General features: G+C 41.0%; 1 protein-coding gene and 1 pseudogene across 1 annotated transcript; one reads left to right on the top strand and one right to left on the bottom strand.

The window, feature by feature from the left end:
* Positions 1–24,921: 24,921 nt before the first annotated feature.
* On the top strand, positions 24,922–25,455 carry LOC148019073 (uncharacterized). The gene has a single exon (XM_087660657.1). The coding sequence runs from the start codon at positions 24,937–24,939 to the stop codon at positions 25,453–25,455; it is 519 nt and encodes a 172-aa protein (XP_087516783.1). The 5' UTR covers positions 24,922–24,936.
* Positions 25,456–48,580: 23,125 nt separating this feature from the next.
* LOC148019074 (lipase-like) lies at positions 48,581–49,258 on the bottom strand (annotated as a pseudogene).
* Between the last annotated feature and the right edge of the window lie 22,831 nt (positions 49,259–72,089).

Consider the following 72,089-nt stretch of genomic DNA (forward strand, 5'->3'; position numbering starts at 1 on the left):
CACACACACACATATATATATATATATATATATATATATATATATATATATATATATATATATAGAGAGAGAGAGAGAGAGAGAGTACACATGAGAGGGGGGCTTAATTAAAAAGGGGAGGAGGAGGTAAGTTTGAAAAGACCTTTGGAGGTTCAGGGGCTTCCCGAACCTACAACTAAAATTATATAGTAGTATAGATTGGAGGGTATATAAATATTTTTTTAAATGTATTATATTTTATTTTAAGGGTAATATATTTATTACCCAACCCTAGAAGGTCGAAACCCCCTTTGTATAAAGATTGCATTTTCTCTTGAGTAAAGATTAACAAGACATTGCTCAACAATCTACTCAACACAACATAATAGAAAAGCAAAGTGGATCAAAATAAGCTAAATGGTAGCAATGTGCAAGGTTTGAACTCACATAGCCACCAGCTAAATGGTAACAATGCACAAAGTTTGAACTCACACACCCACCATACTCAAACCACTATGTTATGCCCCCATTGGCATCACAAATCATTACATGCCTAAAAAATAAGCTAAAAGGCTAAAATGCATGGCTACCTTATAAATCATTTTTCTACAAAAAATTTAAAATATTTTATACCACTAATCAAAATCATGTTTGAAATTTTTATATCTTGCTAGAGCTCTACTAAAGAATACTTTGACTATGTGATACCCATTTTCATAATGATATAGTCACAAATCAATAAGGATAACCAAGTGACTCAATAGCTCCACAAAGCACACTCGATCAATTTTGATACACTATTGAGAATTGCACACTTGTAAATCATTCATATGTACTTGTAACATTTATTCTTTGATCTAATTGCATCAATGAACCTGTACTCAATTTTGGCATCACATGCATAAATATAACTAAATAGAGATCCAACTACATATATGGTTGAAGCCATTGGTTGTGGCAATTTATAAGACTATTTTTTTCAAAAGTGTACTTGGAAGTAGGTTGTCCTAGCTAGGGGTCCACTCAAGACGATTAAGAACCAAGGTAAAGAAAGGGAGTAGCTTAATGACATCCTTCTAGTATGAAAATGACAATTCTGTCAACCAAGCGCCACAAAAACTTCGAAAAAGGCCATTCACAAAAAATGATGATCATTCTAGTATGAAAATGCCACAAAATAACTTTGAAAGTAGTCAATAAAATATCATCCCATTAAAAAAATGAAGATCTACTACCTTTTTTACGTAGAAAAGTATACCATTTCAATGCACTATTCATATTTGAGTAGGAAAATGGTAGTTTTATATTTTCACATATAAAAGAAAATCCAAAATTTTCAAGGTTTTTTACCGTTTTCTCTCATAGTCTCTCATAGATAGATACATTGTTGGCTATCTTTGACTCTCTCTTCCTCTCTCAATCAATAGTATATTATATCCTCACTACAATACTCAATAATCACTCATAATAATCCTTTTTTGGTTGTGGATTCCCCTTTCAAAAGGTGTGTCTGATATGAAAGGTCACCATAGCCACTATAGTGACTCTTCATAGTTCATCATTGTCACTTCATTCCAGTCTTCTCTTGAGTCTTTAGCATCTACTTCTTCCACTTTCTTGAGCTCTTTTGAACTTGCATTCACCTCTTTCCAAGGCTAGAAAACTTTCCCAAGGTCTCATATACATTCCACAGAACACTTACAGAGGTATACATAACAAAATACAATTTCAAAGGACTCTTTATATTTGAATAGGAAAACAATGTTCCTTGTTTGTGAAAACTTAAAAATCACAAGTTTTGCAATACACCTTGAACACATATTGGTGCACAGATCGGTCGCAGTATGCTCACGTAGTGAATCCCGGAAGGTCCCCAAGAACAATGAACTCTACCTTTTTGCACAAAAAACCATGTAAAAGCATGAACGCCAAGAAGCAAGAGACCAATTGGGTTCAATCTCCCCCCATGCTTGTGTGAGCTCTTCACAAAGCATATATTTTATGTATATTTCCATCTTCATGCTCAATAATAGCCCAATTTACAAAAATATGACAAGCTTTTAGCTTTTGAGTTTGCTTTCTACAAAAATAGGAAATAAAGCTAATGGACGGTGCCCATAGAGTCTGGCACGCCCAATCTCAATGTCCAAATAGAAATAACATATCCATGCGCATAAGCGCATACAAAATAATAATCAATAATCAATGTCTCGATAGACATAATAAAATATAGGTGTGGCGCCTATCAAAATATAATCCAAAGGTCGAATACTCGCTAGACTCCAATGCTTTCCTCCGCCACTGCTGCTATCTCTACACATCAACTGAAGCATTCACAATCGTTAGTAAAGTAATACAATTAAACCGTCAAAAGTGAATACCTAGCAGTCTTCAGCTACATAAATAAATCAACTGGTTAGAAATAAATCCTAACCTTAATTTATTACGAGTGCGCACTCTAAACTCATAAATGTTTATTAATTTAATATGCATTTTGCGGAATCACCCGCTATGGAATCACCCATGTACACACTAAATTAATGAAATGCCTGAAAAGGACAGGCGTCCCCATCAACTTCTCGCACAAAGAATCCTCTTTGTGTATGAGCCTCGGTCATCTAAGTTTACGGAATCCGCCGTAAAACCTCACGGAATCCACCGTGGCACGGAATCCACCGTGGAATATGCCTCCTGGCATCATACCCCCGGGGTGGGATAGCAATTGACCTCAATTGCTATTAGCTCACGGAATCCACCGTGGAATATGCCCCCTGGCATCATACCCCCGGGGTGGGATAGCAATTGACCTCAATTGCTATTAGCTCAATGTGGAGCTAACAGAGTGGGGAAAGCATTTAAGTCTCTAGCTTGCATCCATTGTGCTTCCTCTACAGGATGGTTCTTAAATTTTACTAGGTATCTAGAATACCTTCAGCCAGTTCTAGTGGTCATGTAGTCAGTGTCTATGATGGCTTCTGGTTCAAGTATTTCAGTCTCTTCCTCTAATAAAGGTGGGTTTTCATAAACAGGGTGGATAGGTAATTGGCCTCTAAATGGTCTCAATAAACTAATGTGAAATGTATTGTGAATTTTTCAATGAGATGGTAATTCTAACTTGAATGCATTATCATTAATCTTATGAATGATTCTAAATGGTCCATAGAATCTAGGAGCTAATTTGACAACTGGATGTCTATCTACACTTTGCAGTCTACGTTTTTCTATTCTAAGCCAAACATAATCATCAACTTTGAAATTCATAGCTTGTCTTTTCTTGTTGGCTTGTTTGGTATATGATTGTTGGGATTTAGCAATCATATCCTTAACCTCATCAAAAATACTATTATGCATAGTAGCAATATCATCAGCACTCTGAATTCTATTAGACAAAGATGCAACAAGTGTAGATAATATATATCCATAAATGACTTCAAAAGGTGCTTTCTTTGTAGATGTGTGCGGTGTATTGTTGTATGCAAACTGTAATAAATGTAAATGAGTGTCCCATGTCTGAGGTTTAGAGATAGTATACGCACGTAAAAGATCTAGAATGGTACTATTTGTGGCTTCTTTTTGTCCATTTGTTTCTGGATGAAATGCAGATGAGAAATCAATTTTTGTGCCTAGATTTGCAAACAGTGTAATCCAAAAATTGTTACAGAATCTAGAATCTCGATCTGAAATAATCACTTTTGGCAATCCATGGTTAGTAAAAACAGTTTTCAAAAATAACTGTGCTGCTTGTGATGCTGTTAAAGTTTTCTTACATGGAATAAAATATGCTTGCTTACTAAATCTATCTACAACAGTCCAAATCATGTCATGGTTAGATTTAGTATTTTGTAAACCAGTAATGAAATCCATAGAAATATGTTCCCAAGGTTTAGATGGAATAGACAAAGGCATTAGTAATCCATACTGTTTATCATGATGTCTCTTTATTCTTTGACAAATCAAACATTCAGAAACGAAATTAGATACATCTGCATCCATATGCGGCCAATAAAAATCTTCAATTAACATGCATAATGTAGAAATGATACCTCTATGACCTTGATATGGGAGACAATGAATTTCATTCAAAACAAAAGATCGGAATGGAATAGTAACACACAGTCTCTTTTCAAAAAACATAAATCCATCATTATATGACAATGAATCAACAGGAATGAAATTATTTTGAACTAATTTTTGCCAATCAGAATGAAAAGTAATATCCTAGTGATATGTATCTTTCATAGCAATCAAAGAATCAAAAGATATGACAGAAATATTATGAATTACAGGTCTTCTACTCAATGCATCAGCAACTACATTTTCTTTTCCAGGTTGGTATTGAATGATAGGATGAAAACTTTGAATGAAGGAAGCCCATTTGATATGACGGTCAGAAATTTGGGGTTGGCTAAGTAAATGTCTAATGCTTTGCTGGTCGGTCTTTATCATGAATTCCGAACCCATTAAGTAGTGTTTCCACTATTTTAATGCTTGTACAACTGCTAATAGTTCTTTGTCATAAGTGGAATATTTCAGCTCAGAGGGTTTCAGCTTAGAACTAGAATATGCTATTGGATGATTGTCTTGCATTAGTACGGCTCCTATTCCTGATCCGCTAGCATCGGTCACAACTAGAAAGAATGGTCTATTAAAGTCAGGCAATTGTAGAACAGGGGCATTGGTTAATGCATGTTTCAGTAAGTCAAAAGATTTTTGTTGAGTCTCAGTCCATTGATAAACAATTCCTTTCTTGAGAAGTTTGGTTAATGGTAAAGCAAGTAATGAAAAACTACGTACAAACTTCCTATAGAAACTAGCAAGACCAAGGAATGAGCGTAAATCATGCACGTTTTTAGGAACAGGCCAATGCAATATTGCATCAATTTTCTTAGGATCAACTTTAATTCCTTCTTTTGATACAATATGACCTAAATACTCAATTTTTGTATTAAAGAATTCACTCTTTTCAGGATTTGCAAACAATTGATTTTCGTTCAGTAATTGAAAAACTAATGATAAATGCTCATAATGCTCTTTCTCACTTTGACTAAACACCAAAATATCATCAAAGAAAACAATCACACAGTACTGATATTTCAGAAAGATACGGTTCATCATTCTACTGAAAGTGGCAGGTGCATTAGTCAATCCGAATGGCATGACTAAGAATTTGTAATGGCCAAACTGTGTTCTGAATGCAGTCTTAAATATGTCAGATTTATCTAGCCTCACCTGATGATATCTAGACTTAAGGTCAATTTTACTAAATATAGAAGATCCTTGCAGTTTGTCCATAAGGTCATCAACTCTAGGTATATGATACCTATTCTTTACAGTGATCTTATTTAAAGCCCGGTAGTCAATACACATACGATAAGTATTATTCTTTTTCTTGACTAAGAGTACAGGTGCACCAAATCATTAGGGCCAAAAACGCTTCAAAAAATCACTTTTGTTAATCACGAGATTAAGGAAAGGGCCAAAGAGAGTTCGCCACGTGTGCAAGAATATGTTATTCTTGTCTCCTCTTTTTTAGAGATAGTGGAGTCCATTTCGTAATTCTCTCTTCTTTTTTAGCCAAAACCCCTAAAGTTTGACATGTTTTGGAGTCCCAAAGACGTTATTTACTTACAAATCTGACAAAATACGTGACAGAGATGTGATGAAATTAATAATGAGTTTTTTGAAAGTCGGGAGATCTTTCAATATTGTTTTTGGCGCCCAATACATACTCATTTGTATTCTTGGCGCTACTTTTTAGTTCATTCACCCCTCTTTGAGCTTCTTTCTCTGCGCTTTCATTCTTTTCATGGCTTCCTCCAGGCGCCCTTCTCGTTTAATACACTCTTGCACAGTCTATAGCCAGGGAGCAGATGGAAATTTTGAGCCCAAAACCTTTGCTGTAAACGATTGGGTTACCATGCTGTCATCTTGCAAGGGCTCTCATAAGGTGAAAAGAAGAAAACGAGATGATATAAAACATCATTGGAAGGGGCGTATCATTGCCTTCAAAATTATGCCCGAAGGCTGGTTTGTCAAGGTGCAACATGTTTACATGGCCAAGGATATGCACTTGCCTCCAAATGAATGTGTTCCCCAACAAACACATTGTAAGTTATTAGTTGAATAACGTATATAATTCTTTTCCATTTATGCAAGTTCTAACAAACGGTTCGTCATTGTAGATATCTTTCCGTCAACAAGTATTGAATGGCAACCTGTGGAAAGCCTAAGTGGGACTTTCCATGCCATTCATAAGGTATTGGCAGACATTATTTATGCCAATCAAACTGTGTCTTTTTTTAGTGAATGCAAGGTTTTTATATATTATGCACAGTATGTGGTTCCCTCTAAAGCGGATAGGTATGGGAATATCGAAGATTTGCCATTGCCAAGTCTTTCATCTCTAAACTGGGAGATTCCTGACAAGGTAACGGTGCAGAGTTTCAAATTCAAAATATCTCAGGATATTAAAAAGTCCATGACAGCTGGAAGGATCTCAAGAAGAATACGTTTATCATGGTTTGTACCCCTCCATATCTTCGTGGCTTGCTTCAAAACAGCAAATTTACAAAGAACGAAGGTATCCTGGCTAAGTAGAAACTTTTCGGAAGAGGAGCCTGCCACCACTGCGAGAAAAAATGTAACAAGTTGGTAAAAAGGGGTCCCTAAAAAAACCAACAATATGAAAGAGACTTACATTCACTCCATCTATCTTGAGTATCTTTGAATTTATTGTCCTGCAGACATTTGAAAAGCACTCTTTTTCCATAAGTATATGTATGACTTTGTGACTTTGCAATGGTACTTCTTGCTAGAGAGAGTTATATGGTTTTCTAGGATCAACAATATCCTCATATGTGGTGTCCAAGAAGGTAGTCAGGAGCCTGCCAGCACTGCAAATGGAAACATGTAACTAAAATAGATAATCAAATAAAATAAACAATTAACCAAAAAGCAAGCAGTATTCCATTCAACCCACATTCTTCCTTGGCCATGGATACCACTTAGAGAGTTCATGAGGATAATTTCTCTGGTGAGTGTATCCAATGTAATAAAAAAATTTATGTAGTTGTGATGGAATCAAAAGCTTTGAAAGACATTGTTATATTTGAACCAAATCTTAAAAAAAATACATTGTTATATTTGAACCAAATCTCAAAAAAAATTCCATTGATAACAGTAGATCAACAATACACATAATTTTAGAGATTTATTGGCTAAGAGATGCAATCAATGTCCTAAAGCTAATAGCAAAAATAAAGGAGTGTTATTTGCAATCAATAGCACAATTATTCTATATACTAAAATTTTTTAGAGTCAAAATGCCTTACCTTATGCAATAATAAACTACAGAATCTAACAATTAAATATCCTTTTTACAACTAGTATGGACTTGTCCTCATGAGATATGCTAAGATAGTCCTCTTCCTCAGAAGTGCAAGAAACATTAATAACCATTTGCCCATACACCTCACCCATTCTCTTATAATTAACAGGTCCAATTACATCGATTTTTCTCTTGCAAACATCATCCTCGGTACCTTATTCTGCTAATCATATTAAAATCTTTATTCATTAGGGTGATCTTATAAGCATGAGCAGCAACAATGTAAGGATAATTCATAAATTCATAAAGTCAACCATGTGAGGATAAGTTGATATGATGTGAGAGCAGCAAAGCCAAATTTTCGCAGGGTCATATTCGCACCGTATCGTGGAGCAGTTCATACGGCGCGAACGTGGCAAAAAGCATAATGTTTGGTACTAGACTTTTCATTGCATATCATGGATGACTTGATATGGTGCAAGAGTGGCACAACAAAATCTCCGTAGGAGTCCTCCTCCCTTAGTATCGTGAAGGAGTAAACATGCGCGTGCAAAGTACACCCCCCTTGTAATGACTTATTTTTTGTGAGATCTTAAACCTATCAAAAAAATTCAAAAAAACATTCATGAGTTTATTAGGCTTTGAAAAATTTTTAGGAATTTTTAAAGATTTTTTTGAGCTCATTTGCTATTTTTAAAAATATTTTAAAGCAAAAAATGCCTAAAAAAGACCCAAAAAATCACCAAAAAAAAAACCCAAAAATAGCATTGACGATACGGCGCGAATATGGGTAAATATTTTTAAGCAAAAAAGGCCTAAAAAAGACCCAAAAAATCACAAAAAAAACCACCCAAAAATAGCATTGACGATATGGCGCGAATATGGATATCCGAGCGTCTCGGATACCCATATTCGTGCCGTATCGTGCTCGGATACCCATATTCGCGCCGTATCGTCAATGTTATTTTTGGGTGGTTTTTTTTGTGATTTTTTGGGTCTTTTTTAGGCCTTTTTTGCTTAAAAATATTTTTAAAAATAGCAAATGAGCTCAAAAAAATCTTAACAAATTCGTAAAATTTTTTCAAAGCCTAATAAACTCATGGAAATTTTTTTGAATTTTTTTGAGCTCTTTTATTATTTTAAAAATATTTCTAAGCAAAAAACAGCCTAAAAGAGACCCAAAAAATCACAAAAAAACCACCCAAAAATAGCATTGACGATACGGCGCGAATATGGGTATCCGAGCGTCTTGGATACCCATATTCGCGCCGTATCATCAATGCTATTTTTGGGTGGTTTTTTTTGTGATTTTTTGGGTCTCTTTTAGGTCGTTTTTTGCTTAAAAATATTTTTAAAATAGCAAACGAGCTCAAAAAAAGCTTTAAAAATTTCTAAAAAATTTTCAGAGCCTAATAAAGTTATGTAATTTTTTTTTGTGAAATGGAGAGTGATTATTTTGATGGTCTTTTTTTTGTGAAATTGAGATATATTACATTTGAAAAAAGATATACAAGGATAAAGCATCAATAATGTAGTGATGCTTTCAGTTATAAAATCAGTCTGCTTTAGAATCAGAGTTTTGAGAGAAAGAAATAGATTCAAGTCCTTTCTATTTCTTCTTACAAATCAAGGGAATAGATCTTAAGAGATTTGCTAGGATATGATATCATGAGTAGTATCATCCCATGACATCAAGCCACCATTTAGGTATTGAAATCTGATAGTGCTAATAAGAATCACAATTGAAGATATTGAAACTTGAAACCCCATAGTGCTAATCATAGTTGAGGGTATGATGAGAAAAATACTCCCAAGAGCTAATATTAAGTAAGAAGTTGTATCCTTCATATTCTTCGAAGCATCCTGCACACATAAAATCATCTTAGTCCTAAAGTTGATATGATACACAATATCACTAATACTTCTATCTATTACTTGTTTAATTTTTTTATAGTTTAAGAGACAAAATTGAATAATAAATATTTTTAATCTATTACTAGGTAAATATTTTTATCTCCCAAAAATCAAAGTACTTCATTTCTTTTAATTATAATATATTATCCTTGTCTTATCAATTAGTCCTTGCTAAAAAGTTGATATTACAACACTGTATAATGAAGTTATTCTATTTTCAAGTGTCAAGATCAAAGTGAAAATTTTCACTTTCTATTCTATTAGCTTAAGGATTATCCTTAGTATATCTATCCCTACCAATTTGCATCAACACCATGGGACTCTTTTACCCATTTTCTTATGAATCAAATTGAAGAGATTGAAGAAAAAGCTTGGATTTAGTTGAAACAAAATCTTACAGAATGGATATCTTAGGGGTTGAAGTAAAGATGCAGCTTGGATGTCCCAACCTAATTGGGTCTGCTGAAAACTAACAAGATGATCTCGTCTCAGGTCCATGGAGGACCATATCTCTATAGCTCAATCGGCAAGTAAGTGGTATTGATCCTCTGTGTAGAGACTCTTTTGATTGTTGATCACCTATTTTGTGAAAGGAGACGAAGGGAGACCAATGCACGCTGCTGGTAAGAACCGGACGTGATTTTGGTGAGAAATTTTACGACAGAGTAAAATCTACTTTAAGAACTAAGAAACAAAGTGAAGAGGAGAAAACGATGATTCAAATGAATGCAGGCGAAAAAAGAAGCGTGATTTTGGTGGGAAACGTGATAGTAAAATATTCAAAATGAAAGAATAATGGCCGAAAAGTGACCTCTGACATGAGTTAACGTCCTTAGGCATTTAATGGCTAACCTCTTAAATGAATAATAAATTCTCTCATTAATCACGTCTGAATGGCCAAATTTGGAGGGTTCATTATTTTAAAACCTCAACTAATTAGTAACTTAATCATTTTCTTACAAGTGCCATTTTTGAAACGTTTTTGGCCCTAATGGGAGAACTGCTAGGTCGAATTAAGCCTCTATTTAGTAATTCTTCAACTTGTCTCTGGATTTCTTTTTGCTCTATTTGATTGTGCCTATATGGTGCTTTGCAAGGTGGTTGTGTGCCAGGGATTAAATCAATCTTATGGTCTTCTGGTCGTGAAGGTGGTAAACCTGGTGGTAGGTCTTCTGCAAAACAGTCCTTAAAATATGCAAGAAATTCCTTATGCCTAGGGTGCATATGATTTTCCTTTGCGCGCAATTCATTCACCCAAATGAGATATGATTTAGTACTCTTGCATAATGCACATTTTGCTTGAGTATGCGAAAGCAGTGGAAAAATATTAGATGCATGCATACCATATAATGTAATAGATTTTCCTTGAAAATTAATATTGATTGTGTGCGTGGAATAATCTATATTTGGATTATGCTGGTGTCTCCAAGGCATTCCTAAAATAATGTCGCTTGACTGTAATGGAACAACTAAGAAATTTCTCCTTTCAATGTATGAACCAATTTGAATCTCTAAATCTTGTACTTCTTGTGTACCATTGTACCTAGTGCCTAAAAATGCAGCTTTTATGCGATAATGCATAGGTACAGTCTGTAATTTCAATTCCTTTACCAATTTTGCGGAAATAAAGTCATGAGTACTACCGTCATCATGCAAGATAGTTCTTTCCTTTCCATGCACCAAACATTTCATAGTCAATAATGAATGTGGAGTATGCATACCTAGTAAAGTGTCGGAAGTAGTAGTAGGATCATCCTCATCTTCAGTGAAATCAGGCATATCCTCATGCTCGTCTTCGTCCATGGCTCCAAGATAGTTGATATGTGCTGGTGGCTTCTTTGAATGACAATTTGCTGCGAGATGCCCAGGCTGGTGACACTTATAGCATACTATTGGCTTGGCTTTGGTTACATTATTTGCAATGGCTGGAAGTCTGGGTACATTTGGATTTGCTTGTGGAATAGGCTTAGGATTTGGATTGACATTGGAGGGTAATGTAGATGGTTTAGCCCAATTCTTGCGGAAAGATGGTGATGAGAAACGCCCTGGATTAAACCTTCTAAAATTGGAATTGAATTGTTTAGATCCATAATTACCATTGGCTTGGAATTGCTGTGGTCGTCTGTCTCTTCCGCGTAACTTATCTTCAGTGTCGTGAGCTAGTGAGATGGCGTCTTCAAGGGTAGCAGGCTTGAACATGTTCACTTCAGCGTAGTAATGTCCAAGAAGTCCAGACATATACTTCCGCTTATGTGTCGTCTCTGGTACGTCTTCAAGCATGCGTAGCTGTAGGAGTGCATTCCAAAAATGCTCTGTATATTGGGGAATAGGCTCACGATCCCGTTGTTGAAGTAAATTCCATTGCTTGATAGCCTTCTCATGAAATTGCGGTGGAAGGAAATTCTGCATGAACTTCTTCTTGAAATCTTCCCATGTAGCAGGACATTCTATGCTCTTGCGTACTACAGTCCACCAAAGTGATGCTCTGTCTATCAGATGATTAGTAACACACTTGATTTTATCTTTTTCTGGATAAGTTTCCTCATGGAAATAGTCATCAAACTGGCTAATGAAAGATAAAACAATCTTTCCTTCTCATATGCCATTGAAAGTGCGAAATTTGAAACTTCGTTTACTTATCTTTGATTCCTTGCGAATGGTTTGTGCTTCAAGAGTGGCGTCGATGGTACGTCGAATCAAATCTTCAGCTTGAGGTTCTTCTTTGTCAGTGGACGCTCTTTGTAATTTTGTCAATTGCGCTTGCAATGCTTGCCTAGCCCTTCGTTCTTCTTCCAATTGTAGCATGATTAGATCCAGCTTTTGTTCCATGGTAGGCTCAGGTAGGTCATCTTCAGCCATAGGATCATCCATATGTGGGGTCGTTATCCTGTAAAACTCAATAAACCTTTCTCACTCAAAATCAGGTTAGCGGGATGAGCGTAGCTCAAATTCGGGGTTACAAGGCTATGTATTTTTGGGTATTTCTTTCTCAATTTTCAAAAAATCTGCAATATTTCATTCTTCGTTTGCTGAAAATACTTCAGTGAACCTGTAGATAGGTAGAACACCTTGCCACGAACAACTTTCCAGTTCAGAGTTTTTGCATAGGAACAAGCCTTCTAGGAGTTTTGAGCACTAGTCAGTTCTGACTCCAGTTGACTAGTCTGACTTGCAGAGTTGCAGACTTAGCTGACTTACAGAGTTGCAGACTTGCAAAACTTAGGCCGACTTGATGAACTTGCAGGACTTGATTCCAGTCGATTTGCAGGACTTGACTTTTGATGCGCAGGACCCGGAGTTTGGTGACTTACTTGCTTTGTTCAACTTGAGGAAAGCTTAGTGATTTAAGCTTTATAGCTTAAGCTTTAATGGAGAAGATGAATCGTGGAAAAAAACGGCGCAGATGATGAAGATGTGGGTAGCTGTTTTATGCCGTCGCGAGAATCTCGGACGTCCTCAGATACCTCGTTATCAAGTTGTGAAGCAAGTAAGCTTCTTAAGCTTCTTCTAAGCTTAATTTAAGCTTAAACTTATGAGAGAATAAAGATTTGAAATTTGTTTTCTCACAGTATGTCCACGACTTGATGAAGGAGATGGATGCGTGGTCCTCCGCCTACACAGCCTGGTCCTTCGCGATCTGACAGTAGAAACATGGGTTCTTGATCGCCAGAAGTCTGCCTGTATCGACGGTTCGCGACAAGATTGACTGTAGAGCCCGATCGTTCCTGGAGCTCCGCCTTCGCTCCGCCTTCGCTCGAGATTGGTAGCGATTGGAAGCTCTTGACCTCAGCTTCGCTCTCATACCACTGGTGCGCAGATCGGTCGCAGTATGCTCACGTAGTGAATCCCGAAAGGTCCCCAAGAACAATGAACTCTACCTTTTTGCACAAAAAACCATGTAAAAGCATGAACGACAAGAAGCAAGAGACCAATTGGGTTCAATCTCCCCCCATGCCTTGTGTGAGCGCTTCACAAAGCATGTATTTTATGTATATTTCCATCTTCATGCTCAATAAAAGCCCAATTTACAAAAATATAACAAGCTTTTAGCTTTTGAGTTTGCTTTCTACAAAAATAGGAAATAAAGCTAATGGACGGTGCCCATAGAGTCTGGCACGCCCAATCTCAATGTCCAAATAGAAATAACATATCCGTGCACATAAGCGCATACAAAATAATAATCAATAATCAATGTCTCGATAGACATAACAAAATATAGGCGTGGCGCCTATCAAAATATAATCCAAAGGTCGAATACTCGCTAGACTCCAATGCTTTCCTCCGCCACTGCTGCTATCTCTACACATCAACTGAAGCATTCACAATCGTTAGTAAAATAATACAATTAAACCGTCAAAAGTGAATACCTAGCAGTCTTCAGCTACATAAATAAATCAATTGGTTAGAAATAAATCCTAACCTTAATTTATTACGAGTGCGCACTCTAAACTCATAAACGTTTATTAATTTAATATGCATTTTGCGAAATCACCCGCTATGGAATCACCCATGTACACACTAAATTAATGAAACGCCCGAAAAGGACATGCGTCCCCATCAACTTCTCGCACAAAGAATCCTCTTTGTGTATGAGCCCCGGTCATCTAAGTTTACGGAATCCACCGTAAAACCTCACGGAATCCACCGTGGCACGGAATCCACCGTGGAATATGCCTCCTGGCATCACATATTAAATAGATGATCTACATATAATGAATCCCCATATAATGAACACATATTATATAGATGGTCTACATATAATGAACCCCCATTTAATGAACCAATGTTAAATAGATGGTCTATAGACAATGAACCCCAATAAAAGGTGGTAGCACAAAATCTTTTAACTAACATTATTGTAAAATCAAATCAAACTTCTCTCTCTCTCTCTCTCTCTCTCTCTATATATATATATATATATATATATTCATTTTTTCTCCCTCTTCCCACCCCTCTCTCTCTCTCTAATTTTTTTTCTCAATTTCATCTCTTCCTTTTTTTTCCCTTTCCTCCCCCTTTCTATATTTTTCTATCTCTCTTTCTTAAGTCTTTTTCTCTCACACACACACACTCTCTCTCTCTCTCCAATTTTTTTCATTTTCTTCTCTTCTCACCCGCTCTCTCGCTCTCTATTTCCTCTCTCTCTCTCTCTTAATATTTTTTCTCCCTCCCTCTTTTCTCTCTCCTCTTTTGCCCCTCTCTCTTTTTTTCTCCCTCTCTCTTCCCTTTTTTTTCTCTCTTCTCTTTTTTCTTTTATTATTATTATTATTATTATTATTATTCTTCTTCTTCTTCGCTCTCTCTCTCTCTCTATCATATTTTTTATCATTCTTTCTATTCCCTCATTTTTCTCTCTCCCTCTTTTTCCCTCTCTCTCTCTCTTCTTTTCTTTCTCTCCCCTCTTTTTTCTTCTTTCTTTACCCTTTTTTCTCTCCCTCTCTCCTTGTTTTTAAAATTTTCTCGATCCTCCTTTTTTTGCTCTCCTCTTGCATCATTGCTTTTTCCTCTTCTCTCTCCCCCTCCTCTTTTTTCTTCTTTTCCTCTTTCTCTCTCCCTCTTCTCTTTTTTCTTCTCTCTCTCTCTCTCATTCATTCCTTATCTCTCTCCTTTTATTTGTTCTCTCTCTTCTTCTCTCCCTCCTCTTTCCCTAGCTTTTTTGTTTTCCTCTCTCCCTCTCTTATTTTTTCTTCTCTCTCTCTCTCTCTCTCTCTCTCTCTCTCTCTCTCTCTCTCTCTCTCTCTCTCTCTCTCTCTCTCTCTCTCTCTCTCTACTTCATCATCTTCTTTCTCCCCCCCTCTCTCAAAGTATGTGAAAAAATATGTCACAAAAATTTTGAATTTACAAAATATTTTTTAAAATACTTAATTGAAAGAGAAATATAATTTTAAATATATTTTAAGAAATATTTGATTAAAAGAAGAGAAAAAAGAAAAAAATTAGAGGGATACACACACACACACACAACACATGAGAGGGGGGGCTTAATTAATAAAATGAGGGATTTTCAAATCAATTTTCAACACATGTTGTATGTAGAGATGTGTATTATTTAAACTAAGTATTCAAAATTGAATAGAAAAAGGGTATATTTTATTCATGAAAAGTTGAAGGATTATAGTTTTTCTATATAGGCTTTGAATAGAAGCAATGTAGAGTTTACATATGTAGTCTTTCTTACTTTATCCAAGATTGAAGTTCTTATATGTGAGTGTCATGGTGTTAATGTAATTAGAAATCGCATTACTTTAATTATGGTTACATCACCAGTAAAATACATTGGTTTCTTTTTTGATATCAAATCATGGATTAGTTTGTGGTGAATTTCATATGGAACTATATTGATAGTGTTATGTTAGCTTCCACCATCTTCAACATGGATGCATAGGTTACAAACACTTTTTAATCTTAATTTATTAGAAGTTTATATGTGGTTTGGATTCACTTTATTCTTCTTATCATTGACATAGCATATAGCTAATCTTGTGACATTTTTTGGGTGTAAAGGCCCTTTGCTACTCTCGTGTATATATTACTTTACATGTGTGAACATACCATTACAGGTGTAAGTGTACCGTACCCTAAGTTTAAATATATTATTTTATTCTTTGTGTGTACCACATTGGTACACACCCATCCCTTGACTCTTCACTCTCTCTCATTACACTGAACAACTACACACACCTCGATTGACACACACATTTCTTGAGTGCTTACTCTCGCACTCTTCAAACTAATATCAGAGAGGACCAAAATAGGTAGTCATTGTAAGTCTAATCAATAGTCATGACCAGTAGGCATAGGCAATAGGCAGGCATAACAGTTTGCATCCAAGCGACAAGATTTTTAGCACACACAATCGTGACCAGGCCAGCAATAGCCATCAACATCAAGCGGAGGTGATGAAACATGCATGTTGTGTAGTCAACAAACCCATGAACTGTAGTAGAGGCAAGTCAAGAAATAGTTGTGACAGGTTGATTAGCAATAGAGGCGAGCAGAACATTTGATGGACATGCGCAATAGGCAATGGGTAGCAAAGCTGACACGTGACATTGCTAGGTCAGAGGTCAATGGATGGGTCATTCGTCATTTTTTTTATATTTTTGAGAATTTCTAACTCATTCCAACAAGCAAACCCCTTGTTCATTAACGAGGGTGCACATACGTAAGCATAGAGGCTAGATCTATGTAGATTTATACCTCAAAATTTGGGGTTTCTCTCAGATTTGATGATAGTCATGCAAAACACTAACATTTGACCCATAAATTATAGATATTATGTGTATTTTTCCTAAAAATGTTGGGATTTTTCATGTATAAGTGAAATTTTGCTCAGTTGAGCCCATTTCATTGTAATTTGTGTACAATTGGATCTCAAAATTTGAGGATTTTATCAAATTTATGAAATTTCTGCAACATTTTCCTGTATTCGACACTCAAAATGATGTATTGATGCGATTGGGGTAGATGCAAAAATTTTGGGGCTTTTCACATTGGTGATGCATTTTGAGTTGATTTGTGCTTTGATAGTGAAATTACACCAAATTCACTATTGAGTGAGAGAAATTTAGACTTGAGATATTTCAAATATTATAAAAGGGCAACTCCTCTTAGTACATGTATTATTGAATGCTCATTATGCAGATAAACAATGGTATATACTAGCACTTGGGTTATTGTATTTGGACATTATGGTCATGTATTACTGAAGTGGGAGTTAGCATCTATATGGAAATGTATCAGATTTGATTCATGTACATGCTATAATTAGTACTTGAGGCTAAAATTGCAACAAAACATTTACTTCTTGGACACATTTAGAAGTACAAATGTGTGTACTTGCTGTTATATTCAACAATCTTACTATTGGTTTACTGAATGCATTCAACATTTTATTGCAGTCCTTTATTGCTGAAGTTGCACTACAAGATACAAGCCTCATACTCATGTTTAAAGCGACAAAAAAGTTCACAAAAAAAATTGCCCTCGTTGTTGCTAAACACATTGATATTAGCATCTCCATAGAATTGTTGCTATCTGCATTGTTATGGCGTTGCTATCTGCATCCTTATTGATGTCACAAATGTGACACCATTGCGATGCCAATAGCGATGGTTTGTGATGCCAATAGTGATGATTTGTGACACCAATAGCAACGCATGTAGTAAATTTGCTATGTAATAGCGACGATTACAAAGAAAAAAATTGTGGTACAAATGGATTACATGTAAAGTGTACAATGGTCGTCAAAATTAAGGCAAAGTATACTTGAATCCACAAGACATCCATAATATTACAAGATCGCTTAATGAAAGCGCTCATGAAAATATAGCAAGATACAAAGGATGATAATAACATAGTGCATAGAAAATGCCTACATAAATCACATGACAAAAAAAGAAGAGAATGTGCACTCCACAAATCCAAGCGCGAGCTAAAGATCCTCGCCATCCAAAAGCTCATCCTGATGCAAAAGGAGTATCAAACAGACTCTGCAAAAAAAGAAACAACTACACTTCAGCCCACAATACAATAATGCATTTTAATTAAAAATAGTAACTATGAATAAGAAAGATAAGTGACTTACTAGGCTACCATGTGCATACAATCTATCGACAATGTAGTGAGACCATGTCTCTCTACATATCGAGTCTCTAGGCCGATGGGATCATGATTTGTAATGAAATGCTGCAAAGAAAACAAAATACAACTATTAGAAACACGATTGTTAATACAAGTGATATTGCAAAAAAATAAGTGAGAAATATGGAAGAAAAACTTACAAAGTCCTTTAGATAAGTCATGTGGCCACCACTCTCAAGATGACGAATCACTCCTGCCTCCAATCGTGCCCTCGCTGCCTCGCGCTATTGTCTCCAACATCTTGGAGAATCTGTAGCCTCCTCTCTGAGTCGGCAGTAGTCATATGTGTCTAGCCACTCAGGCTTTGAGGCCCCACTCTTAAGTGCTTTGCGTGCATCCGATGGCCTGTGTGGTATGTACGCATGCATACACTCCATCATCTAGCCTATGGAAAACCTATCTGCTACGATGAGTACCGAAAAATCCTCATGCAAGGATGCTACTATATAGTCATTTCTCCCCTCCGGTATGTTCTTCCAATGATCCAAGACGTTGTGCCAAAAAACTTATTGGCACAACTATCTCATACGAGCCATCACCCTTCTTCCCTCATCATTCATAATGACGGCTCCTATCCTATCATCTACAAGGTATCCATACCCCTCTAGGGTATGTCTACGATATGTCCTCTCCCATATGCGACCATGCTCTTGGGCATATCTAGGAGACCCCTGTACATCTGGTGTACCCATGGGGGTGGTGTCTCTTAGAGTAGCACCCATAGGGGTTCCACCTCTACGGATGGCTGAGCAAAAGTTGGAGTGACTGGAGTAGACGTTCCCATAGTTGTGACAAATCCTACGGGTGATGCAACTCCATCAGAACAAGTAGATGGAGACACTACGTCGACAACTCCACAACAAGCACCTGAGCCACCCTCTCTCGAATCTGCACGAGAGCGACGAGTAGCATCTGTATCTTGAGCCGACCATGGACTCACCGTATCCACGTCTCTGCAGCATCCCCGTCAACCACTTTCTCCGTCCGACCCAAGTCTGGAGCGACGACCTCATCTACTAGAAACTGAAGCATCAGAGTGTGTTGAAGTAGATCTAATAGAACAACATGATGGTGTCTGAGACAGCTCTTGGTCTGCCATATCTCTCAATCGAGTCATCTGATGTAGAGACATACATATTAAGATCTCCTTTAGCTCCCATCCCTCGACTCATCGTGCTGTCCAAATATCCACAAAGGTCACCTCCACAAACAAAAGTTGATAATCAATGTAAAGATTCAAGCAAAGCACAATATTACAACTTTGAAAAAAATAATATTACTTTAAAATGCATATTACTTAAAAATGCATATTCTAAAGTTTCCTTATAAGCAATTAATCAATGAATTGAGTAGGTGGATGCTGTAAGTATGACATAGCCTATGGTTCCATCTCAATCTCTTGACACAACTCCGCATACACTAGAAGGTTAATAGAAAGTTCACCACGAAAGGATGAGTCCACCTTGTTCTCAAAGAATTCTTGGCCTCTTGTCTTTCCATCATCGTTACCCAATTCTACCTTCTCTATATGCTCCAAGCTTTGGGAGACCTCCACTCCTTGCAATATCGACCCCTCTATTTATATGCTGTTCTCATCTACGCTAGGAACATTACTTTCATCATATACTCTCGCACTTTGGGGAGTTGAAGGCACTACATACTACTATCGAGGTTGTTAGGGGTTTGGATAGAAAATTACATGTTCAAAATCACATACAAGAGAGATTTAACATTTGTGACATATATCATGTTGTAATAAATTTTTAAAAAACATGACTTAATGCATCTATTCACAACAGGCCAATGAGACAAATGTGTCGCATAAATCTATCCATCTTTTTTTGGAATCTATTTTCTGAAATCCCAATGGACCTCGTCGAACAATTGCACCGACTCCTTCTAGTACCACTTTGAACCACTGCATATCGAATAGGATCATGAAGAAGCTATGGTAATCCATAGTGATAATACTTTGCAAGTTTTCAAAATACTCTATCTCATCTATAAATGGTGTTTGGATCCGTGGCTCACCGTCGGCTCTCTTGCTCGAACTTTGCCATGACACCACAATCCATTATGGAGTGCATTTTGTCTATACGCTCCTCCACGCAAAAATGTCGTCCTCGCGATCATGCCACATTGTATATTTTGTACTGTACATTGAAATGGTTAATTAGTTGTCACACATCTTCTTGAGAATCCTTGATCCTCAGTAGGGACCTCCACCCCTTCGCGAGAGGTTGCGATCAAAGCTCCATGTAACCATTGCATAGACATAAACTGTGGAATCTCCTCCATGCACTTGGGATATCAAATCAATGGATGGCGCGTACTACGTCAAAATTCGGATCGCGCTTCTTCCCGATCTTTCCTGGCTTGCTCATACCTAGGGAGTCGCATCTCCTTGGAGGCATGATGCAACATACAAAAATGATTCATTTTCTCTTCCATTGTAGCATCCATCCTGTTTTCTACCCCATTTCCAACCACCACATCTCTGGACAGTCTATCATCGTCCTTCAGCGACCATAGCATACTGTTGTCTGAATCCACCGTTGGAAGCCATTACGAAATATACACTAATGCCTCAAATATCAATCAACGTTTAACCATGATACCTTCTGACAACTGAGCTCATTGTTGCACAAAGTCTTAAAGGTTTTTATAAAGTGCTCCAAGAAGAACATCCATCGCATATGGACAGGTCAAGCAATCTCTACTTCGTCTACAAGATGCATTAAGAGGTGGGTTTGTATCGTGAGCATGCTGGTGGACAGGTACTTCTCAAAGAGACACTGTCTCCACTTTTCTCCACCTTGAGAATTCAATAGAGGATGTCTTGATCTCCTTCTAAGAATCCATCGCACTAAATTTGACAACCTGTAAATCACTCCGCATATTTCTAGAGTAAGGCATCATACGATCATGATCGGTAGTACCAACTGCCACAAATGAAGAAGCATTACGAACAATGACTATACTCCAAATAGTAAAATACACATGCCACTTACAATCCATTCATAGTACAAACCTAATATATCTTATACAACTATGGGATTTTACCCCTAATAGTTGGTCACCTTTAGAAAATGCGGATCTGAGAGAACGCATCATACATGTTGGAGTGCGAATAGACCTAATAATTGGCTTCACAATGCCTTTTTCTTTAGTGGACAAAACCCAAGGAGCGTGAGGTAGTTGTAAGCAACCATTAGCACTCAACAAAGTGCCTCCATCTTGCCTACCTTCTTCAAATTCATTTGTGCCCCTGTAGTGTCTCTCTTTCTTGTGATGTGGTCCCATAGTAAGCTATCCACATTCTTGCAAATATGCATGGGATCTAACAAGTGGTTAATCTGTAAGTGGATCCAATATGGCAACTTGTAGAAAACTGAAAACCATCACATTCCATTTGGATGTGATTCCATGTGGACCATTTTTGACTCATACAAGCTTTGGATGTTCATTCGTACTGTCGTCTAAGAAAACCTTCCCTTGTTTCATGACCTGCTAAAAGAAAGCAGTGTGCCCTTGATATACCATCTTCTTCATGGTTCGTGACCTTCAGGAGTCTAATTGTGGCCTACACAATGGACATGCATGATAACCTGAGGTAACCAGTCATGTCCCAACACCTCTATTCTCTGAATATAAACTTGAACGAGCTATGATAGATATGACCAATGAGAACGGAAGCCTACTTACATAAGCACTTCTTGAATCCTGGAAAGTTATGCATTGTCCACATGAGAATGGCTCGTGTATTAGCGGACCATCGACTATCGCGCTTGCTCATATCTTCCATAGCAGTGACCTTCTCCTTCCACAAAATCTTAAGCTCATCGACTAATGGATGGAGATAGACATCCATATTCTTGACTTTATAGTGGCCAAGAATGAGCAAGCTAAGGATCAAGTGTCCTTTCTTTGTAGAAAGCCATAGTGGGATGTTGTAGTTAATACAAACAATAGGCCACACACTGAGCAGAGATTGAATAGGCTCACACCATTCATAGCAAGTCCGAGTTGAAGATTCCTTGTCTCTCATGCAAAGCCTGGAAAGCTAGAGTCAATGTGGCTCCATGCACGTGAATTCGCTGATATTCGTTGGACTTCATCTATGGATCTATTTTGCACATGCCATGTTGTCAAGTTGAAGATGCCCTATGTACGAAACATGTGATGTATACAAGGGATAAGTGGAAAGTATCTAAGAAAAATTTTAGGGATGTTTTGCCCTTGCAAGTCCTATTGATACCTGTGAGCACCACACTCTGGACATGTCTCCATAGTCTCGCATTCTCCTGGAAACAACACGCAATCATTGACACATGAATAAATAATATTGTAGTCTGTGCCAAGCCTTCGTAAAACATATTGTCGTGCATTATCATGTGACTCAGAGTTGGTATTTCCCAGTGGTAATATATGATACTTTAGCAACTTGAAAATAAATCCTAAAATACCTTGAAAAAGTACAATTGTATTTTATAATGGTACTAAAGAGAAATCATCAAAGTGTACATAGAACGTACCTGAATAACTCGGTCACACTCGCATTACTCCACCCCTATTTTGATTGCACACTTTGGAGTTCAAGCAATGTCTTCAGGTGAGATACTCGGCATCCATTATATAATGATATGGATACTTCCTCTCTAAGCAGATCAGATGTCTCAGCATTCGTGGGCATCAATGCATCGATCATTGCCTCCATCTCAAGCTCCAAGATTGTAGAAAAGTTTGAAAGGCTACTAGTCTCCTTTTGTATTGATGGTATAGACTGTTTAGTGCCTTCTAAGGCTTAGGTACTCCATCCATCGGACGTCCACAAACTCTTCTAACTGGCCACAATAGGTGCACTCCTCGTTGGGATGAGATCAGCATCACCTCCCTGTATAAATTTTAGGACTAGGTCTAATGTTTTTGTATATGATATTCAATTAGTTTGCGAATATAATGCATGATTGATATACACTTTTCTTACCATTTGCTCAAAGTTTGAGATCTCCTGATGAATGATCTCCAATTGAAACTCGTCGAAGCATTGTACATGTTCTATAGACAAGTGATGCTTTTGTATGATTTCCAGCTTGCATTGAGAGCAAGGACACAAAACACATTGATTAAGATACACCTCGCCATCTTAAACATCACAACCTTTATCGTTTTCCATTTTGTCTACGTTGTGACAAACAATTTGTTTTTGTTCTCATTCTCTTTTTCTTTCTTAATTTATTTGATAAGGGATTTCTTCTCTTGTAACTCAACAAAATTAACATAAGCTAAAGTATTGGTTTTCTCCTCCTTTCAACGTTTCTCCCCATTTCTTTGCACCTTTCTTTGCACTCTTCATTTTATATTCTCTCCCCTTTCTCTTTCTTTCTCTCTCTCTTTCTTTGTTGCCCCTCTCTTTGTTTCTCTCCACCCCCTTATGTTTTCTCACTCATTCTCCTCTCTCCCTCCCTCTCTCTCTCTCTTTTCCCATTTCTTTGTTGTCTTTCATGTTTATTCTCTCTCTCTCTCTCTCTCTCTCTTGTGCTCTCTTCCTTTTTCTTTTCTTCTTCTCCCTCTCTCATTTCCTATCTTTCTCTCTCTCTCTCTCTCTTTCTATCTTTGTTGCTCCTCTTTGTTTCTCTCCATCCCCTTATGTTTTCTCACTCATTCTCCTCTCTCCTTCCTCTCTCTGTCTCTCTTTTCCCATTTCTTTGTTATCTTTCATGTTTATTCTCTCTCTATTGTTCTCTTTTCCCTTTTCTTCTACCTCTCTCATTTTCTATCTTTCTTTCTCTCTTTCTCTTTCTTTGTTGCCCCTCTCTTTGTTTCTCTCCACCCCCTTATGTTTTCTCACTCATTCTCCTCTTGCCTTCGCTCTCTCGCTCTCGCTCTCTCTCTCTCTCTCTCTCTCTCTCTCTCTCTCTCTCTCTCTCTCTCTCTCTCTCTCTCTCTCTCTCTCTCTCTCTCTCTGTTTTGGATCGATTCTCTGTGACGAGCCGTCAGCTACCTTGCATTGCGAAGGAATACTGCCCTCTCATGTGAAGCTCCCAGATGCATCGCTTCCTAGGGATTCGCTTCTCATAATCGTTTCTGCTCTGGAGATGCTAAAAGAAGCAAGTTCGAAGAGACCAGGTTGCTGAAGATCACTAATGTTGTCTTCGGATATTCAAAGTTTTCTCCAGAAAGCATGAGCCAGTTGGAATAGCTTCTGCCCATCATAAATCAACAATTGGAGGACCTTTCAAACTAATAAATCACAAAGGCGAGGTGGTTACAGATCGTGATTTTGTTGGGAAGTGGACACTGTTGTATTTTGGCTATACATCATGTCCTGATAACTATCCAGAGGAACTTCAAAAAATTGGAGAACTTCTAAATAAGATCGGGATTGAAAAACCAACACCAGCTGATGCACCAGATGGAGAATAGATTGCCGTATTGATGCCAATCAGATACCCAGAGCTGTCAAGCAAGGGGCCCCCGCTGTTGCCAGGGTTGATAGCAGCATCTGTTTGAATAACATCCTGAATAGGACGGCCAGTTGCAGCCGAGCTTATCTCTCTTCGCAGAAGGAAGGCTCTTGGAACGTGCAAGCTGGGACAGCATTTGTGGATGTGCAGTTTCAGGAGGAGGTGAAAAGTGGGAAACTTTCTTCATTGAAGGTGGTCTCTCTGACATTCAACAGGTCTATCGAGGGGGCTTTTTCCTCGTGAGGCGACATGCCGCTCGAGCTCCATAACGTGGAGCTTCTAATCAGCCAGGATATCAAGGAGGCGAAGAAAGATTTCAAGAAGGATGCGGATAATGCCTTGAACCAAGAAACCCGCCGGCTCCATGAGAGGATCCGGCGACTAGAGGAGATGGTGAAGACACTCACGGAAGAGAAGAGGGATCTCAAAACCGACCTGGACAAGCTACAAACGGAAGTGTCACATCTACGGGAGGCAAGAGAGGACACGGATTTCAAAGCGGACCTCCGAGAGGCTATCACGAAGGAATGCCGAGAGGACCTCTAGGTATGTATAACCGAAGTTGAGGCTTCGAGAGAGGGATGGGAGGAAAAAATCAAAGCAAACATGAAGGAAGAATTAGAAGGGAATAAGGAGGGGTGGATTGAGGTAGTGAAGAAGAACATTAAGAAGGAGGTCCAAGAAGAAAATAAAAAGGAGGAGGTAGTTCGGGTTCAGGAGACCTTAGAGGAGGAGAGGCTCAGGAACGCGCGCAGATTGAACGTGCGTATTACCGGGCTTCCCGAAGGGGCCTCTTCGGAGGAGGACGCACGCGGGCTATGCACCCGACTAGGGTACACGAGCATGCCCTTTACTCAGGCATGGCGTGCAGGACGAGATACTACCAGGGTCAGAGCTCTGATATTACATATGAGCACACCGGAGGACAGAGCCGCTTTCTTTCGGAAGCGGATTTCACTCCGAGGGATGACTGGGGCTTCCATCTTCATGGATGAGGACCTGACTCAGATGCAGATTGCACACAGACGAGCATGCATGCCACAGATACTCCAAGCACGTAGAGAAGGCCGTAAGGCCTTCTATCGAGATGGCCGGATTTTTATAGATGGACGCCCCACCAAATAGGGGGGCGCGGCCTATGAGACGGGGCAGAGAACTATACAGAAAACCCCGATACGTGTGGCAGTTTGGAATTGCAACGGCTCCCTATGGTCACGACCGGACAGACTTGAGGAGATTTTACCCGACCATGATGTTATATGCCTCACAGAGACACATGAGAGCCCAGAGAGAGGGCTTCCACGCATTACAGGATTTGAGTGGGTATCTGCATACCGGGCTACTACTAGGCAGAGCACATCTAGGGGCTTAGGAGGGGTGGCAGTTCTATTCCACCAGGGGATACAGAGACATATCTAGTTAGTGAGAGGAGATGAGGAGGCCAGTTACATATGGATCAGAGTGCAGATATCAGATGAGAGATGGATCTATATGGCAGTATGCTACTTTTCACCACGAGGGTCCAGATATGCTACTACGCAGGGTGATATTCAGGCCAGAGATTCCCCCTCCCCTTATTTACAGCTCTCAGAGGACATTATTCTGTATTCTAGTTTGGGTGAGGTCTTCCTTATGCGGGACTTCAACGGGCGCACACAGAGCCGACAGTGTGAGAGTTTTGATATGGAGCAGCCAGAGATCATGAGAGCATTAGACCCTGAGGAGTTGGGGATTAGTAGGGAGTCAGCAGATACTGGGCTAGACGCCACAGGGTATGGAGGGCATTTACTTGAGCTTGGTAGTAGACATCATCTCGTTATTTATAACGGGATGGCACGATGGCCATATTCAGGAGGTCTTACATGCTTCCCACATGGGAGGTGCAAGAGTACTGTAGATTATCCGCTCGGACCGATCGATGGGATGCATACTATCGAGTCCTTCGGCCTTGGGAGACTTCCACTCGGTGCCGATCACACCTTTCGCAGTTTCTCACTCCTCACCTCATTACCATCACCACCTGCAGATATCATACTCCACATGCATACTACCATACACTTCACTCATAAGCTCTCACATATTTGCTCACAGCATCTGGAGGAGCACATCACATCACTTGATCCATATGCACCCCTTGATACACTGACCACTGATATCACACGCATTCTGCATGATTCTGCTACACTCAGTTTTCCACATCACACATACACGCACCCCCCTCGGACCGATACCATGCCACAGAACAGGTCGTATGATGATGAGTGCAGAGATCTACGTCGATAGCTACGCGATTTGGAGGCCAGAGGAGAGATCACACACAGACAGGCGCAGAGACGCATGCACCGCTTGACCCGCCGTAAAAAGCGGGAATGGGAGGAGGAGAGATATTGGGATATATACCACCTTCTTATGAGCAGAGTTTGTGCAGAAGCATGGAGGCAGATCAGAGAACCACGCTCACCCACACCGATACATGACCCTGTAGTATGGCATGGATACGCACAGAGTTTATATCATGTACCCGCACAACCGCTGATACCCACACCATGTACACCAAGACCTGGTATTTCATCCTTTTTCACCACTAGTATGGTGAAACATGCTATCTCACGGTTACAGTATGGCCGCGCTCGAGATCAATTTGATCTTCAGGCAGAGCATATTATATATGGCAGAGACACATTGGCTCCACTCATTGCTCACCTCTTCAACCGTGCATTGTCGGAGGGGTTCCCTGACTTGTGGACAGAGCACACCATTGTACCTATCCACAAGTCAGGGGATCCTATGGATCCTAACACATATAGGACCATCATGATTGGGCCAATTTTGTCCAAACTTTATGGCACGGTGATGGAGGAGGAGCTCAGCACACTAGCAGAGAGAGAGTGCATACGCACACCCGGACAGGCAGGGTTCAGACGGGCATTTTCTACCATAGACCACATCTTCACTTTCCGTTGTCTGATCGACTAGACACGAGTGAAGAAACAGAGATTGTACTGTTGCTTTGTGGATTTCCGCAAAGCCTTTGACATGGTTCCGAGAGAGAGGCTTTTCAGACGCCTACTTGATCTGGGGGTGGATGATGACATGATGTGGGGTATTTATGCACTATATGAGCGGGTTACTGGCAGAGTCAGATGTCCGGGAGGTATATCAGATCCCCTTGTGAGCACCATTGGTGTGAAACAAGGATGCCCACTCTCACCGACTCTATTTGGGCTATACATTGATGAGATAGCAGAGTTTATTCAACAGCGAGCCGGTGGAGGTATAGATCTCAGTGGAGCCACAGTTCATATCTTACTATATGCAGATGACATTGTGTTGGTCTCAGACTCAGCTCAGGGATTACAGTAGCATTTATTAGCATTGGATGATTTTTGCATACAGAGAGGCATGACAGTGAACCTTGGTAAAACCAAGGTTCTTATATTCCATACATCAGCTCAGATACACAGATAGAGTATTTTCATGGCAGCAGGAGGGAGTATTGAGGTCACTGGATCATATGTATATTTGGGAGTCACCTTTACAGCAGCTTCAGGGACTTTCTCGATGACACAAGCAGCTCGTGATCGCCTCACTAGAGGATACTCAGCATTGGCTCTTATGGAGCGACAGTGTTATCAGGCACACTTCCAGGAGCCTCGCACCAAGGGGTGGCTCTTTGATACTCTAGTCACTCCAACACTGATGTATGGAGCAGCTATATGGGGGCCAGGCCTTGCCGATTATGTATGGACATTGATGGAGAGACCTCAAGTGATCATGATATCTAGATTGATTCGCAGCAAGGCCTCAGTCCCACATGACATTGTGCGAGCAGAGCTTGCCACACCGCCCATGCTAGTCGAGGCATTATTTCAGACAGTCTGCTTCCTACACAGATTTCAGGATATGGACAGAGATCGCATTGCATATAGAGCATATATGGCATCTCAGGAGATGGCTCGAGCGGGGGATACCACATCATGGTATGCACAGACTAGAGCTTGGTTTGACAGACATGGGCTGGACATTGATAGACTCCCACCTCTTTTATATGATACTCAGGCTCCCACTTACACCCTCTCTCTCTCTAAGAGGAACAGAGTCATCAAACAGGAGATATGGCATATTTATATACAGAGGACATGGGTCAGCCCTGCACAGCCACTGCCATCGAAGATGGCACATTATTATACACAGTTCTTGAGCATATCAGAGCAGGGATTCATAGAGATTCCGAGATATATGCAGATCTATATGCCACATCGATTGAGAGTTCTTATTGGACAGCTCAGGGTATCATCACATCAGCTTATGATTGAGAGTGGCAGAGCCAGTGGCATCCCACGGGAGGAGAGGATATGCCCCCTTTGCAGATCAGAGGTGGAGAGTGAGGAGCATTTTGTTCTCAGATGCCTGACATACTCAGAGTTGAGATCTAGATACACATTGAGCAGCTCACTTAAGGGATGTATGACTGATATGGATCAGAGATCATTTGGCCGTTTTCTGGGAGAGGCATGGCACATCAGAGAGCAGAGTACACAGCGGGTCCCAGTCAGAGAGGGGCCCACCCAGACGACTATTACACAGTTCTTTCAGACAGACAAAGTGAGAGCTACTATACCAGCCTCCAACCAGACCTCCGGGCTCACACTACAGTAGGCTGAGGACCAGCGTACCCGACGCCGCACGAGGATCCGGGGGTTTCGAACCCCACAGCCACACTGACAGGAGATCCGGAGGATTCTTGATCTACATCGACAGTAGACTGAGATCCGACGACACTCGACACATTGGATCTCAGATCTCCAGTTTGCTCTTTCTCCACCGCCGATGTACCACATCTTGCATCCAGGAGGGATCACGTGTTATTAGCGACTTCGACAACTGCTACTACATCCTAGGATAGTATATCTCCCTGCATCTGTTACATATACACATCGCACCACTTTATCACAGCCGACAGTTGTTCCCTTATCACAGCCGACATTTGTTCCCCTTTTGTAGCCATTATCTGGAGTACCAGAGCTACATACGCACATACACATATACGACACTTATCACACTCACAGCACCGTATTTTCAGTTTCTAGTTTTTAGCTTTTCATTCAGCACTTTTATTTTGGATAGTTGGACCTCATCAGTTGTATCACAGTTTGTCTCATAGGCCAGTTTTGGTCTTTAGAAGACGTTAATATAACTTTCTTTCTTTCTTCTTTCTCTCCCCATTTCTTTGTTATCTTTCATGTTTATTCTCTCTCTCTCTCTCTCATTCTCTCTTCCTTTTCCTTTCTTCTTCTCCCTCTCTCATCTCCTATCGTTCTCCCTCAGTACACCTCATTCTCAAGAGAAACCCTCTCATTGTTTCTCTCCATCCCCTAGTGTTTTCTCACTCATTCTCCTCTCTCCCTCCCTCTCTCTCTTTCTTTGTTATCTTTCATGTTTATTATCTCTCTCTCTCTCTCTCTCTCTCTCTCTCTCTCTCTCTCTTTCCTTTCTTCTTCTCCCTCTCATTTTCTATCTCATTTCCTCTCTTTCTCCCTCAATGCACATAATTCTTTTTTTCTTAAGAGAGAAAAAAAAGAGATATCAATAACAAACCCTCTATTTTTCTCTATCCCCTCATGTTTTCTCATTCATTCTCTCTCTGTCTCACTCTCTCTCTCGTTCTTTCTTAATTCATTTTCCTTTCTTCTTTTGCCTTTTTATTTTCTCTCTTTCTCCCTCAATGCACCTCATTCTCAATTAAAAAAAAAGAAAATGAGAAATAACAAAAACAAACCAAGAGGGAGCAATGCACTCATCGCAAAGGCTCGAATATGGATTCTTCGTCTTCTCTTTGCGACAGCTTCTCATCTCCCTTCATGCACTTCCTCCTCTTCTTCGCGAACAACAGTGGCGGCAGTGAGCTCTCATTCTCTCTCATTCTCTCATTCTCTCCCTCTCCCTTCCAAATGCACGATGTATTTTGCTCTCTCTTCACAAAATGCTGTGCCCGGGTTTCAGTCACTTTTTTTATCTGAGTACCGTCGCTTTTTTCATCACATTTGTGATGCAAATAGCAATGCGGCTAATATGTGTCGCAATTGCCTAACACTATTCTCCTATATCCTTGTAGTGTTGGCTGGCAATGCATCTACATCTGAGACAAATAATCTATTTAATATTCATAAATTTGATGGCAATGGCTTTGATCTTTGGAAAGATTGTATGAAGCAAGGTATACTTTTTTTGAAGGATTGTGATGATGCTTTGGGAGAACATAAGCATGTTGCTTTGTCATATGAGGATAGGACTAAAATGAATAAAAAAGTCATTATTTATATTAAAATGTCTATCACAAATGATATCTTGGTTAATATCAAGGGACTTACTATTGTTCATGTAGTTTGGGAGAAACTCAAGGCTACGTATGAGAATACAACTCTTGTGAATCACGTACATGTCATGCAAAATTTGGTCAACTTGAAGCTTGATAAGTCTAAGTCTACCTCAAAGCATTTAAATGTTTTCACTTGTATTTTGACTCACTTCAAGATTCAAACTTTCCAACTTTTGATCCTAAACTTAGGGCTATCTTGTTGTAATGTTTCGGCTGAAAATATTACGAGGCCGTGGGAAGTCTCGAGCAAATCACAATGCCGACATTGTGGTCACGAAGCAAAAGACCAATCACTCATTTGGAATAACATATTTACTACTAATAGAACTTAAGGTATTGGGTTAATAGGATATGGCCCTAACCCAAGGATATAAGGGTTAACAAAAAAAAACCCTTGGGGATCTTGCCAAGTCGCAATTGATCCCGGATCAAGTGCTGGATGCATTCGGAGAGAAAGATTCACTCCTTAGCAATTGGCCAAATAAACGACCACTGGAATTGATTGTGCTTGTAACAGTTTAGAAAGCACTGTTTGCATTGTTTGCTCAAGGAACTAAAGGATGAAAAGATATCTAATGCTTCAGGTTGAAGGCCTGAAGGGAGAGGCAGCTTCAGTTACCCCCAACTGCCTGCCTGACCCTAACCAAGGGGGTTGTTGACCGCGCCGGGAACGTGGACCAAACTCGCCACGAGAGGTCTCTCCGTTGAGTTCTACTTGGAGCAGGAGGATGCTTGGGTGCCAGGGGGGGCTCTGGCCGTAAATCCCTCGCCTTCCGGGTCCTGCACAAGAGGTTAACGTGACTCGGGATTGGATCTCGAGGCCCGCATACTAGTTTACGGGCGAAAGCTTGGAATAGTGATCCCTGTGGATTACTAGATAGCCTTCAGGCAGATTATGGACAAGCCTACGGGCGGAACTCCTTGTATTTCAAAGATAAAATGATGAAATGTTAATAAAGAACTTGTTTGATATTGTTTTTCTATGTCATGTGATAAGATTACGTGAAGGAACCAGTGCTTAACGCATTAATTAAAGAAGCTGATTGTTATATGTCAATTAATGTGTTAGATAATCACATAACTAAAACAAACCGAGGAAAGTGCGGAGGATGGGCCATGGGTCCGTGGTTGGGTGGTCCTGCTTGGCCGGGAACTTTTCTCAAAACACGAGGAACAACAGGATGAGCGTCAAAAGATATGAACAACAAAAGCGTTGACTTAGAGTTATGACTTAACCAGATTTAAGTTGTTTTAGGGGAACGGAATGGGACTATGCCTTATAATAGAGAGGTTGAGCTTTGCATCCCTCTCGTTTCCCATTCTCCTTGAACCAAGTGCAACGTGAATCTGCTTCGGACCTGGCGTTTCTGCGTAAAGTAGTTCGCTTGAGTCAGATGCGAGTTGCTATTAGGTAATGACCAATCAAGAAAACCCTAATTTCGGTCGATCCTAAGTGGGAACGGCCAGGATACTTCCGCTACGTGGCAGACGCGGGAAGACCTAGATTGCAAATCCTATATCATTCCATGGGAGTGCCGGGCAGAGCTTTTTAGACATCCTTTCCGATGGACTGCTAAGATGTGTCCTAGATAATACTAGTAGACACGTTACAGTTGGCCAACCAAGCTGTCTTGCAGAATTATGAAGCATGGAACAGGTTCTCAGTGTTCCGAGTCATGTTTATGACCGCGATGCATTCCACGGATTATCGACAAAGGGTTGAGATGATGAACATCCTAGACCGCATTTACAATCCATCGCTTGTGTACGTGGAACGGAGATGGATGGGTGTTTCAGGGATCTATTACATAGCTGCCCATCGACCTGCGTACCTTCAAAGTAACTTGAAGAGAATCAAGTGGATGGAGGATTTGAAGATCGTGAAGCTGTTCATCTTTGTTGAGGCTCACGCAAACGCGACTCTACAGGTCAGAGGTCGAAGGGTTAACCAGAATAAGTATGTGTACGAGGAAGTGATTCGAAGAATCCCTGCCAACCGAATCAAGGAGTTTGAGGTAATAACTGATACTAACATGCTTGCCTTAGGATGAGTGCTCATGTAGGAAGGTCATCCTGTAGCATGCTCTTCAAGGAAACTGAAGAGCCATGAGAAGAATTATGCTACCCATGATCTAGAATTGTTAGTTGTCATCCATGCTCTAAAACTTTGGAGACACTACCTGTTGGGTAACAAGTTTACTCTAGTGACTGATCATAAAGTCTCAAGAGGATCTTTACCCAGAACAAGCTTAACATGAGACAACGTCGGTGGATTGAAGTGCTGGAGGAGTATGACTTTGAAATCAAGTACTGACCTAGAAAGGAGAATGTAGTTGCCGATGCACTTAGTCTCAAGGCATTCCTTAATTCACTAATCTTGCAAAACCCATCAATAGCTAGATCTCTAGCTACAAAGGTGTCCATGCCAAACAACCCAATACTTGAACTAGCTAGAGAAGAAGCATGCCATGATTTGGCCTACCAAACAATGCTAAAGGAGATCTCTATCAAGGTGTAGAACCAAAAGTTGCAGGTTAAGTATCAGGAATTTTCCATTAAAAGTGGACTTGTCTACTACAGAACAAGGTTATGTATACTAGTAAGCCAGTCACTTAAGCAGAGGATATTGTGGGAAGCTCACGATTTTCCTTTTACAGGACATCCTGGCTATGCTAAAACTCTTAATGCAGTTAGGAAGAGCTACCATTGGGAGAGGCTCAAAGGTGACATTCTCAAATATGTCATTGAGTGTTGTCTTGCCAACGTATCAAAACCGAACATGTCATGATGCTAGAGAAACTGCAACCGCTTGACATTCCCCAAATGAAATGGAAATTCATCAATGTGGATTTTTGTTGTAGGCCTACCCCAAGTCCTGGGAGGATACAACTCCATCATGGTTGTGGTTGACATGTTTACTAAGGTTGCACACCTTATTCCAGTAAAGACAAACCGTAAAACCTTAGACATTGCAAGATTGTTTATCAAGGAGATATTCAAGCTACATGGGTTACCTAGAAGAATCATTAGTGACCGTGATTCTCTCTTCACATCACACTTCTAGAGAGTTGTCTTTGAAGCTATTGGGACTCAACTCTGTTTTAGCACCGCCTATCATCCCCAAACGGATGACCAAACAGAGCATGTAAATCAAGTCATCGAAGATATGCCTAGGGCATACTACTGTTGAGAGCCGAAGAGGTGGATTCAATATTTACCTTTGGTAGAATTTGCATACAATGCTTCTTACCAACAAAGCATTCAGATGACCCCTTTCCAAGCATTGTATGGACATGATTGTCGAAGTCCCCTAAACTTTTCTGATCCAACCCTAAGGCTTGAAGCTTCAAGGATAATGACTAGAAGAAATGGATGACCAAATTAAGTTCAATAAGACAGGACATATAAGCGGCCAAGGATAGACAGAAGGCATACATGGATTTGAAACGTCAAGAAAGGATCTTCGAAGAAGGAGGCATGACCTTAATTCGCGTACGCCCAAAGAAGAGTTCTCTATCCTCAGGAAGTTGCAAGAAGCTAAGTCCAAGGAAATGGTGGACCATACAAGATCCTCAAGTGCCTAGGACCTAATGCTTATAGACTGCAACTCCCAGAGAACCCAAAAAGGTTCATAAGGTATTTCATATCAGCCTATTAAAGAAGTATGTACCTAATCCTAACCATGTACTTGACAACTAACAAGTTGTAATGTCTAGTGAAGGAGTCCTTGAGCTACAGCCTGACGGGATCTTAGATGTTAGAAAGAGACAACTGAGATCTAGAACCCTGACAGAATGCCTCGTCCCAATGGGAAGTTTATCCTGAGGAGGGTGCCACTTGGATAAACGAAGGCACTCTCAACTATCAATATCCCCAGTTTATCTCGAGATGAGGACATCTTGATTCCTCCAAGGGGAAGAGAATGTAATGTTTCGGCTGAAAATATTACGAGGCCGTGGGAAGTCTCGAGCAAATGACAATGCGGCATTGTGGTCACGGACGGTGCGGTCTTTAAATGGTACACTCTCCACTGGCCATGGACTAAGAAACCCGCATATCTTCATAAGTACCTCCTCTTGGGAGGAGGTCAAGAGATTAATGTCATAATTAGTACAAATAGTACAAATTTTTTTATTTCCTTTCCCTAGCCGACGAAGCATGGCTGAGGGAAGGGGTTGACTGAAATGGAAAGGAGAGAGGTGGTAGGGAGGGGATAGCCACGCAAGGCAATTACGTGGTAGCAAAGCCTTATCCTCCCCTTCCTATAAAAACCCTTGCTGATGATGTGATGAAAGGGGGAAGGTGGAAAGGCCGATGTGAAGAAGTTATCGTGAAGAGGAGGATGCAGAGGGCCACACTACGTGATGAGAGAGGGGGAAGATTGTAATGTTGCCGTGTTGTGAAGGTGGAAGGTGCCGCTGATGCCATGATGAAAAGGGGAGGTGGGAAGGCTGACAAGTTGAGATTGTTGTGAAGAGGAGGACGCAGAAGGCCATGCTGCGTGATGACGCCATGTTGCCATTCTCCGTGGAGAAGGACTGGGAAGGCAATGGCGTGCTACGTCGTGAGAGAAAGGGGAGGTGGAAGGCGCCGCTGATGCCGTTGCCAAGACCACTGCCAGCTGATCATTCGTACTCCTCCCATTTTGACACGTACGTGGCACGTTAGAAGCTTCTTTAAGAAGCTTCTAAGGAGACTTCTATAAGGCCCTTTCACACAAGCCACCTTAAAGCCCATTTCCCATAGGTTTTTCCTGCAACTTCATTCGCAAGAGGCCTTTTTCGCAATTAGGCTTCAACGCCCACAAGCCATCTGTAAGCCCATTCCTAGCTACCCCAGTTTCCCCTAAAGAAGCTCATAAAGCTTCCTTTCCCACAAGCACCATTTGTAAGATCATTTCTGAAAAACCCCTCGAAAAACTCCAAATTCCATACATCCAAATCCCATAAGCCCAAGTCTCACAAGCCAACCTTTTAAAGATTCGAAGTTCTACGAAGGCATCTCCTGCATAGGAGGGAGAAAGGCAAAGATATTGAGGTTGCGTACCAAGGTGAGAAAATTCACCGAATCGTGTAAAAACAAAGGCAACCTGGAAGTCCAAAATTATGCCCACAATGGCCCAAGAGGTTGCAAGTCGGGCCTGCGCGGGAGGTTCTTCTCCTAACATTCATGTGGATATCTCCCTAAGCCCACAAGTCCAGGTTTTTACTATTTTTGATTCGTCGCAAAAGTAGGGCATTATGCATGATAAATTCATGGACTAGGAAGCACCTACGCATGTCAAATTCACCTAGCCTAGTTAAATGCAATTGTAAATAGATTGACTATTTGAATAATTAGCTCATGACATGAAGTGGTCATTGGTATTTCCAACATGATGAATAAAATAACGTAAATTATCTATGCATCTCACGACCTTATTAGTAGTTTCCCTTGCGTGCATATCAAAGTGACGGCCTAGAACACCTATTGCCTATCCTTATAAGGTCAAAATTGATTAAAGTACACCTTTGATTAGGCATGGAAAGATTAATCCCATGTTGCATTTTTAGACAAATCTTCATTGAATGATTCATTATGGAAAGTCATTAATCCAGTAGAAAATAGAAGAGCCTAGAAATGATTCTAGAAATTTGCGTTTGGCATGGATTGTAAATTGGAATAAGTTAGCTCTAGGTTTTTTGGCATAAATCTCAATCAATTACGTAAGTAGTTACAAAAGTTGGTGTAATGCTCATTTAGCCTACGAATAATTCATTCAGAAATAAAATTAGGAAAAGGCTGCATGGTCCATTTTAATATAAACCCCAAAAGCCTAGCAGCATAAATCATGAAATGCATGTTCTAGAAGGGTCAATGAAAAATTATGCCCTAACTTGACCTACGCTTTGATCTTAATCAGGAAAGTTAGGGTTGGTAAATCTAGTCATATGTAGGCAATGAATCATGTGATTATGAGAATGGTATCGTAAATATCTTCAAGAGTAGACAAGTAAATTGGTTTACCCTAAACACCTAAACCGCGAGGGACACGCTTAGAAATGGTTAAATCAAAGCAACATATCCCAAGTGCTAACTAGGATTTAGAACATTGAGGACGTAACCTAGTTGTTCTTATTGCCAAATTGAAACCCTCATACCCTAAAGACCTACCCACATTCACGAAATGTAGCGAAAATAGGACATACTTGCGAGAAATGATCTAGGGTTTGTTACCCTAAGGGTCACTCGCTAAAAGAATGAAACTCGGTTTGAAGTGGAACCCTAGGACCGACAAGGTTAGCCTAGTGCAATCAGAAATGGATTAGATATGAGGACACCCTAACCCTATTTCCTATTAATCATGATTTCGCAATTAGAAGATGACATTCGATGGGTAAAATAGTCCCATGGATTAGATGCGACACTTGTGCAACAAGTTGCAGAGTTGCATGACCTTGTGGGTCGACCACAAGGGAATGGCCAAATTCCTCGAAATGAGATTGCCAGATTCTTGCGCAAGGTTATCTTGCAAGAGGATGAGTGGTCATCCTGATATAGCACCTTTCTTGGGAAAGGTGACCAAGATAAGTGGATTAGATAATTGCTTGGAAGCAAAAGACCAATCACTAATTTGGAATAACATATTTACTGCTAATAGAACTTAAGGTATTGGGTTAATAGGGTATGGCCCTAACCCAAGGATATAAGGGTTAACAAAAAAAAAATCCTTGGGGATCTTGCCAAGTCGCAATTGATCCCGGATCAAGTTCTCGATGCATTCGGAGAGAAAGATTCACTCCTTAGCAATTGGCCAAATAAACGACCACTGGAATTGATTGTGCTTGTAACAGTTTAGAAAGCACTGTTTGCATTGTTTGCTCAAGGAACTAAAGGATGAAAAGATATCTAATGCTTCAGGTTGAAGGCCTGAAGGGAGAGGCAGCTTCAGTTACCCCCAACTGCCTGCCTGACCCTAACCAAGGGGGTTGTTGACCGCACCGGGAACGTGGACCGAACCCGCCACGAGAGGTCTCTCCGTTGAGTTCTACTTGGAGTAGGAGGACGCTTGGGTGCCAGGGGGGGCTCTGGCTGTAAATCCCTCGCCTTTCAGGTCCTGCACAAGAGGTTAACGTGACTCGGGATTGGATCTTGAGGCCCGCATACTAGTTTACAGGCGGAAGCTTGGAATAGTGATCCCTGTGGATTACTGGATAGCCTTCGGACAGATTATGGACAAGCCTACGGGCAGAACTCCTTGTATTTCAAAGATAAAATGATGAAATGTTAATAAAGAACTTGTTTGATATTGTTTTTCTATGTCATGTGATAAGATTAGGTGAAGGAACCAGTGCTTAACGGATTAATTAAATAAGCTGATTGTTATATGTCAATTAATGTGTTAGATAATCACATAACTAAAACAAACCGAGGAAAGTGCGGAGGATGGGCCATGGGTCAGTCCTATGGTTGGGTGGTCCCGCTTGGCCGGGAACTTTTCTCAAAACACGAGGAACAACAGGATGAGCGTCAAAAGACTTGAACAACAAAAGCGTTGACTTAGAGTTATGACTTAACCAGATTTACGATGTTTTAGGGGAACGGAATGGGACTATGCCTTATGGTAGAGAGGTTGAGCTTTGCATCCCTCTCGTTTCCCATTCTCCTTGAACCAAGTGCAGTGTGAATCCGCTTCGGACCTGGCGTTTCTGCGTAAAGTAGTTCGCTTGAGTCAGACGCTAGTTGCTATTAGGGTATGACCAATCAAGAAAACCCTAATTCCGGTCGATCCTAAGTGGGAACGGCCAGGATACTTCCGCTACGTGGCAGACGCGGGAAGACCTAGATTGCAAATCCTATATCATTCCATGGGAGTGCCGGGTTGAGCTTTCTAGACATCCTTTCCGATGGACTGCTAAGACGTGTCCTGGATGATACTAGTAGGCACGTTACACTTGTTGCTCATGACTTTGCCCGATTCATGGTAAGAAGTGATTGTGTCATTGAGCAACAACCCCAACTTGACATTTCATGATATGCATTGTTCTATTCTCAATGAAGAGCTTAGACGCAAAGAAAGTGGGGAAAATAGTGGATCAACCTACACTATAAGAGGAAGAAGTGAAAAAATGTCAAATGTTGTAAATAAGAATAAAAATCACAGCAAAAGCAAGGAAAAGTAGCAAGATGTCACTTATAATCAGTGTGGATGCAAAGGGCATAAAAAGTCCAATTGCAAGTACTATAAAAAGAAGGAAGAACACAATAAGTAGGCTAACACAAAATGCAAAAAAAATGAGAAGGATGGTATGTCTACCCCCTAAAGAAACTCGAGAACATGTATATCACTAAAAGAGATGTGACAAATGCCTTGTTGTTAGCTCATGATGGTTTGTCACAATCGTGGATTGTTGAGAGTGGTGCTTCATTGCATGTAACTCCATCCTTGAAGTTTTTTCTTCTTACACAGAAGGTAACCTTGGGAAAGTCTATCTAGGTGACAACCATCCATATGATATTGAAGGAATGAGCACCATACACATGACTCTTGAAAATGGTCATGAATTGATCCTTCATGATGTTAGGTATGTTCCTGGCATTAAGAAGAGCTTACTTTCTATTGGGCAGCTAGACAACAGGGGTTACTCCACTACCTTTGGTGGTGAAATGTGAAAGATATACAAAGGGTCTAGGCTAGTCACTAGAGGTGAAAAACAGAAAACTCTATATTATCTCTACTGCAAGGCACTTCCTGGAAAGTTTGTTGCAATTTTTGAAGTGCAATCACACATGAAGTTATGGCACAAGAGTCTTGGACACAGGAGCCCAAAGGGTTTACATGCAATTTCTTCACTTGAAAGAGTTGATGTGAAAAACTCAAAGCTTGACTTTTGTGATGACTATGTTTTGAAAAAACATATACTGAGTTCATACTCTCATGGAGCCTCTAGGAAGGCATGTATCTTGGATTTAGTCCATTCTAATGTATGCACCATGCTAATAAAAACTAATAGTGGTTTTAATTATTTTATGTCTTTTATTGATGACCATTCTAGAAAGCTATGGGTTTACTTGCTTAAGCAAAAAAGAGAGGCATTCGATGCAATTAAAAAGTTTTATGCATTTGTTAATACTCAAAGGTGTTTGAAATTAAAATGGAAGCTTATAGCTCCTTATGATCTGTTATCTAATGGTGTGGTTGAGAAAATAAATCACATGTTATGTGAGAAGATTCAATGCATGCTGTCCATAGCTAGTCTCCTGCAATCATTTTGGGGAGAGGCACTTAAAACCGCAATGCATATTTGCAACCAATCTCCACACTGTGCACTTGAAAGTGACATCCTTGAAGAGGTTTGGTCTGGCAAACCTACTATATATGACCACTTAAGGGTCTTTGGATCTACAAATGCTATGCACATGTACCTATGATAGCAGAACCAAACTTGACATGAATTCCGATAATAGAGGTGTCTTCATGGGTAATGAAGATGAAGGTGAAATGGGCTATAGAGTTTGGGTTCCAAGAATGAAAAATGTGCTAGTAGCTAGGATGTGGTATTTAATGAGTCAAAGCTACTGAAAAATTCCACATATAATGACTTGGACAAAAAGAAAGTAAAATTTCAGCATGATCAACCACTTGAACAACCATTGTCAACCCCACTGAAAATTCAGCTCAATTTGATGCTGGTTATGATAATCAACATATCATCATTGAGCTAGATGAGAATAGATAGCAAACGGATGATGACAATTAGTTAGGGTAACAAAATAAACATGCTAAAAATGAATTATAGTAGCTTGAAAATGTATTACATCAACTTGAACATGTAGTTTAGCAGCCAAATAATGAGGTCATTGACATTCCTTTGGATGTGGATCCATTGCCTGATAACACATATAATTGGATAAGAAGGTCTACACGTGTTAGAGGACCTATACAAAGGTTTCATCCCTCTTTGGACTGCATTTTTCTCACAAATGAAGGTGAGCTGCTTACATGCAAAGAGACATTATCGTGTGAGTTAAAGAAAAAGTGGGAGCTAGCTATGCATGAATAAATAAATCATTGTATCAGAATGATACTTGGGATTTGGTTTCATTACCCAAAGAATGGGAAGCTTTTCCTAATAAATGGGTCTATAAAATCAAGTGTGTGGGTGGCAAACCCAAGTACAAAGGCAGGCTTGTGGCTAAGGGCTTTACACAGAAAGAGGGGATTAACTTCAGGAGGTCTTTTCACTTATTTTTAAAATGACCACTCTTTAGGCATTGTTTGCTATCGTAGCCTCTATGGATCTTGAACTTGATCAGATGGATGTTAGAACTACATTCTTGCATGGTGACTTGGAAGAAGAGCTGTACATGAATCAACCAGAAGGCTTTGCTATGCCAAGAAAGGAGCATTTTGTGTGTAAGCTTAAGAGAAGCTTGTATGGTATGAAACAAGCTCATAGATAGTGGTATAAAAAATTTGAAGCCTTCATGCTCTCACATGGGTTTGAAAGGAGCACTGTAGATCACTACTTATATATGCTATGGTTGCCACTGGACCTGACATTGCTCATGCAGTGGGACTTGTGAGCATGTTTCTGTCAAATCTTGGCAAAGCACATTGGAAAGCCACGAAATGCATCTTACAATACCTAAAGGGCACACAAAGAAAATGTATTTGCTATGGAAAGGGTATGTTAGATCTGTAGGGGTATTGTGATGCAAACATGGTAGGTGACTTGGATACTCATAAGTCTACTATTGGGTATGTATTTATGTTGACTGGAGGGCTATTTCCTTGGTGCTCTAGATTGCAAAAGATGGTAGCAAGTTCTACCACTGAGATTGAAGATATTTTAGCCAACACTGAAGCTTTGAAAGAAGCTATTTGGCTTTGTCGTGATTTGACCATCAAAACAACTATACTTGGATGTGACAGCCAGCATATTGTATGCCTAGCTAAGAATGCCATGTTTCATGCACGTACCAAACATATTGATGTGTAGTATCACTTTATCAAAAAGGTTTTGGATGATGGTCTAGTCACATTGACTAAGATCAAAACACATGATAACCTTGAGAAAATTTTCTTACTAAATGTCTTGTGAAGGCTCAACATGAGCATTGCATTCGATTAGTGGGAGTTGGTTAAAGGTTCTCTTAGGACCTTTAAGTGGGAGGTTGTTGGGTGTAAGGCCCTTACACTACTCTCGTGTATATTTTACTTTGCATGTGTGAACACACCCTTGCATTTGTAAGTGTACCATATCGTAAGTATAAATATATTCTTTTATTCTTTGTGTGTACCACATTGGTACACACCCATCCCTTGACTATTCACTGTCTCTCACTACATTGAACAAATGCACACACCTCGATTGAGGCACACATTTCACGAGTGATTCCTCTCACACTCTTCCACATTTGACATCTCAAATCTTAAAATCGAAAATTCAATATTGTATTTCCTTGCATATTTTTTAATTACTTGATTATTGCATTGTTATCTTTTGAAAAGTGCACTATAGCTTTTTATACTCAAATGCTAAAAACCCTTTGTGACATTGAGACGAAACTATTCTTCAAAGTAATGTAAAGGCATACATAGTCGAACCTTCTCTCATATTTTAGAGAACCTAATAAATTTGGTTAAACTAAGGTGAGTAGTAAATGAGGGCTCAACATCATGCATATGTGGGTAAATGTTATATGCACACAAAAATTTCATGTCTAAGACACATAATAATCGGTTCCTAGATCTAGTTGAAACTATAATTTCAATGTTATTATTCCATAACATTAAGATGATTGAATCACTAGAAGGGATTAAGATAATTCCAATGCATCTTTCCAAAAGGTATTGCAATATTGGTATAGGTGCCGATATGAGTGTGGGACCTATCGCTCAACTGCTAAGACCCACGGACTGCTTATTGCTTCAAGCATTCCAAGCCGAGCACTAATGGCTACCTCTCACATAGTTGACGTGCCATCCATATCTACGGGTGTAGTGAGCTTACCTCCATGCCGTTCGAGTTACCTCCTCTCCCGCGCACTCCGGTAGCTCCACGATCCAAGTACAAGCTTCATCCTCAAGCTCCAGACTCCAAGCTCCATAGCCGCGAGCAAGACAAGAGAACAGAAGAGAAGAGAAGAAGAGAGGAGAAGATGGAGAGCTTCTCCTCTCCGGTCCCTCACCCTCACACACTCACTCCCTCACACTCTCACACTCCCTCTCTCAAGCACAAGCTCAAGCAACAAAGAAGAAGAAGAAGAAGAAGAAGAGAGCCACTTTTTGCCACACACAAGAATGAGATTCTCATTCACTTTTCAACTTTATATACAAAACCCTAAATCCCTTTTTGGGTGGTCCTCCCCTTTTCCCTTGCCCTTTTTCTCATTGTCCTTCTATCTTCCTAGCTTCCTTTCCCCCACTCGTCTACATTTACAAATTGCACGGGTGAGAGCCTGACACTCCTTGAATTAAAACATGATGCGCTTGCGCTCTTTTACAAGGGTTTTTGACTTGCGCTTTCCCTTGTGCACCTTTGTCTTCCGTTTCTCTTTGCCTTGGCCTTCGTCTTTGTCTTCAGTTTTAGCTTTCCAGATTTTCCACTGCCTAGCACTTCTTTACAAGATTTCAGGGTGTACCTTTTTATTTAAAAATGCACATTTCTCCTTTTTGCAGTTGCCTTGGACTTTTAAGGTTACCCTTGCTCTTTTGGCCTTTTCTTCTCTTCTTCCTTCAGTTGAGCTACCTTTTTTTTGCCTTTGCCCTACATCTTTTTTATTTTCTTTTGCTTCCTTCATGTTGGGTTAACATTACCCCCCTCCTAGACGAGTGCCAGTCCCATGACACTCACCGTCGTAGGTAGCAGGCATTAGCATGCACCAAAGACGTGGGTGGCAAGGACATCTGTGGTTGCCATAGCGGAGTGTTGGTAGTGGTGGAGAGGAAGGTCGTATTGGGGCACATTGGTGGGTTAAGTGGTAGGTGGTAAGGCAATGGGAGTTGGTGGTAGGGTTGTTCTTTGGGGGGGTTGCACTGATGGAGTACAAGTGGCGGTTTGTTGGGGATTCTGTACCTGATGATTCTTGACAGGCTTACAGGGTGATAAGGATAGAAATGCAGAGTTGAGTGTTGATGAAGAGTGAACGACACCTTCGTTGGAGTCTTCCATACATGCAATTGAAAACCTCTCATAGGTGGTCTCTCCCTAGGGGTAGTGCTAGTTTTCTCTATTGTGCACAAGACATAGTGCAATTAGTTTAGGAGACAGGTCGAACTCTAAGCAAATTCTAAGCAAGCTGAGAGTATTGTCCTGCACTTGAGGACCCAAACTATGTATAAACTGTAGTGTTGATATTATGTGAGTGTCCGTGCATACTTAGATATTATGTAGAGAGAAGATTGTGGCCTGGTGACTTATAACATCGTGTAGAGGAAGCAAAGTGGTGCATGTGCATTGTGATTGTAGACATAGCAAGATAAGGCACAGGAATAGTGTACGAGCAGGAGGTGGGCGACATTGGTCTGGGGATGAGAACGGTGTACTGTTCATGGCCCATTGTGCGGTGTGTGCCTTAATTGATTGCCGTGGTTTTAAGGTAGAGTGTGAGAGGGAATTGCGGGAAGGGTGCAGGGTGATAGGTTTAGCCACAAGCGAGACAAGCTTCCTAGGGCTATCCTGCTCTTGATGTGCTCTGAAGTATTGTGGGGGCTGTTAGGGGGCTAGGGGACTAGAGACAGAGCCAACCGACCAAGGTCACTGGATGCACCTAATTTGAGGACCCCTAGGTGCAGTGGTGTGCCTCTTTTTCTTTTTTCTTTTTTTAAATAATAACTATACAACCAGTGCAATATGCGGGGGCTGCGAGCCTTTCAATGGGTCGGGACATGTCAAGCCTCAGAGGCGCGGGAAATGGATGTGATCGTGATGAATTTGCCCTAGCCTCTTGTTAGGGGACCATTGTTGCGATATCGGTATGATTGCAGCATCCCTCGTCATGAGTACAGAGCGTGACCTAAGAAAGCCCTTGACTACGCGTGGGTTCATGCGATGTGTGTATTTGTGAGGGTGATGGTTCGTGTTCAGCAACGTGACTTTATTGTCGTTTTGTAGTGACCCAGGCGGTGCTGAACATGTTTGCATGAAGACATGTGTTATCTTGCATCCACTTGTCACGTCGTGAGAGCACATGCTTGATTTCGTTAAGTAATTCAATAGATGCAGTTGAGTTAAAACATGACTTTTTGAACTACTATGATGTTAATCACACTGCATAGGCGATCGCTTGTTAAAGATTTGGCATACATTAGCTATGGGTAGTAGAAGTGGCATGAGTGGGGAGTTTCCCTTTCACCCATCAAAAAGACAAAAATGTCAAGCTGCTCGTACATCACAAGGCTTAGCCGTTTTCTATTGGGCGGGGCGAGTCCGATTGGTTGGGCGACTAGGCTGGTGCTAGTGCAGGATTGTTGTGAGGTCGGGTAGGGCACATGTCGGTCGGGACGTGGATGGTATAGTCTCCGGCCGCCGCTAGTTCCAGAATGCTAATAACCAATTCGTCGAACTCTTCCTTGTCCTTTGCTGTCTTTTCTGCTTCCGCCTTTCCCAAAATTGGTAGCAAGCGGAGCTCCTGTTTCAGTCAACCAGATCTTGCCATCTTGTCCCCAAAATATCAAATTCTTCCTCCTTGCATCTTGAAAAGATTCACAATCCCTGCAATGCTGATGGTCCGTACTATCACACCAAATACATCTTCGATCTCTCCTAGGTGCACTAGGAGCACTTCTATGTGCACTAGGAGCACTAATAGAAATAGTAGGCGCAGTCGAAGAAAACTGCTCTTTCAATTTTCCCACCAATTCTGCTTTAACTGACTCCAGTGTCAAATCTGTTATGCCTTTGATTATGTCATCATCAAGAGAGGAAGGAACCGATAGAGTGGATGGTTTTGGAGTAGAAGGAGTCGACATTGGTCTTGGAACAGGAGGATTAGAAACAGTAGGCACTGGCATAGACCAAGAAACTGGCTGAGGAAGAGAAGAAATGAGAGGCGTAGAAGCAGACATAGGAGCAGAAGACGGCGTCGATGTCATAGATCGATTCTGTAAGCGGGTCTTCCATATCGGCCTCTTGGTCAAAGTCGAGACCACATCCTAGGTGTCTTGCCAATCTGTTTTAAGGCCCATAGGCTTCGTGCGATCCTCAAGAAGCTCTCCTAATTCTTCCTGAAGAGCAAGATCTGCAGCTTGCAAGAAAAGTTCAACTTTCTCAACATCCAATGCTCTTTGTTCAATAGCATCAAGCTGACTATACCTCTCTTCAAAATCTCGTATCAATTTTGAAGCAACTAGACCTTTGTTTGGCATGTAGATCCACTCTCGGAATGACTGTCGTGTAGCCATCCCAAAGTCCTCAAGAAAATACTCCTCTTTCAGGGCCTTCTTAAAATCTTGCCAATGCGAATTTTGAAGGAAAAGATCAGTCACTTTTACCCTCAAAGCAAGTGTGACAAGGTGAAGAAAATATTTACTCATAAGTCGTGTCGGTACTCCGAAAAATCCCATCTTAATCTCATACGTCTTCAAATAAGCCGATACATTACAGCCATCAAATAGCTTATTTTCATTCTCAACTGCTTCAATCGCCTTAGTCGCGCTGATTGCATTCTCTTGCTCTGAATATAGTTGCCTTTGCTAAGACAACTGTTGTTGATGCAACTGCTGCTGCTGCTGCATATACAATTGTGTCTGTTGATTTTGAAGCTGCATATACATAGACATGTTCTGCAAAATCTACTTTAAATCATCCGTAGAAGTACTTGAAGTAGAAGTCAATGATGAAGTTGAAGTAGAGAACAAAGCAGGAATCGTAGAAGAGGCTGAAATTGATGTTGAAGTATCTCCCATCTTGAATTTTTTTAAAAAATGCGACAGTTTCATGTCGAGCTCACCAAAGATGTCAAAGGGTTTTCGAAAGCAAAGTCGCAACCACAGAGGTTCTTGAGAAATTCCAAGATAGAAGATCAATCAAGCGAGATCAGGCTATGTAGGACAACCTGTCCGATAGTAGCATACATGTCAATAAGAGCACCTCCAATGAAAAGATCCAACTCCAAGCTACTTTCAAGAATATTATTATGGATGTTTCTGCAGATACCTTGCATCATCAAATGATGTGAGGTAAGCTACTGCTGCTAGAGGCCTGTATGTGGCTTTGGAAAAGGCTATGGCTGTTTCCTTACGACGTCGAGATGATGCTGTCACAGTGAGTCCAGTGGCAAAAGCTATTGCCTCTTATCTTTCAATCCTCTTTCTTAACAACTTGCAACATGATGGTTGTGTTGGGTCCTCAATATCATCATCCGAGTCTTCAATGTTAGTCAAGTGCAGATACCACTTTTGAAGCAACTAGTCAGCTTTTGTGGACTTCTGCACCAAGTTTTGGTACCCCAATGGAAACAGAGACTGGAAAGATGGAAGTAGAGAGCTCTAAACCCAAAGTAGGTGGACAGGCATGGCTTTTAGAGACTCTACGTAACTATGCCATGCTGCTAGAATATTTGGTGACATCCTCCACCCTATTGGTTCCTTCTGCTATGGCACAACTTTTAGACCTGGAAAATTTTGTTTTGGCTCTTCAAGCACAAGTTCTAGAAGTGGTACTCCCTGTGTGGAACCATCCTATGTTTCCTCAATGCAATCCAAATCTAATCGAGTCGCTTTGCTCTATTCTAAGACACATATATTCTGGTATAAGGGACACAAAAGGGAAGATAACTCATGAAGTGGAAACTACTGGAAACAGATTCAACTTCTGGAGAGAAATCTTCAACATCCCATCCTGAAGGGAGCTCCCTGGAATTCTGATCAGGCAAATCATCGTAATCTGTGGGCTCATGAAGCTCTGTGGAGAATTCCTCTAAATCCAATCTGATAAGTTGTAGTCCCCTTCCTCCCTGAATAAGCCACTCCACGATTTTCCTCTCTCTTTTCTTTAAGACCTGAATCTATGACGTCACGTGCAACTTTTTCTTCTTCTTGAAGTTAAACATGGAGCAAAACCTCTACCATATCTTCACTATCATGCTCAAGGCAATTAAGGGATTTGCAGCAGGTGGAGTATCGATGATGGCAACACCTCTTTCATTTCACCCTCAATAGGACTATCCATTCATCTTTGGCTTCCACTGAAGTATTGACTGCATCGTACATCTCCTTGATTCGGTTGCTTTCGTGTCCCGTGTGTGAACTCCTTGATCTCTAGCAGTGTTTCCTCGATTATGGACCCCCCATTCTATTGTGCTGTCAAATTTCCGGTGCAGTGGATAGCTTATCATCTGTTGGATTCCAATTAAGATAAGAAAACCCCAATCGATTACCACCCATCAAGTTCAGACCACATCCTCCTACTTTTGTTACTTTTTCTTCCCCAGGTTGCCTACAACATGCCTCTCTTTTTTCCAGAAAAGCGACCCCTCCCACAATAGTAGAATTCCCTCAAAATCATTGGCCTTTTAGCATCGTGTAGAAAAGTAAGACCTCTGGCCACACCAATAGCAATCTTCACTCTAACTGCCCAAGATAAAATTTTGTAGTACCCTTTCTAAACAGATGATTCTCTAAGCTTCCATGAGGCATGAACTCATACACAAGCAATCTCTCCTCATCCTCTGCACAGAAGCCAATCAATTTGACAAGATTGGGATGGTGAAGTGCACCAAAAAAAAAACCTATGCCATCCATTCTTTGTGTCCCTACTGCCCTTCTGGATTCAACCTCTTGAGTGCTATCACCATCCCTTGATGGCGTGCAAGCATGAATGTTCGCTCATCTATATACCCTTTATACACACTCCCAAAACCTCCCTCACCAAGTAGACTATGCGGCTAGAAATTCCAAGTTGCACTCCTCAAGTCTGCATAAGTCAATGTATGTTGGGTCCCTCCACTTGCATCCCTAGGTTGCCCAAATGTTAGTGTTTAAATATTCCTCATTCCATTTTTTACCGTGAGATCAAGAGCACAAAACATAGCCATGGCACCCCCCATAGAATGTCCTGTAACCATAATGTCCAATCCTTCCACTTCATCAAGTATAGACATAACTGCACCAACTACTCTTGTACGAAGGGTGGTATTATGGTAGGCTGTATAAAATCTAGGATGTACCATTGCACCTATAACTTCTGGATAATTCAGATCAAGTTGCTTATAATACAGATCCTCCATCCATTTTTGAATACTATTCTCTTGCGTTCCACAGAATGCAATCACAATTGCATTCAAGTCTTCAGCAAGATCGACATAAGCCTATAGGCACTATTGAACATCAACTATCGGCTCCACCAATCTGAAACCCTTGGTGTAGCCATCACACCTAGAGCAATTCAAAGCAATGAGAGAATCCAAATCATTGACATATGCCACAAAAGCGTACTCCACAAGTATTTGAGCAAGTGTATGGTTGTACTGAAAGCCATCATCATAGTCATGAACCCTTGTAAGTTCCAATCTTTGTCCATCTAGAATAGCTGGCACTAGGCATAGCAGAAAGAAGCACCACATAGCCTTCCATATGGCTGACCTAATGAGGCACTCCATGCATTTGAATTCATCAAGGGAGTGATCGTTCCTTCTTTTCGCCCAGGAATTGGAAGCCAAGAAAAGCCATAGAAGACATTGCATGCCCACCATTGTTGAAGGAGGATCTATCAGGTGCAACCCCAAGATGAAAGGAAAGGCCGTAGAAGACCCTTCTCTCTACTATGCTGCCCACGCAGAACAAAATGCAAACACAATGACTAAGTATGTACAAAGTAACAAATGTCACACACACAACTTTTTTGTGGATTCCACACCTCAGATGCACAGCAGCACGACAACAATAGGGTGGTCCCAGACAACTAGGTGGCTTCTCATAAGGTTTTATCGCCATTTGACCTTTAGGTATTGTTAGGTTAGAACCCGATTCATGCCATTTTAGGGGACCAAAATGGGACTATGCTCTATGGGCAGAGAGGTTGGGTGGCACATCCCTCTTGTTTCCCATTCTCTTTGAACCAAGTGCAGTATGGATCTTCTTCGGATTGGATATCTTTCTGTAAAGTAGGATGTCCAAAACCTGATGCTAAAATGCTATTAGGAGACCTTGCCCCCTAAGCACCCAAATTTTAGGTCGATCCTAGTGGGTTCGGTTGCGAACGTTCCGTTGCGAGGTAGACTTAGAAAACCCTAGGCAACAAACCCTGAAACATTCCATGGGAGTGCTAGGTAGTGACACTGAGATTCATTTCTCGATGGACTGCTAAAACATGCATGGATAGTCGATATAGGTGAGCATGTTATAGTTGAATGAAACTTTGTAATTGTGTGTGATTGATTAATGTATGGTTCATAGACATATCCTAAATGAAAATAACCTAAAGTGGTATGGCTTGATTATCAGGCACCTTTTGCACCCACGAATGTTGACATGCAAGAGAAGAAATTCATTCTGAAGAAAATTAAGGCACTTGAGTTTAATGGAAAAGGAATAGATGTCACAGTAGAGCGGATATATGGATTGAGTTAATGGATGACTATTTCTCTACTATAGGAACTGCTGCTTTTGCCAATCAAGCAATGATAGCCAAGTTGGCTAGGCTTGGATATGGTGTAAGCAATGGTGCAAAGATCAAGGTGTTTCTGAAGCCACTATCACTTGGGCTCAACTGAAAGATGTTGTGCGTGAAGGATACATTTTGCCAACCTACCAGACTTTGAGGATGAATCAAATTTTCAAGCTCAAGCAGTTTGAATTAACCTTGGAAGCCTACTATTCAAAGTTTGTAACCCTACTAAAATACACACCACCTATGGATATTGCATAGTAAGTATCCAAATTTTTCCATTGCCTAAACACTCCTCTAAGCCACCCTCTAGAAGCAATGCATCCAACAAACTTGCAATATGCATTACTTTGGGCAAAGCCAATCGTCCACGAACTTAATTCTAGAAATTGTGGCAAAGATGCTTCTCGAGATCAGGACAAGAGATCCACATGTGCAGAGAGATAGGGCACATCTGTAGGAGATGTCCCAACCACCGATGTTTCCACTCTAATGAGCTAGGGCACATTCAAGAAAACTACCTTGACTTAAGTCTAAAATATATGAAGCCTCCAAGGAAACAAAGCTACACAAGTGTAGTCTTTGGATATATAGAGGAATCAAACAAAGATGAAGAGCTAGAACCTACTACATCTCTTTAGGATGACTAGAAATCCTGAAAATTTAATCGACATGAAATACAACTTGTATTGGAATAAACTTTACTATTGTAACTATAGTTAACCTAAGCAATAATGAGTTGCATCAAATTTGGGCCTCCAAATTACAAGTGATCAAAGATACTTTAGTAAGGAATGACAGTTATAACTTGCAATGAATTTTCCTTAAGTGTTCTTCTCAACTAATATAGATTGGATCTTGCTAGAATGTTGAAGTTTGGGATTAAATTACAAGCGATCAGAGATACTTTAGTAAGGAAGGTCAGATATAACTTGCAATGAATTTTCCAAGTGTTCTTCTTGACTAATATAGTTTGGGTCTTCCTAGAATGTCGAAGTTTGGGAGTATTCTTTAATATTACAAACAAAGCCAATTGACCATGGACCTCAGTCCAGATCTAAAAAGAGGACAATTTAAAAACAAAGTTTTCCTGATAAATGATCACTTTAGTTTGCTAAAAGGATCCTAGGATAATTTGGTTTAAAGAAGAAAATCCTACCAAGGATAACCAGGAATCTTGTGACTCCAAGTGATAAAGCTTCACGTTGTTTCTATTGCAAGGAGCTAGGTCGTTTCAAAAGGGAATGTCCAAAGCACCCTAAACACCAATGCTCTAGTACCACAACATTGGACATATCCACGTCAATTGTCCCAACAGAAATCAAAGAGAATTTGAACTTACAAAGAATGAAATTATACAAGCTCCAATGATCCAGAATATACTAGATACTTAGGAAAAATGTAGAAGATATTCATGAGAAGTAACTACAATAATCTTTTCTCTTGTAATCTAGACTAGGATATATCTAATACAATAAGTTTCAAAAAAACCACATGCTTATGAGTAGCACATCAGATGCATGGTGGGTCCTAACCCACAAGCCTTAAGCCCCATTAATAATTGTCTTCCCTAGTTCTTCCGAGATGAGGACATCTCGAGTTCTCTAAGGGGGAGACGATGTAATAACCCTCACCTCGCTGCATAGAACCCCCAGTTGTAATCTAAGTAAAAAGGAAAAAAATTTCCTTTTCCCCCCTACTATCACCGACAAGTCTCAAGGGGAAAGAAGGAGGGAGATGCCGACGTGACGACAGGAAAGGGAGAAGATGACATGGAAGAGGGGAGGAAGCAAATGATGTGGAGGAGATAATGACGACGTCGAGGATGAAGAAGATGATGATTTTGAGGAGGGAGGCCATAGGCCTACCACTTCCAGTCCACAACAATGCCGCCACGTAGTTTGACAGGTGGTGGGTGGGGAAAACCACTGCCACCACTCCACTCCCCCATCCCATCATAAGGAAAGATGAGGGAGACTACTTCTCCCCCCCCCCCCCCCCCCCCAAAAGCAGGCCACATGGCAGCGGGAAAATATGGCCACCCAAATGAGTTGAGGGCTCCATATCATGACGTTGACCCCCCAACCTCTATAAAAACCCCCCCATCCACAAAGGGCATAGAAGGCCTTAGGAAGAGGCTTAATGGCCTGAGCGCTAGCCACAGATAAAGAGAGAGAGAGAGAGAGAGAGAGAGAGAGAGAGAGAGGGTGAGAGAGGGAGAGAGAATAATCCAAGGGGTCTCCTTTCCTTCCCCTCCTTAGAGGGTGACCACATGCATTGCACTTCTCCTCTTTTTCCGACAAGTTTAACCCCCATCTCCCCACAAGTTTAACCCCCATCACAATCAAGAAAAGTCACCCCGACACACTACCTCTTCGACAAAAGAAAGAGAGAGAGAGAGAGAGAGAGAGAGAGAGAGAGATATATATATATATATTTCTAAGTTGAAAATATGGCCCCAAAATGGAGGGAGACACGCATCAACTGTAATCTTGCATCCAACAATGGAGCTAGGGACCATGGCATTTCTGTGAATACGAATACAATGTCATGTATGGATAATTCATATCCAAATATCCAAGTACTATTTTCCATCTTCGCTATTCATTGACACATAGGTTATACCACCTTGGCATGCGCATGAGTTCATTTGAATAAGTAACCTTAAAATTATTTTTCAATAGTTAATGAACTGATCATAGGGGAGTTTAGGATAATTCTTTCTGTAACCATAGATGAACTTGCATAGATTTATGCATATGTCACATTGAGGTCCGCACAAAACCTTGTATCCAAATACAATCAGTGCATCCTAGTGCTACGTGACAAAATCATATGTAGCATAAAGAGCATATAAGGCAACTTAAGGGTTATGCACATAGACAGTGCATGCATGGGAAAGATTATATGAAAAATCATTAGGATTGAAACTACGATGTCTTGAGATCGATCCGATAGCTATTCAGGGATTGGGCTAAATACAAACAACAACTTTGGGCCTCAAAGGCAAGTAGAGAGCTTAAGGGGTTAGGAAATCGCGAGTCAAGGAAAAGACTGATGCTTTTGTACTTGTCAGGAAGAAGACTAGGTTATTGATTAATGTAAGTGATTAATAGAACTTATATAATGTACAATGTTTGAAACTGTAATATATGCCTTATCCAAAAGAGGGGAATGTCAACTAAATTATACACAGAATCGCTCTTTGATCCAAAGGGGGAGAGCAAATACGTGATAAAAAGGTTATCGCGACTATTCCCGCAATGTTTGGAAAATGATACCTTTGTTTTTGTTGATAGATCAAATAAGTCCTAAATACTTTAGCATTAAACTGATTGTTGGGATGTGATTTGGATGATTATTCCAAGTACTTGTGTTTGATGGTAAATGCATGGCAGGGATCAGTGATGACAAGTTTGCATGGGGAAATAAAGAATTTTTTTCTTGGAAGATGATATTCGGCTTATTGCCTTGATTGTGCTTAATTCTTAATTATATTAATTAAGGAAGGATATTTTTCGTCGGTGGAACGTCTCCAAGGTTACGCCATGCTTCAACACGAGAGGGCACTACTCGATTCACGAGCCAAAGGTGGAGTGGTAAAAAGGCCAACAATGGAAGTTGTGTCTCACTCCTAGGTTGCTTGGAATCAAGTGGAGCTCTAGACATCCCTTGCCTAGTCCAAAACAAAGTTGTAGATTGCCGTGAGCCCAATGTCTAGGGCATTAGAAGATCATATTGTAGATAATGGATGGAAATTATGGTGCCATGTGATTTGGACTGGGTACTTCTATTGGACAGAAGGGATACATAATTTCTCATGTATGGGCAAGAGACAAAGACCAACATGAAGATAAGTTAAGGAATTTGTTTGAACTTGTTTATCAAAGAATTACTTGCTCTGTATTCGTGCCTGTGCCATAAATTATGCGAAAGAACCTTGTTCTTTCCTAAAAGGCTTAATTAATGAAGCTTATTTTGAATGTCACATATAAATGTGACATGACCTAATTAGATAACTAAAAGAAGGCCTACTGAGGGAAGCGGGTTGTCGGAACCCCCAACGGGCAGGGTGGTTCCAGAGAATTGGGAGACTTCTCACAATATTTTATCATCGTGGACCTTTAGGTATTGTTATGTTAGAATCCGATTCATACTGTTTTAGGGGACCGGAATGGGACTATGACCTACGGGCAGAGAGGTTGAGCGGCGCATCCCTCTCATTTCCCATTATCTTTGAACCAAGTGCAGTATGGATCTGCTTCGGATTGGGTATCTTTGTGTAAAGTAGGATGTCCAAAACCCGACGCTAGTATGTTGTCAAGAGAAATGTGCTTGGATAGCCCATAGGTGGGCACATTACAATATGTATGTTTCTGCACATGAGGATAGCCGCTATCCTGCAAGGTCAGGTCCCTACGCAAGGAGACAAATACTATCCTGGAAGCTGTAGATGTATTGGAAGCCATTTAGGGGTCTTTGAAGGGTCAACGTGGGGCTGTGTAAGGTACAAATGCAAGTACATTGAGTGGATGCCTTGGACTACAAGATGGCATAGACTACTGATAAAGAAACCTATGGACATGAGACCAAACTTGACACACAACCAATTGGGCTAACCACAAGAAGCAATGCATCAGAAGAGCAGTACAAGACACCCATTGAGGCGATGAAAAGTTCTACTATAGAAAAAACAGAAGGAGAGCCCCTGAAAATGCCTCCCACAAGTGCCAAGAAATGGACAAAGATGCAAAGACTGATTGCAACAAATGGTTTGGATGACATGAAAGCCCTCATAAGAGCTGAGATTGCAGCAATATGTATACCAATGATTGACAAGGTATCAAGTGACATGAATGCAATGCATGAAACATGGGGAAAGGATTGAATGCTAAAATGGATGCAAACTTGAAAGTGTGCATGAGGGTGTGGGGCAACATGCAACAAAAAGTCATGAATGACATGGACACAAAGCAAAATGATATGTATGAAAATTTGCAAGAGACATTCAGAAAATAACTAAGTGTTGTTGTAGAAACAAATGGGAAATCATGCTCTAATAGTTGGGATGATGAAAAATATAAAGAAATCAAGGCTTACTTGCAAATGGATATGATAGATAACTTGAACATGGAAAGGGACGCTTGGAAAGTAGATATGGATGCATTGAAAGCTTATAAAAATGCATGCATAGCAGCCAATGACATAGAGATTGGTGAGCTCAAAAGGTAGTTAGAGTCATGTAAGAATGAATTAGGGACATACAAGTCAATGATGGATGCACACACAACAATGCTAGAAGCACTAGAATTAAAGAAAGAGGTGGAAAGTTTAAAAAAAGACATATAGACATGGGTGAATGTGGTAGAAGGAGCTCAAAAGAAAGTAGAAAATGTTCATCAAACAGTAAACAAAAATGCACAATGGATTGAGGTAGTCAAAAGAAACAAAGGGATGCCTCAAAACAAAGTAGAAATGATGAACGCAACACTAGAGCATGAAGGAAAGAGGAAAGTCCAAGCATTGCGTATATGTGTGGTGGGATGGGCTAAAAAAGGAAACCCCCACCAGGATGCAAAAACACTTTGTGCTAAGATGGGTGTAGATATGAGACATGCATTATGGATGCTTGGAGGATAGGTGATCCAAATGACAAAAGAGGTTAGATCCTCAAGCTAAAATTTGAGGAAATTATAGCAAAAAGGCCGCCTTCTTATCAAAGAGAAAGGCTTTGAAGGGCGAAATATTTATCTCGATGAGGATCTTATTAGCATGTCCTATTTCATTATTATTTTGTCATCTCCTAGTTGTGAGCTCCTGTCAGAGTTTGGCAAGAGAGGAGCTCTAACTGTTTAGTGTGTTGCTACTTTTTTGTTTGCATTCCCTTCTTGGGTGGAGCTTAGCCTATTTTGGACTCTTTATGTGCATTCGGCAACTTTTTGGGCAAGGCAGCCACTTTAGGAGTAGTTTGGCCACTTTTTGGGGCTATGCCCTCATGGTGGCTGGGGGGACTATATATAGCAGCCTCCCATCAGTCCCATACACTGTTTTGCAAATTTTGGCACACTCTCTCTCTATTTCCACTTCAGCATTTGTGTTGCCACTATCTCCAGCATCATCTCATGCCCTCATTGATGCTCCGAGTTACGTGTAGGGACTGATCAGTCCACAACCTTGTATTCAGCATTCATTTGAGTTAGTGCAGATTTTCTTCCTTCATGTTTTGCTTTCTCTCTCTCTCTCTCTCTCTCTCCCTCTATGTTTGTGTTTCTCCTTCTATTGCGCACTCTCACAGATCTCACACCCACACAGTTGGAGCATAGGAGGGCTAGCATGCCAGAAGTATTGGAGGCACGTAAAGAAGGCAAGTATGCTGTGTGTAGAGATGGTATAGTAGTCAAAACAAAACTAAGGCCACAATGATGGTAGGAGGCCTATGAGATGCTAAAGATGTCTCTTTGGAATTGTAATGGCTCAATGATACTTGATGCAGGTTATTTTGAGGGTACTTTTTGTGGGATAGACATGGCTATGTATACAGAGACACATCAATGTATAAATTCTAGATTACTGAATGTTGTGGATACAAATGGGAGAGCATATATAGACCTCAACCCTGTAGGCTAGGAGGAACCAAGGGGTCAGGTGGGGTGGCTATTCTTTATTGTGAGAGCCTCCAAGACATGATTCATGTGGTGTCACAAGGATGTGCATGCTAGATATATGTGAGTAAGGCTAAGTATAGGGCACCCGAGGGATCTATATCTTGTAGTATGTTACTTCCCACCTGTCTCTTCAACATTTTCTCCTAGGGAGGGATCACCATTTGAAGTACTACATGAGAACATTATGAGATATGCAAGTAGTGGGGACATACTACTAGTGGGAGACTTTAATGCTCAAACATGAAGTGAGCATTCCGCCTTCTATGATACTGAACATGAAATGTTTAAGGAATTAGCATTGGATGCTTGTCATGACATCTCAAGATAAGGAGGTGACAACATATGGATCCCATCTACTAGCTTTAGGAAGTGCTCACGAATTGGCTATATTCAATGGCCTGTAAAGATTGCAAGGGGTGGATGTTTTCACTTGTTGGAACAACAAAAAATGGGCCAGTGTTGTGGACTATGTAATGGGCTCACTAGCATTAATCCTAGAAATTAAGAATTTTGAGATATCTAATAAGCCGATTGGTATAGTAGCCAACCATGCGATCCTAAAATTTACCTCAACATGTGGTTAGAGAGAAGAAACATGCACACAGTTACAAACATTCCCACATTATGAATTTCTAGAGAAAATGTCACATATCTATAATGATGTAGTACAAGATAGCCTAAGCTAGCTAGAACAATATGAACCACTGGAAGATGTCACTAGATCTCTAGCGAAGGTTTTACATGCTATAGCTTTAGAGGCATTCCCATGTAAGATGGGCTCTATAGTAATACACAGATGTACTGCCCCCCAAAATGCTTGGTATGATGATGAGTGCAGATAGACTAGGACCCACTACCTACAGAGGGATATTACACTAGAGACATGAACACACAAACATGCAAGGAATATCTTTCATCGTCTTGTGTGGAAAAAGAAGAGAGATTATTTAGACAACTAGAGTAAGAGATGTATCAGCTCTTTTTGAGTAGAGACAGCAACAAGGAGGCATGGATGAAATTCCATGGGAGACAACCCCCAATTCAGTTGACATTACCTATGGTATGGCATGAACATGCTAGGGTACTGTATGATGTTCCTTCATAAGAGCACATACCCTGTACATCAAAATCTAGGCCAACACAATGTGGTTTCTTTATGGAAAAGATGGTGAGATATGCCATTTGGAGGTTCAAGAATTGGAGAGCACATGATCAAGATGGCCTTTTGGCCTTGCATTTTGCACATGCATGTTATGCACTGGCCCCTATCTTGGTGAATCTCTTCAATAGATCCATATGTGAGGGGTTTCCAGTAAGTTGGTGTGACCACACAATAGTGCCGATTTTTAAGAGTGGAGATCCATTGGTTGCTAAACAATTATCATACTATTATGATTTGCCATATGCTAGCAAAGAGCTATTTTGGAACATGAGTTGAGTTGATGGGCGGAAACAAAGAAAATACGGTCTGTAGGACAAGCTAGCTTCCACCGTAGATACAACCCGCTAGACCATGTATTCATGCTAAGGGCCTTGATTGAGGAGGGATGCTCTTATCTCTTTGTTTTTCTCTTTTCTTCCCTTATCTCTTTGTTTTTTTTCATAGAGAGATGCACAGAGAGAGAGAGAGAGAGAGAGAGGAGGGATAGATAGGGTGAGAAATAAAGAGAGAGGGAGAAGGAGAGGGAGGGAGGGAGGGAGAGAGAAATACAGACCCAAATGGAGAGATGGAGGGAGGAAGGGAAATAGAGAAATATAGAGAGAAAGAGAGAGAAATTGAGCAACAGAGAGAGGGAGGAAGACGGGGAGAGAGAAACATAGAAAGAAGGGCAAATAGAGATGGGGAGGGAGAGATAAAATATAAAGAAAGAGAGAGGGAGAGAGAGGGGGAGGGAGAGAGAAAAGAAGGCAGATATAAAGATAAAGAGGGAAGGAGAGAGAGAGAGAGAGAGAGAGAGAAATACAAGGATAAAGAGAGAGGGAGAAGAAGAGAGAGAAATAAAGAAAAGGAGAAAACATAGAGAGAAATGGAGAGATAAAAATAAAAATAGAGAGGAAGGGAAAAGAGAGAAAGAGAGGGGGAGATAGAGATAAAGAGGAGGGAGGAAGAGAGAAAAAGAATAATAAAATAAAAGAGAACAAATAGATAGAGGTAGGGAGAGTGAAATATATATAGAGAGATCAGGGAGAGAGGAAAATAGAGAGGAAGGGGAGATAGGGAGAGAAATAAACAGAGGGATAGAGAGAGGATAGAGAGAGAGAGAGAGAGAGAGAGAGAGAGAGGGAGAGGGAGAGGGAAATGGATAGAGGAGGGAGAGAGAGAGAGAAAGAAAGAAAGAAAGAAAGTTATATTAACGTCTCCTAAAGACCAAAACTGGCCTATGAGACAAACTGTGATACAACTGATGAGGTCCAGCTATCCAAAATAAAAGTGCTAAATGAAAAGCTAAAAACTGGAAACTGAAAATACGGTGATGTGAGTGTGATAAATGTCGTGTGTATGTGCGTATGTAGCTTTGGTACTCCATATAATGGCTACAAAAGGGGAACAAATGTCCGCTGTGATAGGGGAACAACTGTTGGCTGTGATAAAGTGGTGCGATGTGTATATATATATATATATATAGAGAGAGAGAGAGAGAGGGAGAGGGAAATGGATAGAGGAGGGAGGGAGGGAGGGAGGGAGTGAGGGAGAATAGAGAAAGGGATATGCAAATTATATATATATATATATATCTATATATATATATATATAGAGAGAGAGAGAGAGAAATTGTAACGTGTCCGCTTGTCCGCTTGCGAGACACGTCCTAGCAGCCCATCGGGAGGAGGGTCTAGAAGGCTCCGCCTGGCACTCGCAAGGAATGACACAGGATTTGTGATCTAGGTCTTCTCGAGTCTACCGCAAGCGCAAGGGTCTAGCTGTTCCCACTTGGGATCAACCTGAGGTCAAGGTTCCTTTCCTATCAGCAAAGTATCTAGGAAGAAGCTAGCATCAAGCTCCAGATGTACCACTTGCATGGGAACAACAGAGTCGAAGCAAATTCATGCTGCACTTGGTTCAAAGAGAATGGGAAATGAGAGGGATGCAAAGGTCAACCTCTTTGCCATACGGCGTAGTCCCATTCCTTTCCCCTAAAGTAGAATAAACTGAAAATTCTACATCTACTGACACTAGGTCTTCATTGTCTTATTGTCTCATCATTTGAGAAAAGTTCCTAGCTAACCGGGACCACCCTTCCGTAGGACCTAAGTCACACCCATCGCACTTTCCTCAGTTTACTTTAGTTATCTAATTACCTAACACATTACATTTTGACATGCAAAATTAGCTTCCTTAATTAAACAAATTAATCACGGGTTCCTTTATGTAACTTAGGCACTGACACAAAAACAATGCCAAGCAAGTTCCTTTTTCTCCAATAACTACTTATTATTTATAAAAATCATGGAGTATATCCAATATCACACCCGAAGGCTATCCCAGCAATCTATAGGATTGCTGCTCCAAGTTCTGCTCGATGACTAGTACACGGGCCTCGAGATCCCATCTCGAGTTATGTCTGTCCCTTTTGCGGGGTCTGGAGGCAAGGGATTTACATCCAAAACCTCCCCTGGCACTCAAGCGTCCTCCCACTCCAAGCGGCACCCATGGAGAGACCTCTTGCGGCGGGTTAGGTCCATATATCGGTCACGGCTAACAACCCCCTTGGATAGGGCTAGGCAGACAGTCGGAGGTAACTATTTCTGCCTCTCTTTGCAGGCTTTCAACCTAAAGCATTAAGTGTTATCCTTGAATTGGTTCTTTGAGCAAAGAGATCAAATAATGTACCTAAGTACAAGCACGAACATTTCGAAAGTAGTTTGTATGACCGACTGCTAAGGTGTGGCTCCTTTTTTTCCCCGGATGCTCCGAGCATCCGATCTTGGGTCTTTTCGCAATTTGGCGAGAACCCAATAATTTCAAACAAGATTACGCAAGCAAATGTTCTTGGTAAGTTGACTTATACTTGCCCTTTTTCCCTTGAGTTTTACCTTAGGGTATCTTAGTCCCTAGCTCAAGCATTAGCTGATCAGCCAAGGCAATGGACATGCCTTATTCGCAATCCAACCAAGGTCCTTTTAATCTCTAATTCCAACCAATCTTAGTTAACATACATGGCAACACATGATTCTTCATTTAGACCTTCAAGATGCAGTCTAGATGCATGCAATCCTTCCAATTCTCTTAGTGTGGTTCTATGCAGGATTTCTCAATTAACCTTAACCATCATCCACATTGTGCGTTTTAATGTAGTTGTACCTCCTAAATGACTTTTATATTTCTTTATTTCCAACAATGAGTACTTAATTCCAATGCACTGGATCACATGTGACTTGCGTATATGAAAGTCTAAGGTTTTGCCTAACAATGCAAGTGCATCTCATGAACAGAAATTAACATTTCATGTGTTTCTTTTAACCATGATTGCAAAATGTGAATTCTAAATGACTATTCATGCACTGAATTGGTTAAAAAGCTATCATTTTATGTGAAGTAAGTTGATAACCTTATCATTTTATGTGAGTAAAAGTTATCATTTCATGCTTAAAATCTTATGCGAATTCCAAACTCTATCGTTTCATACATGCATCTTAGTACTTAGAGTACACAGAACCCTAAGACTCGTTCTTGTTCCATGCACATCATCAATCTTTTCATCCCTTCCACAAGAAATAATTCCTAATTAATTTTAAAGCTTAGAACCTGGGCTTGATTTGTGTGTGCTGCGTTGGTCGCTCCACTCGCCTCTCCAACATTGCCGGTAGCTTGGGCGCCTACACTTCCCGCGACTTTCTTCTTGGGAGCCATTCGCCTCATGGAGATTGGGCAGTCTAGATCTTGAGGGGTTTCGGGTTGATATGTTCGGGTGGGAAAGACTGTTGGATGGGGTCCTTTGCTAAGAGAGTGGTTTGGGTGTGGCTTGTTGCGGTTACTCACCAACTCTCACTCCCTCTCCTTCTTTCTTTCTCCCCCTCTCTCTTATTCTTATTTTCACTTATTCTCCTACTCTCTCTCTCCCTCTCCCTCTCTGCTTCTCCTTCTCCCTCTCCCACTTCTTTTCTCTTTCTGCTCCTTCCCTCTCTTTCTCTTCTCTTCTCTTCTTTTCTCCTTCTACTCCTCTTCTTCTTCTTTTTCGACTACTTCTCTCCTCTTTCCTTCTACCTCTTCTTCTTTCTCCTGTACCTCTCTCCCTGTACCTCTCTTCTTCCCCTTCTTCTTTCTCCTCTCCTCTCTTCTACCCCTTTCTTTTTCCTCCTTCTACTTCTCCCTTCTTTCCTTCTCTTCCCTCCTCCTTCTCTCCCTCTTCTTCTCTTCTCTCTCCCACTCCTCCTTCTCTCCCTCTTCTTCCCTTCTCTCTCCCACTTCTTCTTCTTCTTCCCTTCTCCTTCTCTCCCTCGTCTTCTCTTCTCTCTCTCCCTCCTTCTTTCTCTTCTTTCCTTCTCCTTCTCTCCCTCTCCTTCTCCTTCTCTCTCCCTCTCCTTCTCTTCTCTCTCTCACTCCTCCTTCTCTCCCACTTCTTCTCTTCTCTCTCTCCCTCCTTCTTTCTCGTCTCTCCTTCTCCTTCTCTCCCTCTTCTTCTCTTCTCTCTCCCTCTTCTTCTCTTCTTTATCCCACTCCTCCTTCTTCTCTTCCACTTCTTCTCTTCTCTCTCCCTCTTCTTCTCTTCTTCTTCTTCTCTCCCTCTTCTTCTCTTCTCTCTCCCTCTTCTTCTCTTCTTCTCTTCTCTCTTCCTCTTCTTCTCTTCTCTCTCCCTCTCCTCCTTCTTCTCTCCCACTTCTTCCCTTCTCTCTCCTACTCCTTCTTCTTATTTTCTTCTTCTCCCCCTCTTCCTCCCCTTCTCTCTTTCACTCCTAATTTCTCTTCTCACTGGCCGAGATAGATGGTAATCAGGGAGGGAGGCGGCTTGTTTGGAGGGCCCGGAAGGGTCCTGCAGTGTTTAATCAACAGGGGGTGATTATGGTCAAAGGTCCCAGGGCTTGCTTCAGTAGGACGACGGGAGGAAAAGGTGGGCTAAGTCGTCCACTTGGGTGGCGGCATAGTATCTCAGCCCACAACTGTTGTTGCAGTGGAACGCAAGGGGATAGAGCCATTCGGAGGGCCTCATGCAACGTCTAGCGACTATGGACGAAGTCCCAGGGGAGGGGTGTGCAGCGTCACCGAGCGAGGAGGGGGGAAGCCTTTAGTCGGCTGCCTCAAGGGCTCTGTAGCAGCTAACGGGGGGCGGTGACGTGCATGGAACGGGCGGAAAGCCTCCCCTATTGGGAGGAGGTAGGTGGCATGGCCACCCCTCCCACCTGGGGGCTGCATGCCCCCCAGCACCATCACTCCCTCTCTCTCTCTCTCCCCGACGTGCTGGCGGGGAGAGAGGGGGGGAAATTTTTTTGAACTAATGATTTTAAAAAAAACTTTTTCTTTTAAAATTTCGGGGGAGGGTTCCTATGGCCTGTTACATTCTGTCCCCCTTAGAGGAATCGAGATGTCCTCATCTCGAGAGGACCTGGGGTATTGTTGGTTGAGATTATCTTCATCCATCCAGGTGGAATCCTCTTTGGGATAATCTTTCCACTGGACGAGGTATTCTCTCAAGGTCCTTGTCCTCAAATGCCTCTCCCTGACATCTAGGACTCTATCAGGCCGTAGCTCAAGGACTCCTTGGCTAGGCATTACAATTTACTGATCATCAAGTACATGATTCGGATTAGGTAGATACTTTTTCAATAGGCTAACATGGAATACATTATGAACCTTTAGGGTTGCGAGAAGCTATAGTCTGTAAGCATTAGGTCCTAGGCACTTAGTGATCTTATAAGGTCCACAATACCTTGGACTTAGCTTCTTGTACTCTGCCAAGGATAGTGAACTCTTTTTAGGGCATACGTGGATGAAGATTATATCACCTTCAACGAAGGATCTGTCTTGCCATTTCAAGTCCGCGTAAGCCTTCTGTCTATCCTCCTTGGTGGCTTGGATGTCTTGTCTTATTGATTTGATTTGGTCATCCATGTCTTCTAGCATCTGCCTCGAAGCTTCTACCCTCAAGGTTGGATCCGAGAAGCTCAAAGGAGTACGAAAATCGTGCCCATACAATGATTGAAAAGGGGTCATCTGAATACTTTTTTGGTAAGAACCATTGTAGGCAAACTCAACCAATGGCAAATATTGAATCCACTTTTTGGGTTCATGATAGCAGTATGCCCTAAGCATATCTTCAATGACTTGGTTGACTCATTCAGTTTGACCATCAATTTGGGGATGGTATGCTGTACTGAAATAGAGTTGAGTCCCAATGGCCTCGAAGATAGCCCTCCAGAAGTGTGATGTGAAGAGAGAGTCACGATCACTAATGATTCTTCTGGGTAACCCATGTAGTTTGAATATTTCCTTGATGAATAATCTTGCGATGTCTGAGGCTTTATAGCTTTTCTTGACATGGATGAGATGTGCAACCTTGGTGAACCTATCTACTACAACCATAATAGAGTTGTATCCTCCCTGAACTTGGGGTAGGCCAACAACAAAGTCCATGCTAATGAATTCCCATTTCATTTGGGGAATGTCAAGTGGTTGTAATTTCCTAGCCATTTTGACATGTTCCGCCTTAATGCGTTGACAAGACAAACATTCCGTGACATATTTGAGAACGTCACCTTTGAGTCTATCCCAATAATAGTTCTTCCTGACCACATTAAGGGTCTTGGCATAGCTAGGATGTCCTGAGAAAGGGGAGTCATGGGCTTCCCAAAGTATCTTCTGCTTGAGAGATTGGCTTGCAGGGATACATAATCTTGTCATAAAGTAGACAAGTCCACCACTGACAGAGATTTCTTGATACTTCGTCTTTAGCTTTGGGTCTTGATCCTCGATGGGGATCTCCCTTAGCAACTTTTGATAGATTGGGTCATGACCTGCCTCTTCTCTAGCTAGCTCAAGAATTGGGTTGTTTGGCATTGATACCTTTGTGGCTAGTGACCTTGCTATCGATGGATCTTGCAAAATAAGAGAGTTTAGAAATGCCTTGTGACTGAGTGCATCGGCAACTACATTCTCTCTTCCAAGCCTGTATTTGATTTCAAAGTCATATTCTTCCAACCTTCGATTCATCGACGTTGCCTCATGTTGAGCTCATTTTGGGTGAAGATCCATTTAAGACTCTTGTGATCTGTCACTAAGGAAAATTTATTACCTAGCAGGTAATGTCTCCAAATTTTGAGAGCATGGATGACAGCCAACAGCTCCAAATCGTGGGTAGCATAATTCATTTCATGGATCTTCAATTTCCTTGAATAATATGCTATGGGATGACCTTCTTGCATAAGCACACATCCTAAGGCAAGTGCGCTAGCATCAGTTACCACTTCAAACTCTTTACTAAGATCAAGAAGTTTCAGGATGGGTGCTGATACTAAGCTTTGCTTTAGCTTGTCAAAGCTGGTATGTTCAGCAGGTGACCATACAATTGCTACTTGCTTCTTTAGTAGATCAGTCAGAGAGGCACTGCAATCAAAGCATAATCTTTGATGAAGATCTTGTACCATCCTCTCAATCCAAGAAAGCTACACATTTCTTTGACAGAAGTTGGTGTTGGCCATTCCATAACGTCTCTAACCTTGGCTAGATCTACTGAAATTCCTTCCGCCGATACAATGAATCCTAAATATTCAATCTGTCACTTAAAAAATGCACACTTCTTCTTCTTGGCATAAAGCTTGTGTGCTCTCATTGTTTCAAGAACAATGCAAAGCTAGGGTTCATGATCTTTTTCCTATTTAGAGTAGACTAGGGTATCCTCAAAGAAGAGAAGTACGAAGTCATCAAGATAGTGCCTAAAGATATCTTGCATTAACCTGTTGAAGGTAGCAGGAGCATTTGTCAGCCCGAATGACATCACTAGTAATTCAAAGTGTCCATACCTTGTGTTGAATTCAGTCTTTGGGATATCTTCTTCCTTGATCCTTATTTGATAATATCCAGATCTGAGATCTATCTTAGAGAATATCTTTGCACCTTGAAGACGGTCAAGTAGTTCATCTATTCTTGGAATGGGATATTTTTTTTTAATGGTTGATTGATTCAACCCTGTGTAGTCAATGCATAGCTGAAGTGTTCCATCTTTCTTGCTTTGGAACAGTACTGGAGCTCCCTTTGGTGAACTGCTAGGATGGATGTAGCCTTGGTCTAACAATTGCTTGAGTTGCTCTTTCAGTTCAATAGCTTTCAGGATGGACATCCTATACGGTCTCTTTGCGAGACTGGTGTAGCTCCTAGCGCCAGCTTGATTTCATGGTCGAATTTCCTTTGAGGAGGAAGTTCTGTCAGCTCTTAAGGAAATATGTCTGCGTATTCCTTTAACCATGAAGGTTCTTCCCTAGATTTGTGATTCTGATCTAGTTTATTCAGTTTAATCAGATAGACAGGTAGGCCCTTTCTAAGTCCTTTTATTATCCGTGTTGCTTTTGCCAGTTGAATTATTGGCTTGCCAGCCTCTCCTTGAGTTGTAACTAGTTCCCCTTTAGAATTTCGGAAGGAGACTTGGCCCTTTCCATAGTGGATGTGGACATCATTGGGTTATATTAGCCAATCCATTCCAAGTAAACATTCATGGACACCTAGGTTCATTATCCTGAATCTACCAAAGTTGGCTTCCCACCCATTAGGAATTTCACCTTAGCAGTTTGCCTAGTATAAGAGACCTCAGGACCATTGGCCAATTCCACAAGTAAAGTAGGTGCATCTATTGTGGCTATTCCTAGCCTTTTTGCACAGATCGGTGAAATGAAGTAATGTGTACTGCCACAATCAATTAGGGTTTTGAAGCTTTTACCTTCATAATCCGATGGAGTTTGGATCACTCAGAATTGGCGATTTGGACACTTCTTGTGAAGAGTGGCGTAAACCGTTGCCCTCTCAATGTCAGCATCCATGGATGGATCTTCTTCGTCGCCCAGCTCCTTCTTGGAAACACTGGAGGTTATCCCTCTGGCCATGACTATGGCTCCTTGGCCATGGGCGGCTCCTTGGAATTTCCCTTGGCGGTGTCCTCTGCTAAACTTTGGGCACTGCCTCTTGAAGTGTCCAGGCTTCAGCGTAGATTGCGGTCATTACCTTGTGTAGGAACAATGTTGTTGACAGCATTGGTCCTAGCTTTCTTCCTTTGTCCATGATTTTGACCCTGCGCTCTCTTAGTCTGAGCCCTATACATTTGCTTGTTCTGATCCTTGTAAGGCCAAGTCCTGTTGTTCCTTGGCTTGGACTGCACCTCCTGTATTATTGGTGCAGCTCGAATGAGTGCGTCTTGTAGGTCAATTGGGTGCATTGATTCCAAGCGGGTGTTTATGGGGGGATTTAACCCAGCAAAAAACTTTGACACCTGTTGTGTCATATCCATTGGAGAGGTGCGTATTTTAGGAGAGAAAAGAAATTTGAATAATATGCATCAAGGGATAGTCCAAGCTGCTTCAATTCATAGAATTCGTTCATCTTCTGTGTGTGGTAGGCAAGTGGCAGATACCTCCCTCGCACAGCTTCCTTAAGCTTCTCCCAAGTGACTGTCCCTTCTGAGATCGCTTGGTCTCTACACCATTGTTTCCACCAAAGTCTTGCTTGGCCTATAAGCTTAAGTCTGGCGAGCATAGCTTGGTTAGCAGGTGCAGTTCCTGTTGCCTCAAAATAGTCCTCCATGGACTCGATCTAGATCTCGACATCAGCTTGAACAGTCCTTTCCTTGCCATCGAACTCAAGTGGCTTGATTTGTTTGAGACAGAACTTGTTTTCTTGAATCACAGCTGTACTTAGTGCGGGAGTCGGACTTGAAACTTGCACTTGGGGTTGCATTTGGACAATAAGATTCTTTAGGTTAACAATTTATTACTCGTTCCCCATATCAGATTATTATGACTTGCACAGCTTTTAGCCAAGTGACTTAATCACTAAACACCTTTGCCAACATTTACAATCAGGATAAACAATAGTAAAATTCTTGTTCATTCATGAGGGCATAGCCCTTTGAGTACATTTATTTTGGGAAAGTAGAACAAGCTGATTGATACATCAGTTTACGAAAAATAGGATCGTGTTACAATCGGCTACAGGGACTGAGTAATAATATGGAGTGGGGTCATGGATTTTCAGGAATTGATAAGTCATAGAAAGCTTGGGGTATCCCTTCCTTTGATACCTGTTCTTCTCATATTGCCCTAGCACTTTGATTCTGTCAGTAGGGATGCTTGAGTTGCCGACCACCAATATGCAGGGTTGTGTTTGCGTGGGCTTCGACAAAGATGAACAACTTCACGATCTTTAAATCCTCCATCCACTTGATTCTCTTCAAATTGGTCTGAAGGTATGCAAGTCGGTGGGTCAAGGATTGTAGATGCAGTCTAGAATATTCATCATGCCTAGCCTTGGTCAATAATCTAAAGCATGCATTGCAGTCATGGACATAACCTGGAACACCAAGAATTTGTTCTATGCTTCATGACTCTGCAACCTAGCATCCATAAGTGAGTAAGGAAATGTTTTCAATACAAAACACTGCTCTGTTCCACTCACCTTTCCCTAGTTGTCGCCTTATTTCCTTTATTTTCCTCCATTAAGTTCCCTTGTAAATCTTAGATCCTGTCGGTTCGCTTTGATACCAACTATAACGTGTCCACTTGTCTGCTTGCGGGACACATCTTAGCAGCCCATCGGGAGGAGGGTCTAGAAGGCTCCGCCGGCACTCGCAGGGAGTGACACAGGGTTTGTGATCTAGGTCTTCGCGAGTCTGCCCAGACCAGAAGTGTCCAGCCATTCCCACTTGGGATTGACTTGAGGTCAGGGTTCCTTTCCTATCAGCAAAGTCTCTAGGAAGAAGCTAGCGTCGAGCTCCAAATGTACCACTTGCATGGGAACAACAGACTCAAAGTAGATTCATGCTGCACTTGGTTCAGGGAGAATGGGAAACGAGAGGAATGCGAAGGTCAACCTATTTTCCATACGGCATAGTCCCATTCCTTTCCCCTAAAGTAGAATAAACTGAAAATTCTACATCTACTGACTCTAGGTCTTCATTGTCTTATTATCTCATCATTTGAGAAAAGTTCCCAGCTAACCGAGACCACCCTTCTGTAGGACAGACCTAAGTCACGCCCACTGCACTTTCCTTAGTTTGCTTTAGTTATCTAATTACCTAACACATTACGTTTTTACATGCAAAATCAGCTTCGTTAATTAAACAAAATAATCAAGGGTTTCTTTACGTAACTTAGGCATTGACACAAAAACAATGCCAAGAAAGTTTATTTTTTTCCAATAACTGCTCTTTATTTATCAAAATCATGGAGTACATCCAATATCACGCTCGAAGGCTATCCCAGCAATCTATACGATTGCTGCTCCAAGTTCTGCCCAATGACTAGTACACAGGCCTCGAGATCCCATCTCGAGTCACGTCGGTCCCTTGTGCGGGGTTCGGCGGCAAGGGATTTATAGCCAGAGCCTCCCCTGGCACCCAAGAGTCCTCCCGCTCCAAGTGGCACCCATAGAGAGACCTCTCGCGGCGGGTTAGGTCCATATACCTGGCACGGCTAACAAACCCCTTGGATAGGGCCAGGCAGACAGTCGGAGGTAATTGTTCTTGCCTCTCTCTCCAGGCTTTCAACTTGAAGCATTAAGTGTTTTCCTTGAATTATTTTTTTGAGCAAAGAGATCAAATAATGTACCTAAGTACAAGCACGAACATTTCGAAAGTCGTTTCTACGACCGACTGCTAAGGTGTGACTCCTTTTCTTCCCCGGATGCTCCCAGCATCCGATCTTGGGTCTTTTCGCGACTTGGTGAGAACCCAAAAATTTCAAACAAGATTATGCAAGAAAATGGTCTTGGTAAGTTGACTTATACTTGCCCTTTTTCCCTTGGGTTTTACCTTAGGATATCTTAGTCCCTCACTCAAGCATTAGCTGTCAGTCAAGGCAACGAACATGCCTTATTCACAACCCAACCAAGGTTCTTTTAATCTCTAATACCAACCAAGCTTAGTTAACATACATGGCAACACATGATTCTTCATTTAGACCTTCAAGATGCCATCTAGATGCATGCAGTCCTTCGAATTCTCTTAGTGTGGTTCTATGTAGGATTTCCCAATCAACCTTAACCATCATGCACATTGTGCGTTTTAGTATAGTTGTACCTCCTAAACGACTTTTATCTTTCTTTATTTCCGACAACGAGTACTTAATTCCAATGCACCGGATCACATGTGACTTGCGTATATCAAAGTCTAGGGTTTTGTTTAACGATGCAAGTAGATCTCATGAACAAAAATTAACATTTCATATGTTTCTTTTAACCATGATTGAAAAATGTGAATTCTCAATGACTATTCATGCAATGAACTGGTTAAAAAACTATCATTTTATGTAAATGATCATTTTATGTGAGTAGAAGCTATCATTTCATGCTTAAAACCTTATGCAAATTCCAAACTCTACCGTTTCACGCATACATCTTAGTACTTAGAGTAAACAGAACCCTGAGACTCGTTCTTATTCCATGAACATCGTCATGTTAGATATGATCAATGCCCCACCCTCATTAGGTACTACTAATGATCCATGGTGCTCAAAGTTATAAGGCCCCCATTATGAGGAGAAGCCATATGTGAGCCCAGACATTGGTTGAGTCCTGACTTGTATCTCAGATGAGGTCTATGTGATCGGATGGCAAAAAGGTGATCGTTGTGGGTCTAATCTTTGGGTTAGACAGAGTAGTTAAGCTGGTAGCAAATCGAGGCACATTGCATCGAGTTGCTACGTAAGAGAGTTATCAGGGGCCCTAGCCAATGGTAAAGGGAATATTCCCTAGCCAACTAGTGGAGGTGCACATGGAAGGTCAATAGACACATGGGCACATGGAAGGTCAACAGACACATGTGCATATGGAAGGTCAACAGACACATGGGCACATGGAAGGTCAACAGACACAAGTGCATATGGAAGGTCATCCATCATGATCCCCTTCATAAGCTATAAAAAGCTAAACCCCTTCATAGCTATCTATCATCCATCTTTCACCCAGTCAGAGTTGTTGTTCCAGCTAGCCTTAAGCTCTTCATCTATCTTCTATCTAGATCGCCATCTAAGCTTCACACTGTGGAAGCGCACGGGTGGACAGAGCCATCTTTGTATCAGTTGTTTGGAGTTAAAGAATTTACTGATTCTCCTCTTATCTATTGTGTACTCTCTATCTCTTTCTCAGATTCTGTTCGCTGCGCCGTGTAATATTTTACATGGTATTAGAGCCCAGGGGGCTCTAGAGATCGGAGAGCGTGCAAGAGGCAAAGGCTTCAACAGTAAAGAGAAACTATGTTGACTTTCGGAAGCGGTGCAGGAGGTGGTATTGCTGTACCGGCTATTCAAACACTGAGGATTCGTCCAACAACCTTCAGCGAAGGCAAGTTAGATGATACAAACTACACCTTGTGGAAGTTCAAAATTACGACTATCCTTGATTCTTATGAGCTTCTGGAGACAGTGCTGGGGACTGACGCAGAACCATAGCCTACCCCTGACCCATCAAATCCTAGTGTGATGATTTCTCCGAATGCATATCTTCTGCGAGCTTTTAAACGAAGGAATGCAGATGCATTGTGTGTCTTAGTTACAAGCTGTTCTGACAGTGTTTTGACTTTGATTCAGCATACAACCAAAGCGTCTGAGGCTTGGAATGTACTAAGGAGTTAGTATGAAACACAAAACCAAATAAGGATTCAAAACTTGGAGAATCAACTAGCAGCGGAGAATTTTGCTGAAGGAGAGACAGTTGAAGCATTCATCACTCGGATTAAGAATCTACGCGACCAGATGGCTGGCACTGGGATACAAAAGACTAGCGAAGAGCTAGCTCAGAAGTGTCTTCGGATTTGTCCACAAAAGTTTGATGGACTAGTAACTGCCCTTAATACTCAGGTGAGACCTCAAGCTTTGACTTTTGAGGAGTTTTGTGCATTATTAATGGAGGAGGAGTTGAATAAGGGTGGCAAGAAGAAGTTTCAAGGAGAGTTCTTCTACTGCAAGAAGAAAGGACATGCAATTGCAGAT

Source organism: Lygodium microphyllum, chromosome 20, assembly GCF_053477565.2.
Source record: "Lygodium microphyllum isolate KBCC chromosome 20, Lygodium_microphyllum_v1.1.10, whole genome shotgun sequence".
Lineage (NCBI taxonomy): Eukaryota > Viridiplantae > Streptophyta > Polypodiopsida > Schizaeales > Lygodiaceae > Lygodium > Lygodium microphyllum.

Bases quoted from the DNA above. Each gene is read 5' to 3' on its own strand.
- LOC148019073 (XM_087660657.1), top strand. From the start codon at position 24,937: ATGAAGGAAGAATTAGAAGGGAATAAGGAGGGGTGGATTGAGGTAGTG.